This window comes from Rhipicephalus microplus, chromosome 2 (genome assembly GCF_043290135.1).
Source record: "Rhipicephalus microplus isolate Deutch F79 chromosome 2, USDA_Rmic, whole genome shotgun sequence".
Classification (NCBI taxonomy): Eukaryota; Metazoa; Arthropoda; class Arachnida; order Ixodida; family Ixodidae; genus Rhipicephalus; species Rhipicephalus microplus.
In genome coordinates, this window is record NC_134701.1 from 229,494,618 (window position 1) to 229,566,706 (window position 72,089).

Sequence of the window (72,089 nt, forward strand, 5' to 3'; positions counted from 1 at the left end):
TGTTAAGAACAGAAAGCAGCTCGATACTTGCAGTGCACACCTCAAGCAGAGAGTACGCATGAAATTAGCATACACAGGACAAGCGACAAACTAACAACTGTCACAGCTCGACACTTAAAGTGCGCTGTACGAACTGAAAGACGCTCGAAACTAGTGCACAAGTAAACACCGGAGAAGCACAAACAACTGTCACAATTCTTCCCGCGTCGTGTGTCAACGGTGCACTCCTTTTGTAAACGCGGCCGTGGCAGCATCCGAAGTGACCTTCGTCCGCTCCGGAATCACGAGTCTAATAAACACGCACGCGCAGGAAAGACCCCGCTCTGTGGAGGTGACGACCTTTATAATGGGCCCAACGCGAGACCATCGCGCCATCCCGCCACCTATAAATAAAACGCGCTCAAGTTTCGAAGCTCGGAGGCTTGCCAAATGGAGTATTGTGAATATAAATGGCTTGCCGTTAGCTCTCCACTCTTCGTTCACTCCGTGGCGTAGCGGTTAGCGCCGCACGCTGAGAATTGAGAGGTTGCTGGTTCTATTCTCCACATATGCTTGCCTTCTGTTTTAGATGCGGAAGCATCTTATACTCGCGCCTTGTAGTGCGCCGTCCGCACCGCTTCTCGAACATTCGACAGCTGACGCGCGCGCATGCGCCGTCGCGCCGTCGCCCACTCTTCCACCATCTGTGCATCCCTTCCTCCTCTACACACCGCGCGTGCTTCACTCCTCCACCATCTGTGCACCCTTCCTCCTCTACACACCGCGTTCGACATCTACAATTCTCCTGATTCTCCAGTGGACGCGCATGTGGCGTCGCGCTTCGAGAACATTCAACAGCTGACAAAGCATGCGCCGTCGAGCTGTATATATACTCAAGGTCGGCGCTCGCTCGCTCAGTTGCCGCTCGTCGGTTGGTTTGTACGGCGCGTCGACGTCCAAGGTCGCGGTGAAATGAATTCCAACGAATCCACAAACACAATGATCGACGTCCCTTCGACCAGCGCCGCCCTTTCGCATACGTGTGTACGTGTTCACTCATTTAACACCCCCTCCTACAACCACGTTAACCAATTTAGCCATCGACCCAAGTAAGTCGCAATTTAACACCCCATTTCACAACCACGTTAACCAATTTAGCCATCGACCCAAGTAAGTCGCACTTTAACACCCCGTTAACCAATTATATGCTCCGCATCCTCCTCAGTGTTCCCCGGAGGGAAGCTGCGGGCAATTTTTTTCTTAAAGCTGATAGTCTTTCTTAGGGACCTTCGACGGAAATATTTTGATCGGTCTGTTTGTCTGTCTGTCTGTCTGTCTGTCTGTCTGTACATTTTTGTGTTTGTCCACCCTTACCGATACCTCAAATGGCACCAAACGGCCAACCCCATCCACAGCGCCCACGAATGTTGCTCAAGATTCAGCGTTCATACTTGTGTGATTGTCAATTGAAAAGCAATTAATGCGCATATTTGAGGCACAATAACAACACTTTGATGTTTTGTATGTGTGTCTTTATACTAGAGAAGACACACACAAGTAATTCTAAGGACCGTAGTCTTTATCACGCTGCGCTGAGAGTGCAACGTGACGCTCAAAAAGGTAAGTGCTTCCAACGCTTTGCTAAGACTGCACGGTTGTGGCACCTGCCCATCGCTTTGCGTTCTACACCTTATCAACTCCGAGACAAGCGCGCATCTTCCTCCGCGGGCGCGCACGCCTTCTTTCGTTTTCGAACTGCCAGATGGCGCTCGTGTCTAACGTGCCTCGATGCGCTTGTTCGCGTCCGCCACACACTCGAGGCACTAACGCAGCGCCTCCAGAATTACATTCACCAATCTTCTAGCACAGAACATCAAATAAACGTTTTTTTTTCACTCTCTTCAGACGCAAGACTCGTTTTTCGACGACATATGCAGTGTAACATGCAGATTCGAGGCCATTTTTTTTCTTTGCAATCTCTTAGTATATATTTTTTAACGTCACTTCCGTGACGGAAGTACGTCAGCGAATAAGTGGTGAACCCTGCATAAAACACTTTCGTGTTAATAATAATAATAATAATAATAATAATAATAATAATAATAATAATAATAATAATAATAATAATAATAATAATAATAATAATAATAATAATAATAATAATGGTTTTTACGTGCAAAAAGTACGATATCATTAGCAGACATGGCGTTGTGCAGATCTCCAGAAATTTCGATCACATCGTGCTCTATGATGTGCATTGACATCCCACAATGCCCAAGCATCTAGGATTTTGCTTCCATATAAACGCAACTGTTGCAGCAGGGATCGAACCTGGGACCTTCGAGCCAGAATCCGAGAACTGTAGTGATCTATACAATAGCGCGAATTTAGGTGACAAGAAGAAACAGTCACACTCAAACACAGGCTCTGAATTGCGACATTTTGGGTGATGTTCTGTAGATGATGTGCAACAAGTTATATCGAGTTGGCATACCTAAGAAGCAAATGTTTTTATAATGATGTCATATGTTGTCTCTTGGCGAGTTTCAAGACTTCAAGGTTTCGATCAATCGATGGGCCAATCGACTGACGGAACTTGACGATCCAAACCAGGATATGATTACGAGAGGCATCTTAGTGACGGGCTCCGGAAATTTTTGACCACCTGGGATTCATTAACGGGCATCCAAATCTAAGTAAATGGTCCTCGAACATTTTCGCATCCATCGAAAATGCAGCCTCCACAGCCGGGATTCAATCCCGCGACCTGTGGGTCAGCAGTCGAGCAATAACCTCTGGACCTCCGTGGCGGGTACTTCCAGGTCTCTCCTAGCTTTGGTTGTATTCGAAATGTTAGATACGTATTACATCATCGAAAAAAGAATCACCTACGTGATTCAGTCCTTTGGCGGAACAATCAGAACACGCGTACTTTACTGTGATGACTCAGTGATAAAACAATATGACGCAAAGATGCAGCACAGTTACACGTTATACTATTGTACGATGTTGTACAATGCACTATGTACAAAGTACCATTGTACAACACCCTCGCAGTTACTGCGAGCATTGCGTCGGGTCGACCCACTCAGGTACGCAACGTTTAGCCTAGTACAAGGTGAATAAAGTTTCAAGAAAAGTAAATAGACCACTGAATTAACATTTGACTAGCTTTACAACCTCTTAATTGTATAGTTTGCTTTTTCATGTACCAGGTAACTGCTTTGTGCTTTAAAATTACCTAAGTATGCGTCGCGGCTGTTAAATTACAAAAACCTAATTTACATAAAAAACCTCGTTTAGGGTGTACCTTCTGCAGTCTATAGATATCAATCTTCTTCCCGTCACATATATTTTGTAGCCATAAACTGATGAAGTACATTGCCGTAAGCAGGTAACGCCGCTACCTGGTTGAGCGAAAATAAAGAAGGATAAAAGATAAATGGCCAGCTTACGTCCTCACTCGTGGTCTCCGTGTGGACTTGCAGGGCCCTGTAGCTCTTGAAAACAAACATAAGTTTGATCAAGACTCTTTGCACTTGCCTTATCAGGTCATAGAACACACTTCTTCTTGAAAGAAGAGGCGCTAATTTAGACACCACGATATAGCGAGACAAGAAGAATAGTGCCGCTACCTATAGTTGTCACGTTGGCTCACTTTCGTAGTGTTTAAATTTGCGCCTTCCCTTTCAATATGATTCACCGATTTGCCACTAAAGAAGTGCTTCTAATAACAGGACACTCGGCTCGTGATCAGAAAGGCAAATATGCATATGGGCTTAGTGATCGGTTTTAGCAGGTCTCGGAGAAGCGCTCGCATAAAATTTGTAAATAGGTTTTACCAATGGAATTGCACGTACGCCACTCACAACTATCAAATTTAATAGTTTCGAACATATGTAGGACGGCAGGAGGGTCTACCGGTAATAGGGAAGATAGTGCTACATTCCATCCCGTTACTCAATTAAGGCTGTCAAATTATTCTGAGCTCACCGGCTTTGTACTCGATGTTTCGTAGAATAAGTTTGTTTTGCATTGTCTGTATACCGTTGACAAAAACTAAACCGACTGCTTTCGAATAAGACTGTGCATCACTAGGGCAGTTTTTTATTACAACTGTACTGTTTGTTACAACTGTACAAAAAATCACTAGGGCAGTTTCTTTATTACAACTGTATTGCAAATGCAGTAATGTGCGCTTTTTTTTAAAGTCGGTGTACACGGGAATCACAAAATTTGTGATTCACATATAGAGAACGGCTACTGTTTCATGTTACCTCGAGCGCTAAACATCACATCATAAACACTTCAATTATGACGACGCATTAGCTTCACGTTGTCTATAGTATAGCTTGTGATCGAACTTATCGTTTGTCTATGCTATTCCATGGACACTGTAACTTTGCCTACCCCCTTTCCCTTGTCAGCTACATAGCGCCCAGATTTTGTAAGGCCTCGGCTGTTGAGCTTCAAACTGAGTACTTATAAGGCATTGTGTTTTTTTGGTACTCAAGGCACGCAAACGGTGTACGTATCGGGAGGCTCGAGTTTGACGCAGCGCAGCGTCGATAACGTGTGACGAATGCGCGTGCAAAGCGCTGTGTGTCCAGTTCTGAAAGTATCTGTTGTCCTAGACACATATGCATCTTCTCACAGAGGATATTCAACTAAACAAACACACTGGAGCGTTCGGTCAGTACAATAAACTTTGTCCAAAGTGATAACGTCAAGTATATTGACGCAAAGTTGCCGTTTCGCGTCACAAGATTGATGAGAGGTGTGACGTGAGGAGCAATGACAGTTACGGTATTGTTTCGAAACGTTTTTCTTAACGTTGATAGGCAAGTTAAGCCATCACATGAAATATCTTAGCTGACGTTTAAAGTCATCACAGGGCACTCCTTGAAACAAACTACAAAAGTGAATCACTCCCCTTTTGTTGTAAGAGCATCGCTACATACGTCTATCCCCCGTTTAGTAACATTATTATCCGTAGAATTTTGTCCTAGCTAGACTGGTAGTTTTTATGTATATTCGCTTTTTGACTTTCAAGAAGTCACCGACTTTGTTTCACTGGCTTTGTCTGAGAAAAACTGGATCGATAACATCACGCCCAGCCTATCTCGCGAGTCAGTGCTCGTATTTATACAAATAAACATTTGCAAACATGCTCCATACTTTCTGCCAGCTTTTTTAACCATTTGTTTAAAAACATTAGACTCGTTAGGCTCATCCGGCGGTACGAAGCTTTCATCACCGTTCAGTGTATAAACAACAACAGTCTACTTTTCAGATTTCACTGGAGAAGTGCACGTGCTTTAAAATATCACCGACATGCAGCTGCGCGAAATAAAACCTATACGAGAGCCTACGCGCCATGTAAGAAAAAGAATAGGTAAGACGCACGAATTTTATTTCTATACGCAAAAACATACGCGAATGGATTAAGAAAAAATGGTTGAAATGTGCGCGTAACATGTAAAACAAATATTGTTTTCTGAAGCATGTACAGAGATAAAAAAAGCCTTTCAATGCCTTGTGACGGCATGCGTGTGACTTGTGGTCCTAGAAACACAACACAAAGAGCTACACCTTTTTTGTTGCCTTTGAATTTAGCCGTTGTTGCAGCATAGAGTAAAGTGATCCATTTGCGCAGCCATTCTCTTATTTCACTTCTTTGACCCTTGGTGCCCAGCTATAACCACGATTATTGTTTTTCTTCCGTGATATGGAGCACCTAAAAAATAGGCGAGGGCACGACGCCTATTAAAGAACGGGAATGTGATGTATAGAGTGAGTGTGAAAGAAATGCCTAATAGACTTGGCATCACCTATATATACGACTCTGCTGATTTCAACATGAAACACACCTTTAAGAAGGAAGGCACTGAATGTTAATAACGTCACGTCGGTAACTCAATGCAACACTTTTTTTTAACTTGAAAGCTTGCGGGATTACGTGAGAACACGTTCTATATCTACATCGTTGCATCGCCTGAAGTTACAGAGTGGAATTTTCCAGTGCTGGCAATCTGCGAAGCACGCTCGAAGGACTGGTGATGAATTCTCGATTCATCCTCGAAAGCACGAAAAGAAGCGAATATATTTGTGTTAGAACAGGATGGATAAATCCATACAGGTGAATATTTTAGCAACGCTACAGCATGTGCATATCGCCAACGGATGGCCCGATTGGCTAATGAGTATCAGTTTAGTCACCCTGCACTCACAACGCAGTTGAACAGCAAAGAATAGAATAGAATTTTTGTTGTTTCATCACTATACAGTGTGATAGGAGAAGGGAAAATCCGTTTAAATGGCTTGAGGGAGTCCTTCGCCCCGTACAAAGACAGCAACTCAGTTTCAGGCATGTTCCTAATATTGTGACACTTTAACACTGACAATAATACTTTAAAACTTCCGCTGTAACATAGTAACAGTTAACAGTGACATTCTTAGTTTGTATTTCTATACAGTGGAACAATTTTACAAAATGAGCCCAAGTTGAGAACAGATCATACAAATCAGACAATTTTACACCGCGAATATCAATTTGCTTATTGATATAACCATTTATTTGATGATTGCAAGACTGAAGTCAATAGTCGTGGTTTTGTTTTTCGTGTGCGTGAGCGTACATGCAATGTGTGTGTGCGTGTGTGTGTGTGCGTGCTTGTGTGTGTGTGCATGTGTGTGTTCGTGTGTGCGTGCGTGTGCGTGCGCATGTGTGTGCGTGTGTGTGTGTGTGCGTGTGTGTGTGCGTGCTTGTGTGTGTGCGCATGTGTGTGCGTGTGCGTGCTTGCGTGCGTGTGTGTGTGCGTGTGCGTGCGCATGTGTGTGCGTGTGTGTGTGTGTGTGCGTGCGTGTGTGTGCGTGCGTGTGTGTGTGTGTGTGTCTGTGTGCGTGTGTGCGTGTGTGCGTGCGTACAACTTCTTGCCTCGTACCTCGTCAGTTACGGACTTGACCAGGTAGTGCAGCGCTATGTCACAAATTAAAGTGACGACGACGTCGAATGCGTTCCAGAGGAGGAAGACCCTGACGCAGACTTGGTTTCCCTGAAAGGTTTGCAAGTCAACTGCTTTCAGCGAGCAACCACAGTGGAAGCGTCATAAACTCTGTGGAAAAGCGAAAAGACACCAATCAATTGATGTAATCTTACACCATCGAGGTAAAAGTCTGACTTTGTGAGTGGGCATCACGGTAACTGTTCCGTATTTCTTCCGAACAATCCAGACATAAGCTTTTATGTGATCCAACGTGCGGACAACAACAGGCGTCATGCTAAAGAACATGAAGGTCACCCAAATCGCGCACACACAACAGTGTGGTGGCTAGCGGAGCACAATGGCTACAAGAGGTTTTAGCCACATTATCTGAACTTCCACATGAAGTTCGACAACTTTTTCGAGTATATACTTGAGCAAGAGCAGCAAGTAGCGAGCTGAAGTACTTCAAGAGGCCACAATTATAAAGAAACAACAAATTTGTCTGGAAAATACCACAATAATGAACTGCTTTTGCTGGCTTGCTATCTTAGTGTACGCAACCCCCCCCCATTCACCCCACCCCCCTCATTCCCCATCGCGACTTCCTTAATGGAAGTTGGTAACCCTATAGGTTTGCCCTACACGTTTACCCAGACAGACCTGCACCGTCAGTGTTTGAAGAACGCGGTTATGGACACGCAGGGTTTTGACAATAATGGCGCCGAAAGCCTCGGATGTTGTTTTTTAAGAACTGTTTAATTCCCATCTTTACTTTAGAAAAGCTAGGCACCATAGTAAAGTCGTGTGAAGCTTTTGATCACTTCATTTTTTTTTGTTTCGTCCAGTGACTTGATCATCAAAAGGGGTGGCGGGGGGGGGGTAAAAGTTCTGCAATCATAACATTGCAACCCCTATTGCGAAACCTTGTAAACGACTGTGGACGAGAAGTTATGAAATGTGAACGGAACAGCGCTTTCTGTCTAACCAGTCGTCCAACCAGTCGTCCGTGTACCAAGGCGTTTCTAAACGTATATACAAGGCACCTTTTAGAGGAGACGAAGCTTGTCCTTTCGTGGCTCATTCTGTGCAACGTACACACGCACGAGAAGAAACAGCTGAAACGGGCGCCAAACGAGCGCAAAACAGCGCCCGTTGTGTCTGTTTCTTCTCGCCCGCATGTATGTCACGCAAAAATGTAGCCTTGAATTGGTGCCGACTCACTCAACTTCCAGCATTCTTGCTAATCTTTCGCATTCGTATCCTTCTTCTAACTTTCCTCATCCTATATGTCCTATATGTTAATGTGCAATCGCTTCTGCAGTTCATGTAAATTACAGCTTTGTGATTACTCTTACTTCCACGAAGTAGATGATCAACTACATAAACGCTCCGTATGGGCCGCTTATACGAGTATATATTTATATGTCTCCAACCACGTTTGCGGCATTCCCATTTTGCATCATAAGATGCCCGTTTTTAACCGGTCTTTACTTGACAGTCCTTTACTTGACAGTCCCTATAGATACACAAGGAATATGAAGGAGATCGATATTTGATAATTCGGTTTGTATTCGCTAGAGCGGAAGTGAGGTAGGAGTCAATCGTGAGCCACTGTATCGCTGTAGGAGACAACCAGTGAACTGGCTAACGCCGAACGGTTCTTTAGAAAACAAACTTCTACACTTCTACAAGTGCTGGAATGTGAAAATAAACGAGTCGGCGCTTAGCTAACGTCACTCACGGTGCATTGCGAGCAGAGAAAGACCACGTCGGAGATGCAGCAGAGTGTGGACGAGACTACGGTGACGTACAACACGGCCGCCAGGGTTGCTAGTGCTGGAAAGGGACAGAGCAAGCTCACGTGTTTTCCTCAGATGCGTTGCACTCTTATTGAACGACGATTGTCTTCACACAAATAAGCGCAAAATATATTTCTTGAACGAGTGTGACCGAGCTCTACGTTTTTCGCCAACCTATAAGCTTAAAAGCGACCTTCACCATGCGTTCATTGCCGAACGACTGCTTTTTTGAAACAGCCGCAGACTGATATCTTCCGCAGCGATATCTTTCACATGTCTCAATTCTCCTTTCGGCATACTCAAGAAATTGATTGTTGTTATATTTCGTTAAAATAAAAAAATAAAAATATTCGGTTGACTTCAAAATGAATTCTCGAATCGAAAAGATATCAACCAGGAAGGACTATCAGGTTCACATTAGTATTTTTTGTATATTTGAGCACGTAAAATGTAGTAGGGCATTACATGCATTGTTGTAGGGGACAAAAACAACGTTGCTGGCAACAAGGAGAAAACCGCGTCTTTTGACAGCAAATGATGGCGTTATAGCTAGACATTAAGCGAAGGCTCACCTCCAAAAGTTTTCGAAGATTCTCTTCGCATGTTATCCCGGAGGCGATGCTCTTCGGCAAGCGATTGCGAGTTTTTCAAAATTAAATAACAGTTGGTGCACTGAAAAACATCAAAAAAAGTAAGCGATTAACTTTTCTAGAAAGCATTTTTTCTGCGTATTTTTTTTTTAAATTTCATTCAGCAGAAACAACAGGTAAAAAATGAGAAAAGGTGAGACATTTTATTATCTCATTTCCTGATGTTTACGAATACCCCACGCAGTCTGGCAAATAAACGTTTGTAAGTGGCCCACTTCCTTCACAACAAAATTTAATTACGGCCAGTAGTTATTTTTATCTCCAGGATGAAACCATGAGGATTTGCGATAAGCCAACTGTGTTGAAGCGGAAATTCGCGACACATTTTTATGCCATGGGCATGATTGATTTACTACTTTATTTCGTCAAGCTGTTCGCAATTCACAGATCAGCCATGTACGTCAGCACACAAGCAATCTTAGTATACTCGCGTTAGCAGTGAAAAAATCTCACTCATAAAGGGAAGACATCTTTGGTTTTACAACGATGCCCACAGACGTGGGTTGCTACCTGACAACCGTGTGCAACCTCGTTAACATTGCTCTCCTTTCTCAGTATTTCACTTTCCTTATCTCTCGTCCTCCACTCGTATAGGCTTAACTTTACACTTAAGAATTACATGCGGGTGGCCATGGGTGATTGTTGATGTTTCACGTCCCAAAAACCACCCTTACGATTATGAAAGACGCCGTAGGGGAGGGCTTCGCAAATTTCGATCACCTGAGGTTCCTTAACGTGCACCTAAATCAAAACACACGGCATTTCAGCCTGCATTGCAAACGTGACTGCCACGGCCGGGATTCGATCCCGCGACCTGCGGGCCAGCAGTCGAGTACCATCACAATTAAATTACCTGTACGGGGAAACACAAAAATCGAACGCGGATGCCAACTTGGTATACCGAAAGAACGTGTTCTGTGTCTACAGCGTTCATAAAGTTTATGCGCGGCGCCTATAGCGTTCTATGTGAGGACTTACGAAGAACTTCATGCGGTGCCGAACGACGTACGAGTGCGCGACTTACAAGGCATCCGACGACGATCACGCTGAGAAAGACCACCCTAGACATGGAAGCATGGGTCGCTCTCCCACTCCTAGTACGAATTCATATAGAAGATTACTTGGCGCAGAACAATTCGCAGACGTTTAGCGCGCTGCTGGATATGTTGTTGTTGTTGTTGTTGTTCTCCTATCGTTAGTGGCGCATACCCACTGTGGGGGATTGGCCAAGAATCGAGTGGCTTTAAAATTTACTGTTCAGATTTAGAATGATGGAGGTATAACAGAAAGATTACCGATAGCCTATAGGCAAGTGTGGTGCTTAATATAATGCATAGAAATATTTACATAAACAAATTTATTCTTAGAATAGAGCATTAGTCCGATTTTATACGTATATAATTAGGTGAACATGTTAGGATAATGAAAATGGTTAATTAGTCAACCTATTAGTTTCATCAATATAGTCACGGACGGCCGCGCATACTTTGCCATTACGGAAACCAGAAATGGAAGCTCCAAAAGACAAAATGACAGGCAGAGATAAGTCCATACCAATGCCACGCAAAGGTATTTCTAATAGGGTTTTTCGTAATGTGTTAAACCGCCTGCAGGTCAAAAAGAAATGGTCTATTGTTTCCAGTTCATCACAGAATGCACACAGTGGCGAAGGTGCCTGAGCAGACCTGTGTTTATAGAAATTTAGATTTGGTACCCGGCAACGCAGCCTTGTGATAGCTACTTCTTGTTTTCGAGTGCGGCAAAAGTCTCTTCGCCAGGGATATAATAAATGGCGATATTCTGTAGAGTTTGTTAGTGCTGAACCTTTAAAGACTTGCATAAGCGTACGTCTGCGGAATCGAGCAGCAGCGGAATCGAGCAGCGTTAACACAGAACATGAGCATCGCGTGAACCCTTGCACCGATGGCAGTGGAACTGCTGTTTCGCAAAGTAAAAGATGAAGTAGAGAAAACGAGAACGCCATCCACGTCTACACGTGTAAATGTTTCTAAAACTAAGCGATTTTATTAATTTTGCTATCCGTTACTAATAAAAAATTATTTTGCCTTTTTTGATTCATTTAATCGAGTACCAACATTGATATTGATACATAAGAGCCGCTAAACACGGCTGCATGAAAGAGGGGGACGAAGTGGGTTTTTTGTTTTTATGCTGGTCTGTCGCCATCTTGCTCGTCGAGTTCTGTGCGCTGTAAATAGATCATTAAACAAGTTACTCGTAACATTATTGGTGGAGGTGCTGTGTACTCGTATCAACATGAATTTGCTTACGTTTCCAAAGGTGGGAAGCTTTCTATAACCTTCTTTATTCTAAACTACTGTTTGGTTCGGAAAATTTTTATTCATAAAAGCACGGAGTCGTGCAACATAACACACGGTAGGCCGTTCCTACGACGGGACAAAAAGGTCGAGACCTACCGCCGCTTGGTGGGCCCTCTGGACAGCCTAAACTTGTGATTGTATGTCCAGACTCCTCAAAGTGGCGCCCCATTTGCTGATCGATGCTGTATGGCTAATACCTAAGCTATGCTATGCATTTAAATAATAATAATAATAATAATAATAATAATAATAATAATAATAATAATAATAATAATAATAATAATAATAATAATAATAATAATAATAATATATGCCTTATTGTACACACCCATAAGAAATACAAAGAAATGGGCCTGTCTAAGTCCCAAGGACTTGTGCGGCTAGGCCCGGCAGAGCACGTTACAGCGATGTGGATACAAAGAACACAAAAACTATTGTTGCTTCTTTGCCCACGAACAGACTAATGATTGACACCATTGCTTTTTTACAGGCAGTAAATAAAAAAAGAAGAACAAAGGAGGGATTCGTAACAGACAAGTAGACCATGTGATTTTACAACTAAGCGAGTAAATTCTTTAATTGCTTTTTTGAACTCTCTGAAAAAAATTCTTCAGGTACTGCATTGAAAAATTTTGGAATATATACGCTTCTACATGCTTCTTCATATCTGTTAGAAAACCGGAGTACAATAAAACGCTTTTTCTCTCTCAGGGGTCGACGCACCGCGCTTTAAAGTCATCACACCAATTATATCTCAGCGCAACTGTTTTAATAAACAAATCCTCGAATACACAAAAGCCAACATCCCAAAAAATAGTACTGGCATCCACATATGTCGTACGCTTCACTTTTTAAAATATTTAAAAGTAAAATATCAATGCGTGTTTTCCAGCGTTCTTTGCAAAATGCGAGAACTGTAATCCCACATCTCACCACACTATATGCTAGCAAATGAACTATCATTTTTTTTCACTGGTAGAGGCACCAAACTTTTATATAGAAAAGCAGACATGCCACACTTCTCAGTTTGGAACAAATAAACGCCATGTGATGTTGCCAAGACATACCACTATGAAAAATTACGCCTAGGTATCTGAATGTTTCGACATTTTCCACTGCAGAACATTTGCATGGGTTGCACTGCATGCTCCGTGTTAAGAAAAATTGGTATATCCATTTTTCATGTTTTTAGAGGGCTTCAAAAGCAGATAAGGTTTGTTTTCTTTTCGTTTACAATTACGTAGTTTTCTTGAAACCATATCATTGCATTATGAATTTCACTCTGAAGCGCATTCATTGCCCCTTCATACCGTATGTGTGAATAATAATAATAATAATAATAATAATAATAATAATAATAATAATAATAATAATAATAATAATAATAATAATAATAATAATAATAATAATAATCAGTGCCACGTGTCGAAGGGCGCTCCCAGAGCATGTAGTGTAAAATGGTCAGACTGCTACATACCGTAATATTTTATTTAACAGTGCCCTCCTACGCTGGGCCATCCAGCAGAGCCGCGGAGCGGCTGACAGACTTGGCCTGACGGTGTCGACGTGCTAGTCGCGCACTGCACGCTAACGCGTGCCTTGTCGGACCTTGGTAAAGATTGCCACCAAACAACCTCACCCACTCAATTCTTGGCCAATTACCCGCAGTGAGTGTGAGTCGCAGTTCAAGGGAAACGAGAACAAGAACTCTCGTAGGCTTGCAGTATGTCCGTTGTTCATTGAAGGTCCTCCTCAGTTCAACTTAGAATCAATTTCGTGGAGTCGCTAAATTTTTCTAATTTATTTCTTTTTACCACAGTAGCCGAATAAGTGAGGGTTCATAGCTGAGTCGATTAAATACTTATTGGTATGCAAGGAGGATGCAAGAAACCATATTTTATTTTTTGTTACAGCTCTTTAAGACCTGAAAACCTAAAATTCGGGGCGGTCGCCCGCATTTGAGTTCTAAAGAGCGGGAATTAGTTTACCGAGACAAAGCTTTGTTATTTCACCAATCTCATAATCCGAAAACTCTTACCCGAACTGAACAACACATTGATGTCATTTCCGATTGTTTTGAACCAGTCTTAATTGGCATTCTTTCTTTTTATAACGCGAAAGTGTTTTTCGCCAGAGTCCATCATGGCTCCACTAACAAAATTCTGTCACGAATATGACGTTGCAAAATATATAGTAACAAGTGCCAAAAAATTTACAAGAAAAACTTTCGCCTCCAGGAGTCGAACATATGACCTCTCGCTCCGCAACACTATAGGTGGTGTTGGACGACTCGGCCACAAACCATATGTTCTTCGTACTAACAATGAACTATTGTTAGGCAGGAGAAAATCCGCAGCTGTGACAAGGCAGCAGAAGAAAGCTCAGTGTCCGTAATACGAAGGAGGGGCCCACCCTTACAGCAGACGCAGCTGACAAGAAGTCCTAGATTATCTGATGAGCGCACGAAGACAGCACAATATACACAATTTACTGAGCGATATTTGGGCTCGTTTACTTGTGAGATGGTGCGACGGATGCGACGGGTGCGACGGGTGTGCTTTAACGGGACCCTAAAGTCAAATAGCAATTTACGTCAGAGTGAAAGCTCAATGTATGACAACACCTAAAACGACAATATTATCAACAACAGTGCCCTACTTACCGAGAAATCAGGTTAATTGCACAAGAACACAAGCGCTGCCGTAGGACATTTTACAATGGTCCCGATGACATCAGACGGACCGCCTACAATATTTACCAGTAATCGATCTATCTGCAATAAATGAAGAGCCTTCCGTGCATCAAGAGACGCAATAAAAAGCTGCTCTTTCGTTTCTGTTCGATCCATGGAAAAAAAGAAAACCGCCAGACGTAACTGTCGCGAATGGTTCAAAAATACAATTCTCGCGTGGTTACACGGTACAGGTAGTGCCATTTAGCGGGGCGTACTTGAAACAAAAAAGTCTGCACTCTCGAAGCCAATGGTGGGAAATCCATCAATGGCCATTGTTGCTGATGTGGCTACAGCACTGGTATGTGTTCTCTGGCTACAGTGAACTAGATAGGGGTAGTGGGGCGAAGGCGATCCTCCCGGTGAGGCCGTGGGTCCACGTGGACGTAGTTGTAGTAAGACACCTTTTCTTTGTTCGTTTTGCCAGGGAAGTCCAAGGAGGTGCAGCCCCAGTCTAGGACTCAATTCTCTGCTGCTATCAGGCTAATTTGGCTAAAAAAAAGACAAACAGATGTAATTTCCTCTTGGGGCATACCTTCGTTAGATATGGCGTCGCTGTCTGCTTCCGCTCTCAAACAGGCTCATACACACGCCGGGAACAGAAATAAGAGCTAAGTTAAAACATGTCAGGATTCATGGTTCACGTTACTATGAATTATATAAAGCGAGCAAGGAAAGCTTCATCAGTCAAAATTTCAACTGGGGTTTTTAAAAAAAAAACTAATATAGATACGCATCTCCAACTTTCGGTGCCCTTTTTGAATACAAGTTAATGTAATGCCAACTTTTTGTCCCTTTGCGTGGCCATCTTTGTAGCGGTGTTCATGCTCGACATTTGAGAGGCTTGCCCGAGTTCAGTTGCTTTCAAACGTCAGACCCCTTGTATTTATCATGCGTTGTGGGGTAGCTGTTCGATGGCAAAGCCCATTAACACTTCCATCGGTGTGCGCATGGTTCTCCATCAGAGCGAGGTGAGCACTTTCACCATAGTGCCCCGCCCCCCTTCACCCTCCCCCTATTGCTTCAATTGGATGAGTCTCTAGCTAGACAAGATCTGCAATGGAGTAAAAAAAAAGAAATGTGTATCTCACAGCGGCCTACCTTTTGGTCTCCGACGTTCTCGGGCTAAAGGGGGGGCCGTAAAAAGTAATTTAAGTGTTACATCGGGAAACCTCGCTTGTCATTATCGTCAAAAATTAATGTTACCATAAGCCTGCACTTTAACAGTAACGGGACAGGTCCGATCGAGCTAGTGTGTGGGGCAGACCATGCGCCATCGAAAAACCAGTGTAACACGTCATAACTCATTTTCCGTAAACAAGAGAAAGTATAAGAAAGGAAAGAATGAGGCCCTTGAGTTCTGCTTGATAATGCGCTGCACAATGCTATTCAGTGCCTACGAGCGCGTTCGAGCACATTGTATGTTTTTAGAACACTGTGGTATGCCTTTCCAAAAGACTCGTCTGCTAGTCGTTCACGCTTCTTTATGCTCCAACACAACGCTGTTATGCCAGCGAGTCCTCGTCAAACGTCCGTGCCTCTGAAAAAGGCAATCTGGGTCAAGGCCAGCCCGCAGTCCGCCTGGCGCGATCAACTCGACGGCGTGAACACGCGCAGCGCATCTCTGGCCCACGTGCATTGAGTTAGCTGCGCACGTGACAGCGAGCCGGCGTCCTCGTGTCTGGTGGTCTGACGCATGGCGCGGCAACCCCATTGGAGGAGTCTGCCCTGACGACCAGCGGCGCTTCTGATTGGACATTTTGGTTGGACCCGGTGTAAATAAAAGAAGCCCTGCGGCGCGTCGCGATCGGCGGTCCTGCGAGAGAGGAGTCCCCATGTCGGAGAGCCGACATGTGTGTGAGTCGGCGGTCTTAGGCGAAAAGTTGACCTATGTATTAGAGAGGAGAGCTCGGCTCTTCGAGTCTCTGTCGGCCCCAGTGCCGAAATTGTAACGCCTCTGTATATATGCTGTACATAAACCTTGTTTAACTCACCGTCGTCTCGTCCGCTCGTCTTATCAGCTCTGCGCAGAAGCAGTCGCGAGCTGATAAACATACGCTACGCAACAGTGGTGGCAGCGGTGGGATTGACCGGCGTCAGCGACATCGATGCGGTGAGTGCCTGATGTTTTCCCCTCATTTCACCAGACTACTCTAGCTTAGGTTGTAGTAGTTTAGAGAAGGGCTGTGTGAAGCATTGAAGGGAGCTTTGTTCGTTTCAAGCCAAGTCGAAGCGCTTTGAAACCAAAGTTAATGCGGAGGGGGTAAACACGGGAGTGTGCAAAATTGCTTGCGCGTCTTGCTAGTAGGCTTATAGTGGGTACGGCAAGTAGATTCTTAACAGGGGCAAACAACAAGAGGCTAGTGTGAACGATGGAGAACCTTAAAGTGAAGGAACTCATCGAAATTTGTGAGGAACTCGGCATTACTTTGGGCCGTGCGAAACGAAAGCAAGCGATCCTTGAGTTCATGAAGGATGAGGGAGTGTCGGCTGAGGAAGTCGATGAGGCCTGGGTGGATATCAAAGCACGCCGCGAGGAGGCTGAAAAGCGACAAGCTCGCGAACGTGAAGAAGCTGAAAGGCGAGAAGCTCGCGAACGTGAAGAGGCTGAAAGGCGAGAAGCTCGCGAACGTGAAGAAGCTGAAAGGCGCGAAGCTCGCGAAGAAGCTGAAAGGCGCGAAGCTCGCGAACGTGAAGAAGCTGAAAGGCGCGAACGTCGCGAGGAGGCCGAGAGACAGGAGCGCCTCGAGATGAAACGAATAGAATTGGCAATCCTACAGTGTTCGCAGGCGCCTAGCGCAGCTTCTCCGACGATTCAGGTCAGCGGTATTAGAATTCGGGATCAACTGCCACCGTTCGTAGTAGGCGAGGACACGGCGAAGTATCTCGTCAAGTTTGAACACGTCTGTGAGCGAAATGCTTTGGAGCAGTCTCTTTGGGCGCGGAACCTGCTAGCTCTTCTTCCCGGCGAAGTGTCCGACGCGATAACTTGCTTGTCGAGGGAAGCGTTTGAGAGCTATGACGAGGTTAAGGAAGTGCTCTTGAGACGTTATAAGTTGTCACCCGAGGCTTTCAGGCAAAGGTTCCGGTATGCTAAAAAGGGGAATGAGTCACACGTTGACTTCGCGTTTCGTCTTAAAGCCGATTTCATTGAATGGCTCAAGGGCGAAGGTGTTTATGACGACCGCGATAAAGTGGTGGAATGCGTTGGATTGGAGCAATTCTACCGCTGCATCGAGGAGGATGTCAAACTTTGGCTGCAGGACAGACTTGGGGACGTACAGTTAAACAAGGCAGCTGAGTTAGCTGAGGAGTATTATACTCGCCGAAAGTTGCATAGCAGGGCAGCGCGCGTTGAAAAGGATGAAAGGAAAGAGGGCTTTTCAAGGAAACCTGATCAACGGAAACCCGTTCCGCACCGTAATTTCAAAAAGGACGCGTCTCTTACGAAGGACAGTGTGGGGGAAGGGCAAACAGAAGCGGAGAAATCGAGTGAGGTTTCTACCACACAGGCATTAGAACCGGAAAACAAACGGAAGCCGCTAATCTGCTACAACTGCAAAAAGGAAGGGCACATCGCGAGAAACTGTCAGGAAAAGTTTGCTTTCGCAACGATCCGAGAATCAGAAAAAAACATTCGGTTGTTGGAGCCGTATCTCCAAGAAATTAGGGTGAATGAGAAAACGTGCCGAGCACTTAGAGACTCAGCGGCAACCATGGACGTTGTCCATCCTTCATTGGTGTCTCCGGATGACTTCACAGGAGAATGCGCGTGGATCAGGCAGGTCGCCGAGGAGCAGAGTGTTCGCTTACCAATCGCCAAGGTTGTCATTAAAGGCCCGTTCGGTGAGCTTCGCACCGAAGCGGCTGTGTCTGCCGCGCTAAATGATCGGTTTTCTTATCTTTTCTCCAACAACTCGGAGCAGCTTCTCAAAGAGCAGGGCAAATCGTTCTTCCCCAACTTTGCGTGCATGGCCCTCACGCGATCGCAAGCGCGAAAGCTTTCGCGGAAGCTGGACCTGGTTCCATGCGGTGAACTCTCAAGTGACCTTGTCGGCGGGTCGACGGAACCCCAGAAAGGAAAGTTTCCGCATGAGTCATGTGAGCAGTCACGCGAGCGGCCCGTCGCCGACCCGACCGGCGCGGTTTCCGGAGAAAGGGGAGACGACATGGCGCCATTGAGTCAGAGCGAGAGGGCTGCAACGCTCTCGCCTGTAGCGGAAAGTTGGAGCGAGCTGCCGAGAGTTGATCGAGAGACGCTCATTCGAGAGCAGAGTGAGGATCTCTCGATTGAAGCGCTAATGGAAAGCCAAATTGAAGCGCTAGTGGAAAGCCAGAAAAACGCGGCACAAGTGCTGTCGAAGGAGCACTACGAGAAATCGGGGAAGAAGCGCGCTTTTGAAGTTGATAATCAGGTAAGGCTGCTGCAGCCGTACAAAAGGAACAAGCTTGAGGTTGATTGGGAAGGGCCCGCAAAAGTAGTATCGAAGCTTTCTGATACCAATTATGAAGAGAAATTAGGAAGGCGGCCGAACAAAATTTATCACAGTAACTTGAAAGCAGTCATAAATTTACTCTTAAGTGCTTCAGAGGAAGAGGAAGCAGAAATTTTTAGTTCTAGTGAGGTAATCGAAAGGAGATCGAAAGTAATCTGGGGACAGCTGAACCTAGAGCCTAGCTTAAGTGACGGAGGACCTGAGAAAGAGGACCTAAGAAAGATTGGTTCCGAGTTTGGAGACGTGTTCTCGGACCGTCCCGGAGACACGACGGTGATCGAACACGAAATAGAGCTAACTTGTGAGGAGCCAATCCCTAGCAAGCCGTATCGTTGTTCCCCTGTGCAACGTCGAAAGTGTGAGCCGCTCTTGGTGCCGCATAGGTATCGTCGCCTAAAATTGGCCGGTTACTGAGGTGGAGCATGTTGCTCCACAGCGCAACTTTGACGTTCGCTACAAAAAAAAAAGAGGGAAAGCTATACGCTATTGCAGGAGCATTGAGCAGTGCGTTCTAGCTAGTACCTTCTCAACCTTTCGGTTTCTCGCTGGCGATTCGGGGCAAAATTTTGACCTCATCACGACCTGGGCTGAGCGCTCTCGTTCAGAGTAATCTCAAGGGGCCAACTTTGTGGTATTCTAATTCGTTACGTTGTTGTACGTGGGAGAAAAAAAAATTGAGTTGTCATTTTAAGAGTCTTGTGTCCCACATGTGCCTCTTGATGTAGAGGGAACCAAAATTCCGATAGACACGTAGATAGGTATGTGTTGTACTATACTTTGTCTGGTGTTCTGTCGGGTGACCGAAGGCACTTGCGTGTGTCGTGTGTTGTCTGTTGTCGATCCGTTCTTGGCAAGTTGCAGAACCATCGACAAGTGCTGAAACCGAAGATGGTCAGAAGAGACGAGTGAAGCTGGTCGACAAGTTGTGGCGACAAGCCAGTGGAGCTGGGATCCGTCGTCAAAAATGGGACGTGTTCCCGGAACAGTCTGGAGCTGTATTCTCCCCATGGCCCTGGAGGCGAACCTGGAGGGACCTGGCGAACGAGCGCACCTGACATCCGAGCCCCGTGGAAGCAGCTCGTCTTTCCGGCGCATTGTCTGGCGGCGGGGGTGCTGTTATGCCAGCGAGTCCTCGTCAAACGTCCGTGCCTCTGAAAAAGGCAATCTGTGTCAAGGCCAGCCCACAGTCCGCCTGGCGCGATCAACTCGACGGCGTGAACACGCGCGGCGCATCTCTGGCCCACGTGCATTGAGTCAGCTGCGCACGTGACAGCGAGCCGGCGTCCTCGTGTCTGGTGGTCTGACGCATGGCGCGGCAACCCCATTGGAGGAGTCTGCCCTGACGACCAGCGGCGCTTCTGATTGGACATTTTGGTTGGACCCGGTGTAAATAAAAGAAGCCCTGCGGCGCGTCGCGATCGGCGGTCCTGCGAGAGAGGAGTCCCCATGTCGGAGAGCCGACATGTGTGTGAGTCGGCGGTCTTAGGCGAAAAGTTGACCTATGTATTAGAGAGGAGAGCTCGGCTCTTCGAGTCTCTGTCGGCCCCAGTGCCGAAATTGTAACGCCTCTGTATATATGCTGTACATAAACCTTGTTTAACTCACCGTCGTCTCGTCCGCTCGTCTTATCAGCTCTGCGCAGAAGCAGTCGCGAGCTGATAAACATACGCTACGCAAAAACGCAGACGGCACGCGCTTAATCTGCCCGCGAGGGCAATTCCAGACAAACGTGAAACGCTCATCTATCGCACTCTATTTGCTTATAAATAATCATGTAGTGTCTGCTCGCCGCAGTTCAAGATTTCGTAACGTTATTTTCAATTCCATCGAGATGTGCTCGCTTTGGTTTGGACGCCTCGGCGTCCACCTCTTTGTGGTGTCGCAGCTCGTTCTTGATCTTCGACGACAGATTGGAGCCTTCAGATTCGCCTCTTTTCATAGATGGCGAGGCTCCGATGTCCGCGTTTTCGTCAGTGACGTCCCCGACGTTAGCCGAAACGTCCTCCTGCCCGCTGAGAGAGCCCCCACTGTGGGGCTCGAGTGTAGGTTTCGCAGGGTCCGGGGCGTGGGCCCTTTCGGTGATTGGTGGCGGGTTCTGCTGAAGATCAAGCTGAAGATCGGGGCTGGCGGACTGCAGCTCGAGCGCGCGCGCCCTGATGGTTTCGAGCCTTGAGCGGTGCTGTGCGTACTGGGCTTTCCAGACGGCGATGCGCGACACGGACGAGCTGCTGGCTTCGTGCGGCGGGCAGCTGCTGCCTCCGACTTCACCGTGGTCCGTGTTCTGCTGGAACGTGACGAGCACCATCCCCTGCGTTCCCGTGTAGCGAATGTATTTGCACGGATTTCCGTACAACGTACCACGCACGTACAAAACATTGCCTCCTAGGAAACAAAGCAACCGAATTATACTGACTGACTTCTCATTCCTAAATGTTTTCCCATTGGTCAGTAACTTTGGATAATTATACATATCGGATAATATGAGCTTACCTTAAACACCGCGGCTAGAAAGATGTACGATAGCGACGGCTTCAGGCGCAACGTCTGAAAGGGAATTTTTTTTTCAGTCAGCGGCGCATTTGCATGCGTGAATGGCATGGAATAAATGCACAAGCATAAGAACGTCATGAAGTATTGGGGATACCTCAGTCACATGAGAAGCCCATACGATTACGCGAATCTGCTTTCCATGTTAGACCAAGACAAAGGCCTTCTGATCGGAAGCTGGAATTGTCACACACGCATTTGTCGATTGAAGCCTCAGCAGAAAGCCACACGGATTTCACAAAAATAGTTAACGAAAACTTCGTAACCAACGCATTTCCTTCTAATGTCTCTCATTCCAACAACCTACTCTTTGCCGCTTTTGTGTGGCGATAAAAAATTAGAGCATTTCCGTGAGCTATAGATTATGTTTCTTACTGCTCAGGTCACTCAATCAAGGAAGGTATAATTGATTAATTAATAATTGATTTTTCTGTCTGATGCTTCAAACACAAAGGAGGTCCTTGGAATACTACACAGAATCGTTATTTTGCTATATGTTCTGGGAAGATAACTCGATGTGTTGAGAACATTTAAGTCCAGCGCTTCAGAAGGGTATATTGTACGGACCTCTGTGAATGCTATAACTTTCTGAGGGTTCGAATCACTGCTCGCTGAGGTGTCTTCTGTAGGGGTTTCTTCCTGCGAAGAAGTTGAACGACCACATTCACGTTTGTAAAAACAACCTACTGGTCTTGGGTGCTGTTAACGTGGCAGGTGATGAGCTTACCGGACCCACTTCTGGATCAGACGGGAAATTTTCCATAAGAGTGGCTTGCGCATAGTCCCACGATGACGCAGTAACCTTCTATGGAGCGTAAATGAACGAATGTAGATTATTGGACAGCTAGGAGCAAACTGCTAAATTACCATCTGCCTATGTTGCCTCTGGTACAAGCACCTATTTTCACTTAGTGTGTGCTCGTGTTTCACATGCACTGCACTGTAATTTTTTTTTTCAAAGCATAACCCGTTAGTCTAAATTATGTGCTCTAATACATGAAAATAGCCCGTTTTCAACGAATGATATTGGTTTCATGGTCGACACCAGACACAGGCTCATATGATCGAGTAGATAGGCAGAGGTTGGGCTGAATGTATTACATACATTGTCTGTACAGGAGAATTTAACTGTTGTCCGTTGAAGAAACATTGTACAGCTGGCCTGTCTCGCCTAGACTACAGGGGGTGATGTTGCGAAGTTTTGCGCACATTAATGATGTTTGCCACTGACAATGTATCGTTCAGTATGGTCGAAGGACATGTATCCTCACAAATAGCCATTGTGTAAATTATTTTTGTAACTGCGATATGATTTTTGTCAAGTACAACAGCCATCACTATGCCTTATCGTGTACCCAACAGTCTTCTTGTTAAGCAACGTATTTATTTTATTTGTCGTCGCTTATTTGCTCTTACCATGCGAGTGAAGTCACAACGCATTCATTGGGAAGCTCAGTTATTCATTTAGGAGCAGTAATAATCTAAAAAAACAAAGGAACTAGAATTACTATGTAGACAGAAGAAAAAAAATATAATACCCACCTCCTCCTCAGTATCTGTGGCGGTCTGCGTCACTTTGTAACCCTAATGATAATAAATAAACAATTAATTAAAATAAATGCGAGTTTTAATCGGAAAATATCAATATCGTGCTGCTAAAGTTTACACACGGTTGCTTCATTGAATTGTTTTAGAAATGCAAGCGCAGTTAGAAAGCGTGCCATGCATCGTTACTAGCACCGGTGCCTATACTATTCGGCGGAATCAGAAATTCAAGCATATAAAGTTACCAACATCGTGGTAATTTCGCAAGCATTCGTTGAGTGTAATGCTTATATTCAAGGTTTTGTTTCATTAAAGAATGTAATACTATAAATAAGATAAAATGGTTCACTGAAAAATGAGAGCGCTAGCATATCCGCCTCGTCTCTGATCACATTGACCATATAAATTTCTAACAGGTGCCTTAGCCAGTGGTGATATAACTTGTTACAGTGTCAATACCAAGATCAAAAGAACAAACAAAGGTTTGCCTCGAGTATAGAGCGGAAATGAAATTAAAGTGACCTTGAGAAGCTATAGCGTAGAGGATCTACGTATACACCACTTGCTGTCGCAGGGGTGCGAGCAACAAAACGAGGGTCAGAAACGTTTCATCGCTGTACAATTTCGTCACAAATATCTGGCTTGCACGCAGCCAAGCCGATTACGAAGTCTGTGAAGGTATAAGGAACGTTAGTTGTGCTGTTTTAAATGTGTTGTACATTTGCTGGGATATAGTAGTAATTCAGATGTTGAATTAATTTGGACGCATATATCACCATTGCTACAATACACTGAAAAAAGTACAGTTGATATTCCTTATTCCTTTTCTCTCTTCGTCATCTCATGGTTTTAATTAAGGTCGCGTCAAACAATGAAACTGGTCTTCGAAATTCTTATCCTTCATTCCGTCTCTATGCTTTGTGTTACCGGGGAACTAACCATTTCATGCATGTAGGCACGCCGAATAAGCGTCTCAAGCGCAAGAGACAAGGTTGCACATTTACTGCGATTCGCTTTCTGGGCGCGATTCGCTCGGAGGATTTCAAGCTGGACGGTTGTGCCCTCGCGATCTCCGACTTCAGCGTAGCTCCCGCCGACTGGTTCGCCCTCCGCGGTCTCCTGATGCCGTGCAGCTCTCGCATTGTGGCACCCCGCCCTTGGACTGCTTCGACCGGATCTCCACTTTCCTATCCCCTTCTTTTTTCCTCTCGCTGGCTGGCGGCTTCTTATCCATCTATTTTCCTTCTATTCTTTTTATTCCTTCTCTCTATATCTTTTATTCCCCATATCCCATTCCTCTGCTGACCTGTTGAGGTGTCCTCGTAAGGAGAGACAGTTACGGGTCGGCACCTTTCTTCTCTTTCCTTCTGATATAACCACAATCTCTCTCATTTACTGCACCACAAGAAAAAGAAGGAAAGAAACTCCAGCAAAACCCTGACGTCATCTGCGTCATAGTGGAGTGACGCGCTGAGCAGAGAACGGGTTCTGACGCAACTGCTTTACTTCATTATTGCCATCTCTTTTGTTTATTTATTTAATGGACCGGTTACTTAGGAGTGTCCAAGTTTTCAACATAAAACACTAAAGCTGCTTGTTTTTGCTGTTTTGAATTTGTTTTTATCTCCTCTCCATTTTCTTTTATTTTTAACTCGACGAGAAACGGTATAAATGTCTATACAGAAAACCTGCAGCACTACCAAGTTTTGCGCCGATTCCCGCATTAAATGCTGTAGTCGTGCGCAGCAAGACGTGGATAAACTTTCAATATCCCGTGCACGTCGTCAAGGATAACGGGTTGTTTGAGACATTGGTGCCTTGTTGCGTTAGCAATTCTGGAGCTCTTTGGGACCGAATTCGCAAAGATTTTATTGGCCAACCGTCCTCGTTGATAACATGTCCGGCGTCATCATTGGCTGGCGTTTTCCTTTGTGACAAACAACTTCAGTTCGTGAGCATTTACACGTAAGATGGACTGGGCTTAGTCGCGCAGGTCAGAGAAGTGCGCTTTCTTGAGTTCGATTAAGCATGTTTTTTGTAAGCAATGGATGTCGCCTCTAACTGCCCTGTTCCTCTTGTGAGGCAGGTGTAGGTACGCACTCGGAAGTGGTGTTTTGAGAAGTGTAACGAAGCTTTCTTTAAAAAAAATCATATTTTGTTGAAGTATGCATTCTGTTCTGGCATCTGCACATAGCCCAAGTGCGTATGTCATACAACATCTGCTTACTTTTGTTTATATCTGCAGTGCCAATTTGGTGCATTTTCTAGAGGCGGAGCATCTCTTTCTCACGCAGGTATGTCACGCGTCCATAGTCCGCACTCACACCACGCAGGCGCGACTCTCCTCTTTCCCTTCCTCCAACCGCAGCGTGTTACTCTCTCCACTTCTCTCCTACCACTTGCATGCTTGCGCTCCCTTCCCCCTTTGCGTCCGGCTGCCTGACCGGGGTTTCACCAGGAGGGAGAGCTCCCTTGTACTTTGCTTACGCATCGGCTGTTCCTGGCCTGCGGACTGGAGTCATCGCCTTCCAGAGCCTCGTCCCCTGCGTGAACTGCTTGCGGGGAAGACGAAACCATCGAACACCTGTTGCGTGTTTGCCCGGCGCTTCGCACACGACGAGAGGTCTTGCTCGCCACACTCCGTCGCCATGGTCTGCCCGCGGCTACACAGAGGAGCCTACTCTTCCCTGCACGGCACCACACCCAGGCCTCAAGGCGGTTCTTCGCTTTCTTGAGGACACTGAAGTGAACAACCGGCTATTGAAGCCGCCTTCCACGTCCTCGGTCGTGGACGCCATTTCTCTTCTTCTTTTCTCTTCTCCACATCTTTAATACCCTCACCCCACACCTACAGGTGCTGAACCGTGCTCCCAATTAGGGCTGCAGAAGTAGGGTGCGTATTTTCCTTTCCTCGTCTTCCCTCTCCCCCATTGTGCACGGGCGTCCCCTTCCTTTTCTCTCCTCTCCTTACGCAGGGAGCGCCTGCTAATCTTTCCTCCCCGCGGCGTCTCGCAAAGCTAGGGTGGCTAGAATGGTAGCAAAGCCGACGCAGGTAGCGTGTGCTAGCGAGTTTGTTCATTGAAGAAACCGACTGCTAGCGCTGCACAACCATGATGCTTCGAAGAGATGGTGACATTTTAGGGGCGAAGCTTTTTCTAGCGGCACACATTCGTCCCTCATAGCCGTTGTAATAGTGTGTAACAAGTATAACATTTTGACCTCCAAGGTGGTGCCGGTGAGAGATTTCTTCTGTGCCTTGTTGAACAATAGAAGATAGTGCTCAATGTGCATGCTGATGGCTGCTAAGGGGGAATGAGAGACAGGAGAATTCGGCTTTTAGTTAACGCGCACGCTGCTAACTTTTTATTGTTCAACAACGCACAGAAGACAAGAAAGGGTTGCTACGTCATACTCGCTGGGCGTAACCTCCTTGATTTTCGAAAGGTTTAGCGACCATTGGGCCGCAGTGCCATGAATACAGTGAACTAGTATATACCACGAACTTGACGTGGTTAAAGGTGGGAAGTAGACACGAAGCGCAACTTCCCGTAAAAAAGTGTGTGTTTCTCCTCTCGTTCAGTCCTTGGAATGTCCGCTGGATAGCGGTGCTTCTATATGAGGATTATATGATGAAAGGTGCGAGATGGTGGTACTTGGAGTGTTGAATAGGTGGACGAACGGACACACAGACAGATGCATGGACGGACGCTCGGATGGCTGCACGGACGAATGAACGCGTGGACGGACGCACGAGCGGATGTATGGACGAAAGCAAGGACGGACGCACAGATGAACGTGCGGACGCACGAACAGACGTACGCACGGAAGGGCGGATGGACGCATGGGTGGCCACACAGACGCACACATGGATGGACGGAAGCAAGAACGAATGGATGGACGAATGCTTCGCCCCACTATCCATCATTCACTCTGTGGATATGCTGCTATTTTTTTTCGTATTCACAAAAGAGTGCACCAAATCCAACTTTTTTATATAATCATAACACACTGGACTTGCTTGAGTTGAGTTGTTTAAGTACAAAAAAAATGACAGCATATCCACAAGGTGCATGATGACAAGTGGGGTGAAACACGAACAGGCGCATGGACGTACGGACGCATTGACGGACGGATGGACAGACGAACGTATGCACGAACAGATGGACGGACGCACGAACGCCCAAACGGACGGACAGATGCACGGACGGGCGCACGTAAGCACGGACGGACTGCATGATGGACGTGTCGCTCGACTTATCATCATTCACTTCGTGAATATGCTGTGACACCGTTTTCATTGACATGCAATGCAATGCAATGCAACTGGCGACTACGACTACGACGACACGTGACATACGACCCACGGCGTAAGGGGCTTCAATAACTCGTACAAGACGTCACACCAGTCTTAACATACTTATAAAGGTATGGTTGGGGATTATGCAAGCAATCCTAAATTATCGTCTTTCAAATGTCACGTGCTTGCGGTAACAAAGACGATATTATGCTCTGTATTGGCTTTTAATCCAAATCAGATGCTCTAATATTCTCATGCGGCAGTCATAATGCCTCCGTTGATAATTTGACCCCCTCTCTATACCAAAAGAGTGCAGAAATGTAACCCCTGCATGAGTATTCCAAGTTGGCACGTTCCCAACGTCAAAAATTAGGCTAAATTCTATTTTTTTGCTTTACCCGCAACCCTCTTACCTCGCTGGTCACGGACTGTACCATGTAGTATAGCGCGACGTCGCACACAAAGGTGATGAGGATGTCGATGGCATTCCAAATTAGGAATACCTTGAAACAGTTCTGGTTCCCCTGAAAATGTTCAAGCTTAGTATTAGGGAAGCTTGATCAACACATGGTAATTCCGGCAGAATATGAGTACTGCGTGTGCTTTGGGAACTGTATTTTCTTGCACATATTTTGTCGCAGACGTGCGCACGGTCGTCTATTAAAAGGGGGAAGGGGGGGGGGGCAGGGGCGACCTTTACCATAGCCCAACCACCATACTGCTCTTTCCTACCCCCTTTCGCTGAAACTTTTCCGAGCAGTACGTAGTTCAAAGATTGGGTATTAGGAGGAATGCAAGGACATGTGATTCAACATTTGGTATTCCCCAATTTTCGTTTACGCAGGTACATAAAAGAGTTCCTCGTAGAAGGTCCTTTAAGGCTATCGCAATAAAAGTAAATCAAACAAATCTCATTCTTTCTTCTGTGTGTTCTATATGCTTTTCTTTACATCAACGCTAGAACGAGCTCTGGCTGTTTGGCAACATTTACTGGTTTCGAAAGCAGGCAGTGGCTCGCTGGTAGACACAACTTACACGCATTCAGATTACAGCGCTTGAACGGGGACCATTCTGAAAGCGAGTCGAGAGACATTACCGTGCATTGGAAGCAGATGAAGACCACATCGGAGATGCAGCTGAGTGTTGAGGAGAATATCATTACGTACAGCACGGCGGCGAGAACTGCGAGACCTGCGAAGAATGTGCAAGTTACAAACTGGTTGCGCATTACGTGGTTACATTATACCAATGCCAATTTTATTGATTTCACAAAAACAATTAACCTCGTGCCCCATAACCACCTACTATTTGAAATGAGGCTGATTAACATTGATGAAAGAGTACTCAACTTGGTCGAGGAGTATACTTTAGCAACCGACGCAAGCCGTTGTGATTAACAATGTTCATTCATCACTGCAACCTATGTTCATTCATTACTGCAACATATCACCGGAGTGCCCCAGGGTTCCCCTTTAGGGTCGACCCTATTTTTTTTACATAAACGATATTCATCAAGCTATACACTCACAAATCCAGCTATATGCGGATGATTGCATTTTGTACCGACCAATAAGATGTAAGGATGGCTGTGCTAAGCTTCAAGAAGACTTGTATATGTTTGAAATATGGTGTTTGCAATGGCAAATGAGCGTAAACAGTACTAAAGCTAAGCTTATGAGATTTACCACTTCCAGCTACATTACAGAGAAAACTTACATTCTTAATTGTGAAGCCTTTGAAAGCACAGCATCGTTTAAATATCTAGGTATTCATATCTGCACAAATTTGATTGATTGATTGATTGATATGTGGGGTTTAACGTCCCAAAACCACCATATGATTATGAGAGACGCCGTAGTGGAGGACTCCGGAAATTTCGACCACCTGGGGTTCTTTAACGTGAACCCAAATCTGAGTACACGGGCCTACAACATTTCCGCCTCTATCGGAAATGCAGCCGCCGCAGCCGGGATTTGAACCCGCGACCTGCGGGTCAGCAGCCGAGTACCTTAGCCACTAGACCACCGCGGCGGGGCTTTCAGCACAAATTTGTCTTGACAAAATCGTGTGGATTTTGTTGTTTGGGTGGCATGCAAATCATTTGGACTCTTCCGTCGTACGCTCCATCAGGCTGCCAGTAGTAGCAAACTGCTCGTATACACTACCATACTCCACCCGAAACTTGAGTCATTTATATGGAACCCGCACCACAAGTATCTTATTAACAAATTCGAATCTTTGCAAAACAAGGCATCTAGTTTTATCACTGGTAGTTATTCAAGGCAATCAAGCATCACAAAAAGTATGACCTAGGTCTCACCACCTTGCAGACTAGAAGAAAAAATATGCCTCTTGGCCTTTTTTCATTAGCTTTTTTCATTAACCAAGCACATTCTCTCAAGCACACATCTTACACACCAAAAACATTTTCCACTAATCAATCACAAACTGAACGTTGAACAAATTTTTGCACGCATTAACGTTTTACAGTTTTCATGCCTACATATAGCCATGTCATAATGGAATCATCTCCAAAGTAACATAGATGAAATAGCTGACCACGTATTATTTAGAAACGCGTTAAATGAGGCGTTCGAGAAAGTAACATCTTACCCTTTAAGTACTAGCGATTATTTTTAACACAGAAAATTTCTATCCTAACTTTGTTGTCGCGATGCCTGTATATGCAACACAAATAACGTGCGTTTATTTCTTGTGTAATGAAGAAAATGCAGTACAATGATGTCAGTTGAGAAGCATTGTACTACTAGAAACTTCTATTTTTTCTTCAATGTTTTCTCTTTTTTTTTCTCTACACGTATTTGTTCCTATTACATCATTTCGATTTTCATATGAATTGTTATGCTCTCCCCTATGTAATGCCCACGTTGGGCTTTTAGGGTAAATAAATGAAAAGAAAAATATAGCGTCTATTTCTAAAGGAGCGCTAGAACAAACACGGGACAGAGGCGTATGCAAAACGTATTGGTCGCCTTTTTTAATCGACTTTGTTGCCATTACCCATCAGGCGTTATGAAGATACATTTTCAAACGCTCTTTGGCGGAATCTCAATTTCATGGGCCTCCACAGGCTTCACCTTCAAGAAAGGGGGGGGGGGGGGGGAGAAGGCAAAGATTTATCGCAGTACCCCCTCCCTGGTATATTTCAATGTATCGGGCTGGCTTTGCGCACCCACCTTCCCCTTTTAGTTAACTATGTGGGGGGGGGGGGGGCCTTTTGTCTCTTATGTCGGAGGCGTTAAACGGTATGCTACGTGTTCGGAGAAATTTATTCTCACAGGCAGTGGACGTAAATAACATTTAAACAGAACATTTCCTCAAAAAAACTATGGGCACAGGCACATATACATTTTGTTACAAAAAGATATGTATACATATGTACAGTCGGCCAAAATTTTAACTATGTTGTGCAGTGGCAACTTTTTCGTCTGTCAGCGCCATCATATGGAACGAAGTTACAGAAACTTCTTTCGCGGACATGTGCTTTGTGGAGTCTCACCATTCTCAAAACTTGATTCGGTCGTATGGTAAAGATACACAGAAAAAGCTGCCACTCAGGCACGAAAGCTAAAGATTTGGCCCACTGTACATTAGATACTAAACTAAAAACACAAATAAACGCTATTTGTACCAGATGACGATCAATATGACCTTGGCCGTAAGAATCAAACGGGAACAATCACGAAATATTTGGTTTGGGGTCCTTTAATAGCTCACCTCCAGCGTGGAGCCGTTTACGGACGATGTGAGAAATAAATTGCCGGATATTGGCCGAGACAAAAGGGAGTAGCTGCGAGGTGTGAGCTAAGTAACCTTTATTATGCAATAATTGATAATTACAATTTGAAGAAATTTCGGCGCTCCGATGCCCTCAACACCATTGGCTAGCTCTCATTTTATGCTGGCCATTCTACCACGCAAGGGCGGTCAACGAGGCGTTTTTATGTTACCCGTGGCCTCCGACATTGTTTAAAAATCTTGAAGGCCACGCGTTGTCGCTTGAGAAGCTTTGTGCGTTAGCTTTTAAGCGTCAGATGGCGTCCCAAGCTACACTCTCAACATTTCTTGTGGGTGCAGTGCAGTGAAGGGCGTTTGCGGATCAACAAGAAGATATACAGTCAACTTTGTAGACATAAATCATCTTACAATTTGCATTGCACTGCTTTAAACTTTTCGTCCTAATGTACCTCAACTGCATTGCTTGTCGTAATCATGTGAATTTGCGTTGCGCTCCTGTCAGCTTTTTATTTTACTCGATATGAATTGCATTCCGAAAATAGATATTAAGGAACTTAAGTTAGCTTATTTGAGTCGACAATTTTGCTTTTTTATAGTAGTTAGCAAAAAGTAATTCTGCATTGCGCCTTTGCAGATTTGCTTCTCATTGCACTTTTACTACATTGCATGATGTAACATTAAAATTTATTTATTTATGCCGGATTTTATTGCGGGATATCTGAGTTTTTTTCTCACGTTATAGTACGAAAAATACGTGGATGATATTGTCATCTGAAAATGTGATATTATTATCGATTTTAACACATTCCTAAGCACCTTTTTCTTAGAAAAAAAAAGGAATGCTTGATACATGTTATTGGATCAATAATTGATCTGTTGAACTATTGCGCGCACCATCAAATCACACTCTACCAGGCCAAGTATTCGTGGTAGGATTTCTCGCCTCATTAGTGTCAATGAGTAAAAGTATCCAATTCCTGCGTACATGGTGGCTTTGTTTAGACGTGATACCATATTAATGTATTTTTTTCATGATGTTCTCGGAATATACAGGTACTAACATGGTAACCCATGTCAGGAAATGTTGCACTCGGGATGATACAATACTACTAAGAAAAAAAAGCTTGCAAATTGAGAAAGTGCCTCGAATTCATCTTATACCGTAATTGTTACTCAGAAGCAAGCTTGCACTATTCTATAAGCCTAGAGAACATTTCTTCTCAAAATCAATACGGTGCTTGTGTGCAACACTTTGGCAAATCTGTCCTCGATAATAAGTTCTCGATTGTCGTCTAAATTAGACGTGCATGGTCGAATCAAGCTCTTCCCACGTTTGCAGTAAACTGACCCGGTAAATTTATGTCCACTTTCACGGTCAAGATAATATAAGACCCGAGCAGTAACTGTTATGGCACTGTCTAGAACTACAAGAAAGCCAGATAACGTAACAAGAATGATGGTTTATTGAGCAGCTTGTATTTACACTAAACGCATGTGACGTTGCAGTGACGTGCCTTGATAACACTGCACCACCCTGACACATCAATAACAACAATGAAAATAATATTTGAATGAGTTTTTTTAATACAAAAATATTTCCTTGGTCATCCTTTTAGAAAAAGTTGCTCTAACTCCCGATTAAGACGTGCCAGCTGTGTTCCTAATTAATAGAAACGAACATTAGTGCTTACCACTAACGGTTTTCGCCGACTCACTGGCTAGGCTGACCCTCAGCCGGTTACCTTGGGCGAGCGACTGAGAATTCTCGAGCACCGAGAAGCAATTGAAACACTGAAGGAAGAAATGAAGTAAGCGTATAAGGAACATCAATAATAAGAAGAAACTTCGCATCATTGAAAATTCTCATTACTAAATTAGAGAAGTTACCGACGCTAGGGGATGGTCATCAACACCTAGCTTTGTATCAAATGTTGAAAAAGCTGGAATTGGGTCATTCGAAATGCTGCAACCACGCGAAACCTTGATAAGGTATGCATCCGTCCGTGCATCAGCACTTCATGAATGGAACTTTCTAGCGAAGAACTTTAATTCTTGAGACACGCGTGCCAACGCAGGCCTCAAGGTGGTGGAACATAGCTCTTGTTAATTATGCCTCCGCGCATGCTCGTGCGCGTGCACACGCGCACACACACACACACACACACACACACACACGCACACGCACACACACACACACGCACGCACGCACACACACACACACACACACACACGCACACGCACACGCACACACACACACACACACACACACACACACACACACACACACACACACACACACACACACACACACACACACACACACCGTATTCACTACGGTAAAAGCAAAAATGCTGTGAAACTTAGCGGCCTTCCGCGTCAGAAATGTAACACCTTCTAAACGATGAAATGAAAGCAAAAAAAAAAACTGAACAAGGTAGTATATTCCGTTTACGAATAATACTTGAACCAGGAATATCGCTGGAGGTATACCGTTTCGATAAGTGGGCTTGCTTGTTCTTCGTTGCAGCTTTCATCAAACTGTCAGTCACATTTCATGTTTAGCAGCTTCTAAAAAACGCTAAGTCAAACACATGAACTTGCTGCAACTGTATTCATCGAACAAAACGTTTCGGCTTCGGCTATATTAGATAATCGTCTATCCTGACAGTAGCAAAGCAAGGCCTACTCCGTCGTTTGCATTCCTTCAATTTTACCTTTTTTTATTCTTGTTTCAGTGTATATGCGCGCATGTTTGGGCCTGTAAAATTTTTATTTATCAACTAGTCTCGTTTTGGTTGCTTCTGCTATGACTTGTCTGTTTCTGATCTTGATTTCCCTGTCAGACGAGTTCCCGAGCAAGTGTACAAGATGGAGGCTGTCGTTAACCACGATTACCCTTGTCACGAGCAACTTCAGTCATAGATCACTATAGTCCCGAAAGATATCACTGTCACAGGGCCATGCAATGGAGCTGGTTAGCAGTGCTTGGTACATAAAAAAGGTGGGAAGCTACTTACAAAACAGAAGGCTACGATCAAGTTGAGGGCCAGTGCCCTGGACATCAGGACACAGAGCAGCACACGCTCACGCACTTGCAAGGCAAATCACTGCCCAAGCCCGTTCGAATACTCAAGGTTCCTTCTTATTCTTCTTCTTCTTCTTCGTGTATGCGTAACAAAGACGAAACAACCAAACATTATTTTTTATCATGCAACTGCGTCAATTTATCGAAGAAAAAACATTCTCAAAGTGGTGTTAAATTGAAATAAATTGGATTTCGTCATTTAAAATATGCTATCCTTGGGAGCCCCTTCAATAGGTCATCGTCACCGGGATCTCCATCCTGTGGTTGGAAAAAAAAATTTATTGAATCGGGATGGTGTAATGAATTAATTCTGAATATTTATAGTTCATTAGTCCTACATTTCATATGTGAGCACATTTATCCCTAAATTATTTGTTTCAAGGCCACTCCCCCCGAGTGGGTGTTAGCTATACATATTGGCCATTATCATCATCATCATCATCATCATCATCATCATCATCATCTATAGATGTAGATTCTAAAGTTTCTTGCTCACACCCAGCCTGGTGGATCAACAAAGAATCGGGAAAATAATATAAAGTATTTTACAAAAACAGAAAAAAGAATCATGTGTTATTTAATTTAATGAAATCGTTTTCTAGAAATATTTTTGAAAAAAAGTTGGGGCGAATAAATTTGTAGCGAGTAGAACATAATATAATAATATAAAAAAGGTCCAGTTTAGATGAATGTGAAGGTTTGCATCTCTGGTTATTGTGTTTTAAATTGGCTGTGCTATGAAATCTCGAATGGCCTCGCGTATACTTTCGCGTCGCTGTGCCCAAAGGTTGGTGCATCCAGGGATAGTAAAATAGAATTTGTCGCATTAAATTGAATGACGCAAAACGCTGTTTCAAGAGGTCGTTTTCTTTTTTGGTTCAGAAAACCTTCAACAAGAGATCAGAATGTGTCCTACTGTTTTATTTTCTTGAGAATCAGATCAGAGCAGGGATGGTGCCAAACCAGTTCCATATAAACAGAAATTCAATGATGTTATACTACAACGTGGGCTAGTAACCATAATTTTAAAATATTTAGTATGGCATGACGTACGTTTAAACCGTCAATAGCTGATTAAAATCCAGGAAATTTCTTACAGATGGAATAGCGAATTCCAGCATCATCCTTTGTCTCCTAAATCTATAGCCACGATGCAGAGAGAATCTGCTGTTGTCTTTGCTGACAAAGTCCTGTCTTCTTTTTGCCTCGCGCTGTAATTGTGGCACATCAAGATTTAAATTGGACTCAGAGGTACAAGGTCTTAAAGAATTCATTTCGGCAACCAGGTGCGACTCTAACATCATGGACATCATGGATAATTCTCTTGATTGCGGCGTTGTCACTTATACATTCAGTCGGAGTCGGAGAGATGCTGTTTGAAACGTTACTAAAGACACTAAAAAGCACCTTGTCAAATTTTGAAGAATTCGTTTTATAATATGTTGAACATACTTTGTTATCTTACCTCAAATATCATGAAATCTTGCATTTTGTTTACACATTTGTTTTTACAACTGAATTATTTCAGATTATCCCTGATCACTAACTTAATAAAGGCATTGGTGACCGCTACTTGAACAGTGAAAAAATCTTGAAGCCCCATTGGCTTAAAGCCCTGTAGGGGCTTTATGCCAATGATTATAGCACAGGAAAGAAGAACAATTCTCACAATCATTGTCATGTTCCTCTGTCTACACAAGGATTTAGGCTTTCTTGCTCAACATGCCCAAATTCGCTTCGAATAGCTCTTTTTACTACACTTCATTTTAGAAACTAGCATATTCCGCAAGTGATATCATTGAAATATTCAAGCATTTTTTATGTTGATAATTTAAGGTGGCAACAGTAAATAAATTAAATTCGCAAAGTAGAGCGCACCATCGAACAGTTGCACCGTTTCTGTAACGAAAATTCAGGGATGCGCAAAGAAAGTTCACTTCAAATAAAAACGAATGCAGATCAATTTAAGGATGCTTACTCCCGGAAACTACAAACGTGTAGTTTTAGAAAAACCACCTATTACAGTGAGAGAATTCGGACGAACTATGACAGGCAAAAGTTAGCACACCTCATTCCGTCATTTGTAAATTCAAGCAGCATGGTTATCAGCATAGTGAACGAAAGTCGTTCAACAAGTTAAAAAAAATGATACACGCTTATCTACTCTCGCTTCAAACATGACATGTCTGTTTTGTTCTTCTGTATACGATTGCGCATCTCGTGAACTGTCTAGATATTGAAATTCCGCGCTTAGATAGTGCAATTCCGCGTCAATTTCGCGTCCCCAGGAAAGGAGAAAAATGTATAAGTATGCCATCTATCCCGCTAAGTGATGCGGTCTTTAAATACCTAAGCGCCACGAAGACATGTTGATACAAAGATTATCTGTTTTGTGTTGTTTTTTTTTACTTCACCTTTTTACTTGCAAAATATTTTTCTTAATACATTTCTGTTGAGAGTGGGCACCCGTGTTGTACACCTTGGTTTTCTAGTCCTCGTCTCACAGTGCACAGCTGAAATTAAGATTAACTCGCTTGTTTTTCGGAAGATAAACGCACTCCGCTTCAGGTAGCTGCTATGCTTCTTTGGGTTTTCACTGATGTTCATATGACATCATATCAGTGTTGTCTTTGCGGACTATAAGAAATGGGTTTGTTTTCATTACACTAAAGAGCCCAAGTTTTCAAAATTTGTCCTGTCGAAGTGCTCATACGTTCTCAATTTTATCCGGACTGTCGTGAAATTCATAGACAGGCCAGTGCTAATTGGCAAAAAAAGTAAACATTACCTGTAGGATGGCAGACTGGGCTAGTACGGTGAATTACGCGCAGTGCTTTAAACGCAGCGCAAAAGGGCGAGGCCAAACAAGCATCGTTTGTGTCTGCTTCTTTCTTGACCTCGTCCTTAGAGCTGTGTTAAAACGCCATGCATGTTACCAGGTTCGTGCTTTTAACTTCCGGTGTATTCCCCACCAAAATTATTGTGAGGATCTTACGGTGGTTATATAGTATTGTGAATCTTAACCTCTTCCCCGTAGGTAAGTTCATTTTCACGTCATTGGTGGAGCTTGTTTAAACAATTACTTAAACCAACAAGCCAGCGAGCACACTTTGTGACCATATAGATATACGTATTCTGACTAGAGGTGAAACTAATAAACGCGATTAGAAGAGGCGCTCCCGTGAATGCCGCTCACTTAATGCAGCAAAGCTTTAGAAGACATGCGTGTAGAAGCGAGCGTTTCGTCGGCCGTGACGAAGAACTTGGTAGAGATGCTCGGCTCTTCGGACTCTGTCGACGCTTTGTCGGCCGTGTGCCTGGCGACGTCGGACCTTCTCGCGTGTCTCTGCACGTCGCAGTGCGCGCTCCTCTTCTCCGGGGCAGTCGCGCGCGAAGGCGTATGTTTTTTGGACGCGGCTCCGACGCCTTGTTCGGGAGCTGCCGGTCTACAAGACGTCGACGTGCCGCTGCCCCAAGCCTGCTCGCCAGGCTTGATGGTCTCGTGGTTCGCATCAAGGCTGCCAAGCGAGCCTAGGGAACACCAACAAGACGGAAGAACATAAATCTGTGCTAGTCAGTAAGTATTCGATATAAAAAAATGAGATACAGGGTATGCAGATACGGACACTACAAGGAAGTCGGGACACCACGAACGCCTTGTGGTGTCCCGACAAACGCCTTGTTTGAACAAGACGTGCTTCTCTGGAAACATTCAAGACAGGCTATACAACATACCAAGGTAAAAATTGGTGTTTTCGCCCCAGTAACGTGGCGATGAGTACGATATCGAAAATATTTGCTGATAACGTGCGATAGTGGACTAGTTGGTACATGGTTAAAAAATTGAAAGACTGGAGAAAGATCGCCAACTTCCGCCAAGTTTATTCAGGGAAAGCACCCACAATATAAAGAAGCATTATAACATGCGCAAGCCCCCCCCTCCCCCCCCCCCCAAAAAAAAAAACTTACAGTACACTCGAATAGAATGATCAAAGATACGAGTGGCAGGAACAATTAAGGGTGTGAAGCGCTTTGTCTTTAAAGCTTTTCATATGACGCGTACGAAGCAGGTTTGTGTATGCGTTTTGTTTCAGTTCATATAACTACAGGATGTTCAACCAACAAGCCCACAACCCTATACTACTATTTTATGATAATGCCGTGAGGCTACTTTTGGTGCTTTGATGTTTGTTTACGCAAATAAGGAGCTCATGAGCGGCATCTCACAACTTTCTAAGGAAGGTGTCTTAGTAGTTCAAATATCTTTGTCTATAAACCTTGTGCAGTAAGACGTAATAGTATATTGTCGTGACCACCTACGAGCGAAGCTAAGAACTGAAACGGTCACCCTTTTTATGCAAAATTAAATACAGTCGAACGCCCCTTTCATTAAAGGAATATGCTGGTACTCTCAAAGCTCGTCGTTGCGCAACTCACTTCATTGTCCGAGTCATTCACCGTAACGCTCACAATATAGCCGAGACGTAAGAAAACAAATAGTTACATACGTCATTTCACTACATAAATACCTTTAGAGGAGTTTGATTTTACAACATATGCACCGGATTTCATAAAACTCGGCGGACAGCACTGTATCATGAGTGATACATCTCAGAGTATACTACATCCGTTGAAGCGACGAATCACCGAAATCTATATTCATTTTTGTTCATATTTAACGAGCGACAACGCTAGACGTGGGCATGTACCATGGGTGTGTTTTCTATGAATATGAGCAGCCACGCTGTCTACTGGAAAGGGCGCCAACAAAGCAAAATGGCACCTATCATATAGAAACAAAAAGTCAGTGAATTAAGCTCTCTTAACTAGCAATGTCTCCTCAAATGAATTTAACATTTGTATGTGTTATTGCTCATGTTTGGGGTCACTATATAACCGCAGCCAGTGTGGCGCGACTCATATTGAGCGTGAGTGGACCTAATGTCGCCAATATGCACTCTGGTGTACCTTTGTCTTCGCGGGATGAGCTTGGAGGCGGAGAGGAGCGTTCGCACGAACGCCTTTGGGTGCTCGAAGGCTCCTTCGGACTTGCTGGTCCGAGGCGCACTTCGGGGGCGGTTTTCGCCTTAGCGAAAGGCGTAGCGGCGACGGATCGCGGCGTGCGAATCGCCTCGCCGGCGCAGCTGGCCTGCACCTCCGCGTGCGTTCGCTCCTGTATCGTGTGCAGCGTCGAGCTTCGCTGCGCGTACGCCGCCTTCCAGGCGGCGATCTGCGACGTGGACATGTGCGACGGGCTGCTACACTCGGAGTCGCTGCTGCCCGGCTCCAGAGGTGGCGTTTGATCGCTGTACTGCTTTATCATTATCAGCACCAGCACCTGCGCAGGAGTGAACCATCGTCGTAGACACTAACAAATAAATAAATGAATAAATAAATAAATAAATAAATAAATAAATGAATAAATAAATAAATAAATATCAGGCGTTGTACGCGTCTAAACCAAGCTATTACGAAGACTGCAGATATCGATCCTGCACGTGAGGAACTAAAGTGCCCCCATATTATGGAATTTCGCGCTCGTACACGGACACAAATTTTATGCGGGATTACCACCAGCTGTTTCACATCTTCATCAAGTAGAGTTAGGTGGATGCAATGAGGTTTCAAAAAAAGTTGCAGGAGTGGAAGCTCTCACAATGCTTTGCCAGCAGTAGTGAAGCTAGCTTTTGCCCTCCAAAGATATCAGAAACGTGTTGTTTTCTTGTAGTGCCCATTTAGACATCAAGTAGTTTTGACCTGCTAGTCTAAAAGCTACGTTATTTGTTAATTAACAGATGGTTGTTCCTGATCAAAGAACTAACATAGACGAGTATCAGCGACTTCATCTTCAATAAAATTTGCCTAGAGAGGATTACTAAGAAAATCTAGTAAAGGACGCACTTTCAGCACTATCTGACAGAAAAGGTTGCCGCGTTAAATTCGATGGGCGTGCGAACAAAACGCTCCTTCCTCATCATGTACATCTTTGGGTAGGACTTCATTAGTGGACGATAATTTCCACACCAGCAATATTTTTAGGGGCGCAGCTCCTTAAAGCGGCACCCGTTCATCCCTCGTAGTAGTCGTAGTCGTAGTATGTAACCAGTCTTACGTTTTGACCTGAAAGGTGGTGCCGGTGGGAGATTTCTCCTGTGCGTTGTTGAACAATAGAAAATTCGCGTTAACTAAAAGCCGAATTCTGCTGTCTCTCATTCCCCATTAGCAGCCATTGGCATGTACATTGAGCACGATCTGACAAGAAAGGGTTGCTACGTTATACTCGCTGGGCGTAACGTCCTTGGTTTTAGAAAGGTTTAGCGAGCGTTGAGCCTCAGTGCCATGAATACAGTGAACTAGTATACCCCATGAACTCGAGGTGGTTAAAGATGGGAAGTAGACCCGAAGCGCAAGCCGTAAGAAAGTGTGCGTGTGCCACCTCTCGTTTAGTCCTTGAAATGTCCGATGGATGGCGGTGCTTCTATACGGGGAATATGTGATGAAAAGATGCGAGATGGTGGTACTTGGAGTGTTGAATAGAAGGACGAACGGACACACAGACAGATGCATGGACGGACGCATGGATGGCTGCACGGGTACATGGATGGATGCAGGGGCGGATGCATGGACGAAAGCAGGGACGGGCGCACAGATGGACGGGCGGACGCACGAACAGACGCACGCACGGACGGGCGGATGGACGCGCGGACGGTCACACAGACGGACACATTGACAGACAGAAGCAAGAACGAATGGACGGACCGATGCTTCGCCCCACCCTCAATCATTCACTCCGTGGATATGCTGCCATTTTTTTTGAAAACTTCCTTGGGTGGAAGCTGTAGGTAAATTGCATAGAGTTCCCTAAAATTAACTAAAGGGGATTCTGGCGTTGCTATCGTTCAGTGATTACGGGAATGATGGGTAGTACACATATTTGCCTATTGCGGGTGGCGAATCGTACTTTAGGCTTCGTTTATTGCTGGTTACGGTTTCGTTTTAAAGAAAAGAACGAACCCTTTTGAACTTCGCGACCTGATTTAAAAAGGTAAGCTTTGAAGAAATAAGGTAGCGAAGCACAACCGCTGAACAGTTGCTGATTTTTTGTTTCGTGAGAACACAGCTGCAAGCCACACGAACACACACGGAGCCAGAAGCCAGAAGTACGAACATTAGACAAATGTGTGTACCACCCATCATTCCCATGCTCGCTGAAGCGCCTTGCGTTGCAGCTCCCGTAGACATTAGCGCCACAGTTCCCTCTAGTGTACATTGGTAAACTCTATGGTAAATTGTGTCAGAAGACAATGGGGCGTCCACAGCAGCTGTGCGGACACAGGCGCCAGCCATTTGCGACGGACGCCTGCTTTCGCGGCATTGCTGTGGATGCCCGCGTAAAGCTGATCGATCAACGTATCGCTGATATTGAATGCATACGCATGCCTGCATGTTCTCAAGCAACACTCAAGCCTCTCTGTGGTTGCATCTGTTGTGCACCTGCGCAAGTATACAAAGGGATCGACAAGCAGTCGAGCGTGTATACGCTGTAGCAGTCACACTTGACGCACTCACTACCCTGCTCAGAGGTCCAAGAAGCTAACAGGTCCCAATTTCAAATTGCACCCACTCTACCACATCTCCTATCCGCCAACTTAAATGGTCAATACCAAGGCATATGCGAGCTGAGAAAAAAAGATCCCACGTACAGTGGGAATCGATGACATGTGAAGCACGAATTGGAAAGGTTTAATGTCACTTTAAAACCAGCTCAACGTTACGAGGTGGAAGTAAATGATGCCGTACATGACTTCCGTGTCATGATTATCATGTTTGGATGTGTTGTTTACCATCGTCATCTATTCACGTCATATGATACCGAATTTCAGTATATCTGGAGCTAGCGAAACCACTGTGAGCACGCTATGAGCGTGGTATGTTGGCATGTTCTTACATGACAGGCGTGTCAGGATTATCATGTTTGCACCAGTCATATACTTTCGTCATCCATTGACGTCACGTAACACCAAATTTGTTATAAGTGGAGCCAGCAAAACGGCCGCGAGCACGTCATGAAGGGCCTAATATGCTCCAATGTAGCGTTGACGCGCGCGCACGCTGGGCACAATGAAACTGCGTTAGGAAGATGCGAGCACTCTATAGTCTGACGCCAGGCGCGACTGGCGCGAAATGCGACAGGCTGCATTTCGCTCCGATGCTTTACCCAGACAACACTGCGTCTCCCTCTTTTCGTGACGGAGGGACGCCGGACGCTCTGAAACGCGCATGCGTCAAAGCAATGCAGCGTGGAGCACGCTTGCTAGTATATGGCAGGACCGGTGTATGACGTGGCTAGGCTGGCGTGACTCGAAGAAACGAACACCGGTGAGCACGCGCACCACGTCACGTCGAAATATATTGGCGCCTTCACTGTGGCATGTAGTCATGTTTTCGCATGACACACATTTCATGATTAGCGTGTTTGCACCAGTCACATACCTTCGTCATCCATTCCCGTACCGTAAAACCAAATTTGGTATAAGTGAAGCTAGCGAAACGGCCGCCAGCGCATTATTAGCGTGGCATATAGTCATGTTATATGACACGCATGTTATGATTTTCATGTTAGGGTCTATCGCTTGTGTTTGCGTTGCAATCATGTCATACTATGCCAGTTTTGCAACATGTCGTGAACGAAACCACCGCAAGAGCTGCAGGACAATGGAATGTAATTCATCACATCTATGTCATTATTTTCATGTTATGGCTAGTCAAATATGTTCTTCCTACAGTCATGTTATGTCATGCCAAGTTTGGTATCGATACCATTATCCAAACAGCCAGGAGAGCGATAAGTCGTAGGCGGCTAGATAGATAGATAGATAGATAGATAGATAGATAGATAGATAGATAGATAGATAGATAGATAGATAGATAGATAGATAGATAGATAGATAGATAGATAGATAGATAGATAGATAGATAGATAGATAGATAGATAGATAGATAGATAGATAGATAGATAGATAGATAGATAGATAGATAGATAGATAGATAGATAGATAGATAGATAGATAGATAGATAGATAGATACGTGCGATGTCGCCGAAGCGTGCCAAGAAATGCTTCGCATTTAAAAGTGAATAACGATTTAAAGTACTCGGTACTCTGTACTATATGGCAGTGATGAAAGCAGTCCCGGGACCTCATAATCGATGATGTGTTTTGTAGCACCTCTTCCGCATGATTACGTTAAGACAATAAAGAAAATGCGCTCTTCAATTACACGACAGAAAGCCCGCTAGAAGACTCGGGCTTGATCCCACGGAGTTTTTTATGTTCACCGAAACCCCGACGTTTCTTTTTACTTTATTTATCTGAATGTGGTTTGTCTGGCTGTAAGAATCAGACTGTTATCTTGCACCTATTGTGAGAATGTCGTAAGTAATAAACCATGGTGAGAATACCGAATGAAAAGAGAGGTCATTGAACTGAAGAGCAAGCGCTCACTTAACATTGCGTCAAACAGATCATGGCTGAGGCAATTACTATAAGCGATTATGATTAAAATAATGAAGACGACCAGCCACAATGAGCAAGTTACTATCGCAGAGCTCCGTGTGAAACCGGCACTTCATCCCGACCACGGCCGATCGTCTGTAAGCTGCGAGAAACAAGGGCCTCGTTCGTATAGTCTTTTCCAATCCATACTAAGGTAATTCAAAAAGTTCTCTTTAAAACTTCACGTGAACTTCAAGAGCTACTGCTAACAGTGTCTCTCTGTCGTAGCGTTGCAAAAATTAAGGACTCACTCAAAAAAGTTTGCAGCATGTCCACGGAGTGAATGATGGAGAGTGGGGCAAGCATTCGTCCGTCCATGCGTCCCTCTGTGTGACCGTCCATGCGTCTGTTCGTGCGCCCGTCCCTGCGTTCGTTCATAAATCCGCCCCTGCGTCCGTTCATGCGTCCATCCATGCATCTGTCTGTGTGTCCGCTCGTCCATCTATTCAACACTCCAAGTCCCACCATCTGGCATCTTTTTATCATATATTCCCCGTATAGAAGCACCGCCATTCAGTGGACATTCCAAAGACTAAACGAGAGGTGGCACACGCACACTTTCTTACGGCTTGCGCTTCGGGTCTACTTCCCACCTTCAACCACCTTGAGTTCATGGTATATACTAGTTCACTGTATTCATGGCACTGCGGCCCAATGCTCGCTAAACCTTTCTAAAACCAAGGAGGTTACGCTCAGCGAGTATAACGTAGCAACCTTTTCCTGTCAGATTGTGCTCAATGTACATGCCAGTGGCTGCTAATGTGAAATGAGAGACAGGAGGATTCAGCTTTTAATTTCTTACGGCTTGCGCTTCGTATCTGCTTCCCCCCTTTAACCACCTCGAATTCATTCATGGTATATACTAGTTCATTGTATTCATGGCCCTGCGGCTCAACGCTCGCTAAACCTTTCTAAAACTAAGGAGGTTACACCCAGCGAGCGTAATGTAGCAACCCTTTCTTGTCCGATAGTGCTCAATGTACGTGCCAATGGCTGCTAATGGGGATCGCAGCGTGCGCGTTGACTAAAAGCCGAATGCTCCTTCTCTCATTCCCCATTAGCAGCCATTGATTTGTACATTGAGCACTATTTTTTATTGTTAAACAACGCACATAAGAAATCTGTCACCGGCACCACCTTGGAGGTCAAATGTTATATTTTGCAGGTCAAAGCGTAAGACTGCTACATACTACGCGGGACGAACGAGTGCCACTATAAGGACCTTCGCCCCTAAAACGTACTTTTTCCATGATAGTTCGTCGTGCGATCGGCTTACGTACCTTAAATATTGTCGCAAGAAATATTTGAGGAAGTGAGGACTTCGAGTTGATTTTCTGTAAAGAGAGGGAATGTGCTCATATCAGCTTCACTTCGATATCTTAAAGCCATGCATTAGCAGCATATATAACCTTCACGAGTCATTTGATAGGGTAAATATTAACGTCTACTAGGAGGTAAATTATCAGTAAATTATCAGCACTTCTCAGCTTCATGATGATGTGCAATATATATATATATATATATATATATATATATATATATATATATATATATATTAGTATGGGCGCCGAAACCTTAATCCCATTAGGAGCAGGAAGCCTCGACGTGCACAACTAGCTTGAATCCCCACCACTGCAGAGACTGGCGTTGCAGTCGGCTTGGCGTTGCTTGCGAGTGCAATTCACCGCACGATGGCTTGCAAGTACTGATAGCTGGTCCCGATTCGTGGGTCGGAATACACACCTTGACATGTTATCTGGAGTTGAACGCCCCAAAACTACCATATGATTATGAGAGACGCCTTAGTCGAGGGCTCCGGAAATTTTGACCACCTGCGATTCTTTAACGGGCACCCAAATCTTAGCACACGGGCCTACAGCATTTTCGCCTCCATCGGAAATTCACCCGCCGCAGCCGGGATTCGATGCCGGGACCTGCGGGTCAGCAGCCGAGTACCTTAGCCACTAGACCACCGCGGCGGGGCAGGAACACACACCTTATTGCGATTAGTTCAAACTCAGTTAGCCCGTTATGCGTAGGTATTTCTTGTGCAAAAAGGTTCTGCCAAGTGGAGTAACGTAGCTTAACAAATCGAAACCTTTTCTTTTGCAGCCTAATTTATTTATTAGCTAGTCGGTCGATCGGTTGGTTACTTAGTGAGGAGTTAGTTAGCTAGAAGTGAAATTCGTGCACATACGTCTACAAAGGCCATGACCCTACGGGGGAACGATGGCTGTCTTCTGGTAGGGACGCCTTCAGTCGTGGTCTCGTAGTCCTGCGTGTACAGTCAAGTTTATCTTATAATGTGGGAGCGAAAAATGTCAAAAAATTCGTTCTGTTCATGCTGAAGCCTAAATGAATGCTTTCACACATAGCCTCCTTTATTTTCTGTGCCTGCGCTTTGCCGCCGGGATCAAAGGGAGCCGACCGTCAGGCTGAGTTCCCGCAATCACCACCAGGTGGCGCTGCCTTCCCCGAACCGGCTTGCTTTAGGAGCTCACGGGAATACACCAAATCAGGGAGTACAAGGTGATATGGGATGGACATCATTTGAGAGCAGGGAAGCTAGCAGCAAGATAAAATTTGAGAAGCGATTGAGAGAAATGGGGGAAGAGCGTTGGGCTAGGAAGGTTTTCAGCTACTTGTACATGAAGAATGTCGATACAAAATGGAGGAAGCGAACCAGGAACTTGACTGGTAAATACTTAGAAAACAGCAGGTGGCCAAACCAAAAAGAACTACCTGTTAAGAAAAAAGTGAAGGAAACGGAGACTGACATGTGGAGAATGGGCATGATTAAGAAGCCCGCACTAGAGATCTATCGAACTTTTAAGCAGGAAATTGCCAAGGAAAGGATCTATGATAATACTCGGGGTAGTTCTCTACTGTTTGAGGCCAGGACGGGAGTACTGCGAACCAAGACATATCGGGCCAAATACGAAGGGGTCGACACAGTATGCAGTGCGTGTGGAGAGGAAGAAGAAACTGCCGAACACTTGATAATGTTCTGTAAAGGGCTTCACCCTATAGTTCAGGATGATGGCGCAGAGTTTTTCAAAGCACAGGGATTTAGGGACAGCGAGGGCAAAATAGACTTTAAGCGGGTAGACTTAACTAGAAGGAGGTTATCTGATTGGTGGCTAAAGTCAAGGCACGAGTGAAAATTCAACCCCTCACTGCGAAGTACGAATCCTCAACTTCATTATTTAAAGGAAAAAAAAAAGATAAATGTAATGGTTAGTTCACTAAGTATTACGGCTAGGTGGCGTTAGCCGCCGCCCGATCTAAAGGGTACAGCCACATCCATCCATCCATCCATCCGGTAGAGCCTGTTCACTGACTCCGGTGCTACCGCCGGCACTGACGGGTGGGTCCTTCGTTGCGCGTTTGTAAGCGCGGCAAGCTTAAAAAAACAAAAGTGTGATACCACTCCTGTGTGCCACTTAAATATTTAGGAGAAAGCATATGCAAGAGAGAAAGAATAAGTACGCAAGATAGCACATTGAACAGAACACCATACCTTCAAGGAAACGGTAGAGAAACTTCTTTATAGCGTATTAATTCGTTGCCCTCGCTCAGGTTATCTGATAGCGCTATTAACGCTTCCCTCGGGAAATGTTCCGCAGCCTGCACAGCAATGACTGGTCGCCGCGTCACTGATCACCACGTCACTTCTCGGGGCTTTTGTCGAAGGCTGCAAGTAGCGCGGATATTCTTCGAATACGCTAGGCACCACACCTTTCATAAGCCTTCGTGTTTTACATCCTTGCTTAAAATCACAAGCAGCCAAATGACGACTGCACTCGGTTGAGTAGCAGGAAGTGGTGTTCGGCGTCCAATTGTCTCGTGAAATGACTTTTATCCACTTTTGCCGCAACTCCTCGTCGCTTGGAATTTCGTGGAATGAAATTCCTACTTCCTTCTTTTTGCTTGAAGACTTGCAACCGGGCACGCAACAGTACGCCATCGCACCTGACGCGGGTCATCACAGCCGAATGAACCACGGAGACTTGTGTGCGTAGGCCGCTGCACGAGACAGAAACGAGAGAAACCGTAAACTAACATTCCTGATTACTTAGCGAAATTCGCTGATAGGTGCGCGGAAAAGCCTCACGAGAAAGAAGCGCGAAAAATGATAGCAAAGCAGGAAACCGGCCCTGCAAACACGAGGTGCAAACGACGTTGTTTGTTTACACGCACTCACTTATTGCCGCGTGTCATCTGTTCACGCAACACAATGAAGCAACAGTTAAATATCATACTTGTTGAAAGTACTACGCTGCGAAGATAGGTGCGCGGAAAAGTATTGCCAGAAAGATGCGCGAAAAATGATAGCCGCGCTTGACAACGGCCGTGCAAACGCGGGGTACAAACGACGTTGTTTGTTTATACGCACTCAGTTAATGCCGCGTGTCATCTGCTCACGCAACACAATGAAGCAACAGTTACAATTATACTTGCTGAAAGTACATCGTACCGTTTTGGTCGTAAATAATTGGTGTTGCAAACGTATGCGACACGAACAAAGGTTTCCTGGAGATGCGTCGCCGTGGCTGAATGCGCCGACTCGATTCTGGGATGCGAGCGCCCCTGGCGGACAGCAGACGCAAAAAGAGAGGAGGATGCGGGAGGCGGCCGAACGGGCCCGGCGGACTGACTGCGCGGGCACAGAAAATAAAGGAGGCTATGTTTCACACGTATGCGGGGTGCATGTCTCACCGTATCGAGGCTGTCGCTTCCTGCGCGATATCTTTCCATCAAGTTGCCTTGCATGTAATCCAACGACGGCATTGTCTGTAGATAGAACAAAGGAAATGGCATCTCAGAGAGGTTGTAATGTGCTGTTTAGGGTGGTATAGCTGCTAAGAATTATTACAGCTAAGCTCGCAATTGCTCAATCTCTTGGAACTTTTATATTTTAATAATGATGCTAATATTATTATAACGTGGCTGATCTACCTCAATAGGAATTGATATTACACGAAAGTGATACGTGTCTTTACAGAGATGGTTGCACGTTTATTGTGCATTGTTTGAGCAACAGCAGCACATTGCAAAGTCACGTTAATAACAGCAAGTGGCTCGATATACTTGCAGCGCACACCCCAAGCAGAGAGTACTCATGAAATTAGCATACACATGACGAGCACGAAACTAACAACTGTCACAGCTCGACACTTAAAGCGCGCTGTACAAACTGAAAGACGCTCGAAATGAGTGCGCAAGTAAACACAGGACAAGCGCAAACAACTGTCACAATTCTTCCCGCGTCGTGTGTCATCGGTGCACTCTTTTTGTAAACGCGGCCACGGCAGCGTCCGAAGTCACCTTCATCTCCCGAATCACGAGTATAATAAGCACGCGCGCGCATGAAAGACCCCGCTCTGTGGAGGCGACGACCATTAGAATAGGTCAAATGCGAGACCATCGTGCCATCCCGCCACATATAACTAAAACGCGCTCAAGTTTCGAAGCTCTGAGGCTTGCCAAATGGTGTATTGTGAATATAAATGGCTTGCCGTTAGTTCTCCACACTGCGTTCACTCCGAGGCGTATAGCGGTTAGCACCGCACGCTGAGAATTGAGAGGTTGCTGGCTCTATTTTGCACATATGCTTGCCTTCTGTTTTTGTTTTTTGAATCTCTTAGTATATATTTTCAACGTCTCTTCTGCGATGGAGGTACGTCAGCGAATAAGTGGTGGACCCCTGCATAAAACACTTTCGTGTTTATAATAATAATAATAATAATAATAATAATAATAATAATAATAATAATAATAATAATAATAATAATATTATTATTATTATTAATAATAATAATAGTAATAATAATAATAATAATAATAATAATAATAATAATAATAATAATAATATAATGATGTTGGTTTTTACGTGCAAAAACTACTCTATCATTAGCAGGCATGGCGTAGTGCAGATCTTCAGAAATTTCGATCATAGCGTGCTCTATAATGTGCATTGACACCATACAATGCCCAAGCATCTGGGATTTTGCTTCCATATAAACGCAACTGTGGCAGCAGGGATCGAATCCGGGACCTTCGAGCCAGAATCCGAGAACTGTAGCGATCTATAAAATAGCGCGAATTTAGGTGATAAGAATAAACAGTCACACACAAACACAGGCTATGAATCGCGACATTTGGGCTGATGTTCTGTAGATAATGCGCAACAAGCTACAGCGAGCCGGCATACCTATGAAGCAAATGTTCTTATAATGACGTCATAGCTGCATATGTTGTCTCTTGGCGAGTTTAAAGACTTTAAGGTTTCGATCAATCGATGGGCCAATCGACTGATGGAACTAGAAGATCCAAACCATGATATGATTACGAGAGGCGCCATAGTGAAGGGCTCGGGAAATTTTTGACCACCTGGGATTCATTAACGGGCATCCAAATCTAAGTAAATGGTCCTCGAACATTTTCGCATTCATTGAAAATGCAGCCTCCGCAGCCGGGATTCAATCCCGCGACCTGCGGGTCAGCAGTCGAGCAATAACCACTGGACCACCATGGCGGGTACTTCGACGTCTCTCCTTGCTTTGGTTGTATTCGAAATGTTTGATACGCAGTACATCATCAAAAAAAGGAATCGACTACGTGATTCAGTCCTTTGGCTGAATAATTAGAACACGCGTACTTTACTATGAAGACTCAGTGATAAAAAAAAAGATGACTAAAAAATGCAGCATAGTTACACGTCATACTATTGTACGATGTTGTACAATGTACTAGGTACAAATTACTATTGTACAACACCTTCGCAGTTGGTGCGAGCGTTGCGTCGGGTCCACCCTCTCAGGTATATAATGTTTGGCATAGTACAAGGGGAATATAATTTCCAGAAAAATAAGTAGACCACTGAATTAACATTCGATGATTTTAACTGCGTCAAAATTATAAACTTTGCTTTTTCATGAACCACGTAACTGCTTAGTGCTTTAAAATCACTTAAGTATGAGTTGCGGTTGTTAAAGTACAATAAAGTGACTGAAATTGCTGGGGATGTACTTTCCTTGATCTAGATGACATCCTTCTGCCCTTCACATATATTTTATAGCTGTAGATTGATAAAGTACATATTCATAAGCAGGTAATGCCACTACATGGCTGAGCGAAAATAAAGAAGGATAAAAGATAAATGGCCAGCTTACGTCTTCACTCGTGGTCTCCGCGTGGACTTGCAGGGCCCTGTAGCTCTTGTAAACAAACATAAGTTTGATCGAGACTGTTTGCACTTGCCTTATCGGGCCATATAGCACACTTCTTCTTAAAAGAAGAGGCGCTAATTTAGACACCACGATAGCGAGACAAGAAATATAGTGCCGCTCCATATAGTTGTCACGTCGGCTCACTTTCGTAGCGTTTAAATTTCCGCCTTCCCTTTGAATATGCTTTACCGATTTGCCACTAAAAAAGTGCTTCTAATAACAGGACACTCGGCTCGTGATCAGAAAGGCAAATATGCATATGGGCTTAGTGATCGATTTTAGCAGGTCTCGGAGAAGCGCTCGCATAAAATTTCCTAAATAATTTGACCACTGGGCTTGCACCTGACGCCACTCACAACTATCAAATTTAACAGTTTCGAGCATATATAAGTCGGCAGGTGGGTCTACCGGTAATAGGGAAGATAGTGCTACATTCCACCACGTTACATAATTAAGGCCGTTAAATAATTCTGAGCTCATCAGCTTCGTACTCGATGTTTTGTAGAATAAATTTATCTTGAATTGTCTGTCCGTCATTGGTAAAAATTGAACCAACTACTTTCACATAAGACTGCGCATCAATGCAAAAACAAAAATCACTATAGGGCAGTTTTTTTATTACAATTGTATTGCAAATGTAGTAATGTGCGGTTTCTTCGAAGTCATGTTGTCACGGGAATCACAAAATTTGTGATTGACATATCGAGAACTGCTACTGCCTCATGTTACCTGGTGCGCTAAACATTACATCATAAACGCTTCAATTGTGTCGTCACATTAGCTTCCCGCGATCTATAGCTTGTGATCGAACTTATCGTTTGTCTATGCTATTCCTGGGACACTGTAACTTTACCTACCTCCTTTCCCTCGTCAACTACAGAGCGCCCAGGTGTCGTAAGGCCTCGGCTGTTAAGCTTCAATACGAGTACTCATAAGGCTTTGTGTTCCTAGGTGCTCAAGGCACGCAAACAGTGTACGCATCGGGAGGCTCGAGTTTGACGCACGCGCAGCGTCGGTAACGTGTGACGAATGCGCGTGCAAAGCGCTGTGTGTCTATACTTCTGAAGGTATCTGTTGTCCTAGACACATATGCATCTTCTCACAGAGGATATTTAACTAAAAAATACACCGGAGCGTTCACTCATTACAATAAATTTTGTCCAAAGGGATAATGTCAAGTAGTGACATAATGTAGCCGTTTCGCGTCACAGGAATGGTGAGAGGTGTGACGTGAGGAGCACTGACAGTCAAGGTATTGTTTCGAAACGTTTTTCTTAACGTTGATAGGCAAGGTAAGTCATCACATGAAATATCTACGCTGACGTTTAAAGTCATTACAATGCGCTCCTTGAAACAAATTGCAAAAGTGAATCACACCACTTTTGTTGTAAGAGCATCGCTACATACGCCTAGCCCACGTTTAGTAACATTATTATCCGTAGAAGTTTGTCCTAGCCAGACTGGTAGTTCTCAAGTATATTTGCTTTGTGACTTTCAAGAAGTCACCGACTTTGTTTCACTGGCTTTGTCTGAGAAAACCTGGATCGGTAACATCACGCCCAGCCTATTCGGCGAGTCAGCGCTCGTATTTATGCAAATAAACTTTTGCAAACGCCCTTCATACTTTCTGCCAACTTTTTTAACCATTCGTTAATAAACATTAGACTCGTTAAGCTCATCCGGTTGTACGAAGCTTTTATCACCGCTTAGTGTATAAACAACAACCGTCTACTTTTCAGATTTCACTGGAGAAGTGCACGTGCTTTAAAATATCACCGACATGCAGCTGCGCAAAATAAAACCTTTACAAGAGCCTACGCGCCACGTAAGAAAAAAATAGGTAAGACGCACGAACTTTATTTCTATACAAAAAAACATACGCGAATGGATTAAGAAAGAATGGTTGAAATGTGCGCGTAACTTGTAAAACAACTATTTTTTTTCTGAAGCATGTACAGAGATAAAAAAAGCCTTTCAATGCCTTGTGACGGCATGCGTGTGACTTGTGGTCCTAGAAACACAACACAAAGAGCTACACCTTTTTTGTTGCCCTTGAATTTAGCCGTTGTTGCAGCATAGAGTAAAGTGATCCATTTGCGCAGCCATTCTCTTATTTCACTTCTTTGACCCTTGGTGCCCATCTGTAACCACGATTATTGTTTTTCTTCCATAATACGGAGCACCTAAAAAATAGGCGAGTGCACGACGCGTAAAGAACGGGAACGTGATGTATACAGTGAGCGTAAAAGAAATGCCTAATAGACTTGGCATCACCTATATATACGACTCTGCTGATTTCAACATGAAACACACCTTTAGGAAGGAAGGCACTGAATGTTAATAACGTCACTGCGGTGACTCAATGCAACACTTTTTTTTTAACTTGAAAGCTTGCGGGATTACGTGAGAACACGTTCTATATATACATCGTTGCATCGCCTGAAGTTACAGAGTGGAATTTTCCAGTGATGGCAATGTGCGAAACACGCTTGAAGGACTGGTGATGAATTCTCGATTCATCCATGAAAGCAAGAAAAAAATCGAATATATTTGTGTTAAAACAGGATGGATAAATCCATACAGGTGAATATTTTAGCAACGCTACAGCATGTGCATATCGCAAACGGATGGCCCAATTGGCTAATGAGTATCAGCTTAGTCACCCTGCACTCACAACGCAGTTGAACAGCATAGAATAGAATAGAATTTTTGTTGTTTCATCACTATGCAGTGCGATAGGAGGAGAAGGGAAAATCCATTTAAATGGCTTGAGGGAGTCATTCGCCCCCGTACAAAGACAGCAGCTCAGTTTCAGGCATGTTCTTAACAGTGTGACACTTTAACACTGACAATAATACTTTAAAACTTCCGCTGTAACATAGTAACAGTTAACATTGTTATTCATAGTTTGCATTTCTATACAGTGGAACAATTTTACAAAATGAGCCTAAGTTGAGAACAGATCATACAAATCAGACAATTTTACACCAGGAATATCAATTTGCTTATTGATATAACCATTTATTTGATGATTGCAAGACTGAAGTCAATAGTCGTGGTTTTGTTTTTCGTGTGCGTGAGCGTACATGCAATGTGTGTGTGTGTGTGTGCGTGTGTGTGTGCGTGCATGTGTTGCAGTCTCTCTCTCTCTCTGTGTGTGTGTGTGTGTGTGTGTGTGTGTGCGTGTGTGCGTGGGTGCGTGCGTGCGTGCGTGCGCGTGTGTGTGTGCGTGCGCGCGCGTGTGTGTGTGTGTGTGTGTGTGTGTGTGTGTGTGTGTGTGTGTGTGTGTGTGTGTGCGTGCGTGCGTGCGTGCGTGCGTGCGTACAACTTCTTGCCTCGTACCTCATCAGTTACAGACTTGACCAGGTAGTGCAGCGCTATGTCGCAAATGAAGGTGACGACGACGTCGAATGCGTTCCAGAGAAGGAAGACCCTGACGCAGACTTGGTTTCCCTGAAAGGTTTGCAATTCAACTGCTTTCAGCGAGCAAGCACAGTGGATGTGTCATAAACTCGGCGGAAAAGTGAAAAGACACCAACCAATCGATGTATCTTACTGCATTGAGTTAAAGTCGGACTTTGTGAGTGGGCATCATGGTAACTGTTTTGTATTTGTTCTGAACAATCCAGATATAACCTTTTATGTGATCGAACGCGCGGACAACAACAGGCGTCATGCTAAAGAACATGAAGTTCACCCAAAATGGCGCACACACAATAGTGTGATGGCTAGCGGAGCACCATGGCTACAAGAGGTTTTAGCCACTTTATCTGAACTTCCACGTGAAGTTCGACAACTTTTTCGAGTATATACTTCAGCAAGAGCAGCAAGTAGTGAGCTGAAGTACTTCAAGAGGCCCCAATTATGAGGAAACAACAAATTTGTCTGGAAAATACCACAATAATGAACTGATTTTGCTGGCTTGCTATCTTAGTGTACGTCAATCGTGAGTCAATCGTGAGTACGTCAATCGTGAGTCAATCGTGAGCCATTGTATCGCTGTAGGAGACAACCAGTGAACTGGCTAACGCCGAATGGTTCTTTAGAAAACAAACTTCCACACTGCTACAAGTGCTTGAATGCCAAAGCAAACGAGTCGGCGCTTAGCTAACGTCACTCACGGTGCATTGCGAGCAGAGAAAGACCACGTCGGAGATGCAGCAGAGTGTGGACGAGACTACGGTGACGTACAACACGGCCGCCAAGGTTGCTAGTGCTGGAAAGGGACAGAGCAAGCTCACGTGTTTTCCTCAGATGCGTTGCACTCTTATTGAACGACGATTGTCTTCACACAAATAAGCGCAAAATATATTTCTTGAATGAGTGTGAGCGAGCTCTACGTTTCTCTCCAACCTACATGCTCAGAAGTGCCCTCCACCATGCGTTCATTGCCGAACGGCTGCTTCTGTGAAACAGCCGCAGACTAATACCTCCCGCAGCGATATCTTTCACACGTCTCAATTTCCCTTTCGGCATACTTAAGCAACACTGTTGCTATGTCTCGTTAAATTAAAAAAATAAAAATATTCGGTCGACTTCTAAATGAATTCTCCAATCGAAAAGATATCACTCAGCAACGACTATCAGGTTCACATTAGTAATGTTTTGGATATTTGAACACGTAAAATTTATTAGGGCATTACATGCATTGTTGTAGGGGACAAAAAGAACGTTGCTGGCAACAAGAAGGAAACCACGTCTTTTGACAGCAAATAATGGCGTTCTAGCTGGACATTAAGCGAAGGCTCACCTCCAAAAGTTTTCGAAGATTCTCTTCGCATGTTAACCCGGAGGCGATGCCCTTCGGCAAGCGATTGCGAGTTTTCCAAAATTAAATAACAGTTGGTGCACTGAAAAACATCAAAAAAAGTAAGCGATTAACTTTTCTAGAAAGCATTTTTTCTGCGTATTTTTTTTTTAAATTTCATTCAGCAGAAACAACAGGTAAAAAATGAGAAAAGGTGAGACATTTTATTATCTCATTTCCTGATGTTTACGAATACCCCACGCAGTCTGGCAAATAAACGTTTGTAAGTGGCCCACTTTCTTCACAACAAAATTTAATTACGGCCAGTAGTTATGTTTATCTCCAGGATAAAACCATGAGGATCTGCGATAAGCCAGCTGTGTTGAAGCGGAAATTCGCGACACATTTTTATGCCATGGGCATGATTGATTTGCTACTTCCCTTCGTCAAGCTGTTCGCAATTCACAGATTAGCCATGTACGTCAGCGCACACGTAATCTTGGTATACTCGCGCTAGCAGTGAAAAAATATCAGTCATAAATGAAAGACGTATCTGGTTTTACAACGATGCCCACAGACGTGGGTTGCTAGCTACCTGACGACCGTGTGCAACCTCGTTAACATTGCTCTCCTTCCTTAGAATTTCACTTTTCTTCTCTCTCGTCTTCCACTCGTATAGGCTTAACTTTACACTTGAGAATTATATGCGGGTGGCGATCGACGATTGTTGATGTTTCACGTCCCAAAAACCACCCTTACGATTATGAAAGACGCCGTAGGGGAGGGCTTCAGAAATTTCGATCACCCGAGGTTCCTTAACGTGCACCTAAATCTAAACACACGGCATTTTCGCCTGCATTGCAAACGTGACTGCCACGGCCGGGATTCGATCCCGCACTTGCAGGCCAGCAGTCGAGTACCATAACAATTAAATTACCGGTTCGGGGAAACACAAAATCCAACGCGGATGCCAACTTGGTATACCGAAAGAACGTGTTCTGTGTCTACAACGTTCATAAAGTTTATGCGCGGCGCCTATAGCGTTCTATGTGAGGATTTACGAATAACTTCACGCGGTGCCGAACGGCGTACGAGCGCGCGACTTACAAGGCATCCGACGACGATCACGTTGAGAAAGACTACCCTAGACATGGAAGAATGGGTCGCTCTCCCGTTCCTAGTACGAATTCATATTGAAGATTACGTGGCGCAGAACGATTCGCAGACGTTAAGCGCGCTGCTGGAGATGACCATAGGCGGTAATGATGATGATGATGAACCTTGATACTCTGGCGCACACCCGCAAAAGGGGATCGGCCAAGAACCGGGTGGCAGGATCTTAAGTAAAAGGCTTATGGTTTTTCAAACACCACGTAATTTTGGAATATATATATATATATATATATATATATATATATATATATATATATATATATATATATATATATATATATATATATATATATATATATATAGAGAGAGAGAGAGAGAGAGAGAGAGAGAAAGAAAGAAAGAAAAGCCAAAAATCGAAAAAGGAGTATATCTGAGCAGGGAGCGATGCACGCTATCAGATGCGATTTGAGACAGAGGTAATGGTGGGTCTAAAACGAATTATATATTGGCGGTAACACAGAACATAAGCATCGCGCAGGTAATAATAATAATAATAATAATAATAATAATAATAATAATAATAATAATAATAATATACTTTATTGTACACATCCATAAGAAATACAAAGAAACGGGCCTGTCTAAGTCACAAAGACTTGTGCGACTATAGGCCCGGCAGAGCCGGTTACAGTGATGTGGATACAGGGAAAAGAAAAACTATTGTTGCTTCTTTGCCCACGAACAGACTAATGATTGACACCATTGCTTTTTTACAGGCGGTAAATAAAAAAGAAGAACAAAGGAGGGATTCGTAACACACAAGTAGACCATGTGATTTTACAACAAAGCGAGTAATTTCTTTATTGCTTTTTTGAACTCTGAAAAAATTCTTCAGGTACTGCATTGAAAAATTTTGGAGTATATACGCTTCTACATGCTTCCCCATATCTGTTAGAAAAACGGAGTACAATGAAACGCTTTTTCTCTTTCAGGAGCCGACGCGTTACATATGGCACTTTAATGTCATCACGCCAATTATATCTCAGTACAAATGTTTTAATTAACAAATCTTGGAATACACAAAAGCCCAAATTCAGAAAAATAGTACTGGCATCTACCTTACCCCCGTGAGCTACCTTTTTTTTAAGTATTTTGAAGTAAACTATGAATGTGTGTTTTCCAGCGTTCTGAGAAAAATGCGAAAACTTTAATCACATATCTCACCACACTATATGCTAGCGAATGAACTATCATTTTTTTTTTCACTGGTAAAGGCACCAAGCTTTTTATATTGAAAAGCAGACATGCCACACTTCTCGGTTTGGAACAAATAAACGCCATGTGATGTTGCCAAGACATACCACTATGAAAAATTACGCCTAGGTATCTGAATGTTTCGACATTTTCCACTGCAGAACATTTGCATGGGTTGCACTGCATGCTCGGTGTGAGAAAAATTTGGTATATTCATTTTTCGTGTTTTTAGAGGGCTTTAAAAGCAGATAGGGTTTGTTTGTTTTTCGTTTAAAATTACGTAGTTTTCTTCAAACCATATCATTGCATTATGAATTTCACTCTGAAGAGCATTAATCGCCCCTTCATAACGTATGTGTTAATAATATTATTAATAATAATAATAATAATAATAATAATAATAATAATAATAATAATCAGTGCCACGTATCGAAGGGCGCTCCCAGAGCATGCCTTGTAAAATGGTCAGACTGCTACATACTGTAATATTTTATTTAACAGTGCCCTCCTACGCTGGACCGTCCAGCAGACCCGCGGAGCGGCTGACAGACTTGGTTTGACGGTGGCGACGTGCTAGTCGCGCGCTGCACGCTAACGCGTGCCTTGTCGGACCTTGGTAAAGATTGCCACCTAACCACCTCACCCACTCAATTCTTGGCCAATTACCCGCAGTGAGTGTGAGTCGCAGTTCAAGGGAAACGAGAACAAGAACTCTCGTAGGCTTGCAGTATGTCTGTTGTTCAATGAAGGTCCTCATCAGTCCAACCTAGAATCAATTTCGTGGAGTCGCTGCATTTTTTCTTATTTCTTTTTACCACAGTAGCCTAATAAGTGAGGGTTCATGGCTGAGTCGATTAAAATGCTTGTTGGTATGCACGGAGGATTCAAGAAACCATATTTTATTTTTGTTACAGCTCTTCAAGACCTGAAAACCTAAAATTCAGGGTGGTGGCCCGCATTTGAGTTCTAAAGCGCGGGCATTAGTTTACCGAGGCAAAGCTTTGTTATTTCACCAATCTAACAATCCGAAAACTCTTACTCGAACTGAACAACACATTGATGTCATTTCCAATTGTTTTGAACCAGTCTTAAGTGGCATTCTTTATTCTTTTTTTTAAACGCGAAAGTGTTTGTCGCCAGAGTCCATCATGGCTCCACTGACAAAATTCTGTCACGAATATGACGTTGCAAAATATATAGTAACACGTGGCAAAAAAAATTACAAGGAAAATTTTCGTCCCCAGGAGTCGAACATATGACCTCTCGCTCCGCAACGCTATAGGTGGTGTTGGACGACTCGGCCACAAACCATATGTTCTTCGTACTAACAATGAGCTATTAGGGAGGAGAAAATCCGCAGCTGTGACAAGGCAGCAGAAGAAAGCTCAGTGTCCGTAATATGAATGAGGGGCCCACCCTTACAGCAGACAAAGCTGACAAGAAGTCCTAGCCTAAGATTATCTGATGAGCGCACGAAGACAGCACAATATACACAATTTACTGAGCGATACTCGGGACCGTGTGCTCGTTGACTTGTGAGATGGTGCGACGGGCGCGAGGGGCGTGCTTTAAAGGGACCCTAAAGTCAAATAGCAATTTACGTCAGAGCGAAAGCTTAATGTATGACAACATCTAAAATGACAATATTATAGACAACAGTACCCTACTTACCGAGAAATCGGGGTAAATGCACAAGAACCCAAGCGCTGCCGCAGGACATTTCACAATGGTCCCGATGACATCAGACGGACCACCTACAATATTTACCAGTAATCGATCTAACTGCATTAAATGAAGAGCCTTCCGTGCATCAAGAGACACAATAAAAAGCTGCTTGATCGTTTTTGTTTGATTCATGGAAAAAAAGAAAACCGCCGGACGTTACTGTGGTGAATGGCGCGAATGGTTCAAAAATTCAATTCTCGCGTGGTTACACGGTACAGATAGTGCCATTTAGCGGGGCGTACTTGAAACAAAAAAGTCTGCATTCTCGAAGCCAATGGCGGGAAATTGATCAATGGCCATTGTTGCTGATGTGGCTACAGGGAACTAGATAGGGGTAGTGGGACGAAGGCGATCCTCCCGGTGAGGCCGTGGGTACACGTGGACGTAGTTGTAGTAAGAGACCTTTTCTTTGTTCGTTTTGCTAGTGAAGTCCCAGGAGGTGCAGCCCCAGTCCAGGACTCAATTCTCTGCTGCTATCAGGCTGGTTTGGTCAATCAGTTTTTGCTGGTGGTATGAGCTGGCTTTTCTATCCTTGTTGTCCGTGCCTTAGTACTCGAGAAAAGTATAACAGAAAAGAAAAACTTGTATATACACGAGAAAGAAAAAGACAGATGTAATTTTCTCTTGGGGAAATTTCTTCGAAAGATATGGCGTCACTGTCTGCTTCCGCTCTCAAACAGGCACATACACACGCCGAGAACAGAAATAAAAGTTAAGTTAAAACATGCCATGACTCATAATTACGTTTTTAAAAGAAAACTAATATAGATACGAATCTCCAACTTTCGGGGCCCTTTTTGAATACAAAATAATGTAAAGTCAATTTTTTGTCCCTTTGCGTGACCATCTCTGTAGCGGGATTCATGCTTGACATTTTGGAGGCTTGCCCGAGTTCAGTTGCTTTCAAACGTCCGACCCCTTGTATCTGTCATGGGTTGTGTGGTAGCTGTTTGATGGCAAAGCCCATTAACACTGCCATCGGTGTGCGCATGGTTCTCCATCAGAGCGAGATGAGCACTTTCACCATAGTGCCCCCCCCCTTCACCCTCCCCCCATTACTTCAAATGAATGAGTCTCGAGCTAGACAAGATCTGCAATGGAGTAAAGAAAAAGAAATGTGTATCTCACAGCGGCCTATCTTTTGGTCTCCGACGTTCTCGGGCCAAAGGGGGGGGGGGGCGCAAAAAGTAATTTAAGTGTTACATCGGGAAACCTCGCTTGTCATTATCGTCAAAAAGTAATGTTACCATAAGCCTGCACTTTAACAATAACGGGACAGGTCCGATCGAGCTAATGTGTGGGGCAGACCATGCGCCATCAAAAAACCAGTGTAACACGTCAGAACTCATTTTCCGTAAACAAGAGAAAGTATAAAGAAGGAAAGAATGAGGCCCTTGAGTTCTGCTTGATAATGCGCTGCACAATGCTATTCAGTGCCTATGAGAGCGTTCGAGCACATTGTATGTTTTTAGAACATTGCGTTATGCGTTTCCAAAGACTCGTATGCTAGTCGTTCGGGCTTCTTTATGCTCCAACACAACGCAGACGACACGCGCTTAATCTGCCCGCGAGGGCGATTTCAGACAAATGTGAAACGCTCATCTATCGCACTCTATTTGCTTATAAATAATCCTGTAGTGTCTGCTCTCCGCAGTTCAAGATTTCGCACACGCTATCTTCAATTCCATCGAGATGTGCTCGCAGCCGACTCTCTCATAAAGTGTCGCTTTGGTTTGGACGCCTCGGCGTCCACCTCTTTGTTGTGTCGCAGCTCGTTCTTGATCTTCGACGACAGATCGGAGCCTTCAGATTCGCCTCCCTTCATAAATGGCGAGACTCCGATGTCCGCGTTTTCGGCAGTGACGTCCTCGACGTTAGCCGAAACGTCCTCCTGCCCGCTGAGAGAGCCCCTACTGTGGGGCTCGAGTGTAGGTTTCGCAGGGTCCGAGGCGTGGGCCCCTTCTGTGATTAGCGGTGGGCTCTGCTGAAGATTAGACTGAAGATCAGGGCTGGCGGACTGCAGCTCGAGCGCGCGCGCCCTGATGGTTTCGAGCCTCGAGCGGTGCTGTGCGTACTGGGCTTTCCAGACGGCGATGCGCGACACGGACGAGCTGCTGGCTTCGCGCGGCGGGCAGCTGCTGCCTCCGACTTCGTCGTGGTCCGTGTTCTGCTGGAACGTGACGAGCACCATCCCCTGCGTTCCCGTGTACCGAATGTATTTGCATGGATTTCCGTGCAACGTGCCACGCACGTGCAAAACATTGCCTCCTAGGAAACAAAGCAACCGAATTATACTGACTGACTTCTCATTCCTAAATGTTTTCCCATTGGTCAGTCACTTTGGATAATTATACACATCGGACAATATGAGCTTACCTTAAACACCGCGGCTAGAAAGATGTACGATAGCGACGGCTTCAGGCGCAACGTCTGAAAGGGAATTTTTTTTTTTTCAGTCAGCGGCGCACTTGCATGCGTGAATGGCATAGAATAAAAGCATAAGCATAAGGACGTCATGAAGTATTGGGGATACCTCTGTCACATGAGAAGCCCATACGATTACGCCAATCTACTTTCCATGCTAGACCAAGACAAAGGCCTTCTGATCGGAAGCTAGAATTGTCACACACGCATTTGTCGATTGAAGCCTCAGCAGAAAGCCACACGGATTTCGCTAAAATAGTTAACGAAAACTTCGTAACCAACGCATTTCCGTCTAATGTCAATCATGCCAACAACCTACTCTTTCCGTTTTCGTGTGGCGATAAAAAATTAGAGCATTTCCGTGAGCTATAGATTAGGTTTCTTACTGCTCAGCTCACTCAACCAAGGAAGGTATAATTGATTAATTAAGAATTGATGTTTCTGTCTGATACTTCAAACACAAAGGAGGTCCTTGGTATACTACGCAGAATCCTTATTTTGCTATTGGTACTGGGAAGATAACTCGATGTGTTGAGAACATATAAGTCCAGCGCTTCAGAAGGGTATATTGTACGGACCTCTGTGAATGCTATAACTTTCTGAGGGTTCGAATCACTGCTCGCTGAGGTGTCTTCTGTAGGGGTTTCTTCCTGCGAAGAAGTTGAACGACCACATTCATGTTTGTAAAAACAACTTACTTGTCTTGGGTGCTGTTAACGTGGCAGGTGATGAGCTTACCGGACCCACTTCTGGATGAGACGGGAAATTTTCCATAAGAGTGGCTTGCGCATAGTCGCACGATGACGCAGTAACCTTCTATAAAGCGTAAAAGAAAGAATGTAGAATATTGGACAGCTAGAAGCAACCTGCTAAGTTACCATGTGCCTATGTTGCCTCTGGTACAAGCACCTATTTTCACTTAGTGTGTGCTCGTGTTTCACATGCTCTGCAATGTAATTTCTTTTTTTAAAGCATCACCCGTTAGTCTAAATTATGTGCTCTAATACATGAAAATAGCCCGTATTCAACGGATGATTTCGGTTTTATGGTCGACACCAGACACAGGCTCATATGATCGAGTAGATAGGCAGAGGTTGGTTCATTCGGCGTATTACATACATTGTCTGTACAAGAGAATTTAACTGTTGTCCGTTGAAGAAACATTGTACAGCTGGCCTGTCTCACATAGACTACAGGGGGTGATGTTGCGAAGTTTTGCGCACTTTAATGATGTTTGCTACTGACAATGTATCGTTCAGTATGGTCGAAGGACATGCATCCCCACAAATAGCCATTGTGTAAATTATTTTTGTAACTGCGATATGATTTTTGTCAAGTACAACTGCCATCACTATGCCTTATCGCGTACCCAACTGTCTTCTTGTTAAGCTACGTATTTATTTTATTTGTCGTCGCTTACTTGCTTTTACCATGCGAGTGAAGTCACAACGCATTCATTGGGAAGCTCAGTTATTCATTTAGGAGCAGTAAGAATCTAAAGAAGCAAAGGAACTAGAATTACTATGTAGACAGAAGAAAAAAAATATAATACCCACCTCCTCCTCAGTATCTGTGGCGGTCTGCGTCACTTTGTAACCCTAATGACAATAAATAAACAATTAATTAAAATAAATGCGAGTTTTAATCGGAAAATATCAATATCGTGCTGCTAAAATTTACGCACGGTCGCTTCGTTGAATCGTTTTAGAAATGCATGCGCAGTCAGAAAGCGCTCCATGCATCGTTACTATAGCACCGGTGCTTATACAATTCGGTGGAATCAGAAATTCGAGCGTATAAAGTTACCAACGTCGTGGTAATTTCGCAAGCATTCGTCGATTGTAATGCTTATATTCAATGTTTTGTTTCAATAAAGAATCTGGTACTATAAATGAGATAAAATGGTTCGCTAAAAAGTGAAAGCACTAACACATCCACCTCGTCGCTGATCAAATTGACCCCATAAATTTCTAACAGGTGCCTCAGCCATTGGTGATATATTTGTTACAGCGCCAATACCAAGAACGAAAGAACAAACAAAGGTTTGCCTCGAGTATAGAGCGGAAATGAAATTAAAGTGACCTTGAGAAGCTATAGTGTAGAGGATCTACATGCACCACTTGCTGTCGCAGGGGTGCGAGCAACAAAACGAGTGTCAGAAACGTTTCATCGCTGTACGATTTCGTCACAAATATCTGGCTTGCACGCAGCCAAGCCGATTACGAAGTCTGTGAAGGTATAAGGAACGTTAGTTGTGCTGCTTTAAATGTGTTGTACATTTGCTGGGATATAGTAGTAATTCAGATGTTGAATTAATTTGGACGCACATATCACCATTGCTACAATACACTGAAAACAGTGCAGTTGATATTCCTTATTCCTTTTCTCTCTTCGTCATTTAATGATTTAAATTAAGGTCCCGTCAAACAATGAAACTGGCCTTCGAAATTCTTATCCTTTATTCCGTCTCTATTCTTTGTGTTTCCCGTGAACTCATCATTTCATGCATGTAGGCACACCGAATAAGCGTCTCAAGCGCAAGAGACAAAGTTGCACATATTCTGCACCACAGGAAACAGATGGAAAGGAGCTCCAGTAAAACCCTGACGTCATCTGCGTCATAGTGGAGTGACGCGCTGAGCAGAGAACGGGTTCTGACGCAACTGCTTCACTTCATTATCGCCATCTCATTTGTTTATTTATTTAATAGACCGGTTACTCAGGAGTGTCCAAGTTTTCAACATAAACACCGAAGCTGCTTGTTTTTGCTGTTTTGAATTTGTTTTTACCTCCTCTCCATTTTTTTATTTTTAACTCGACAAGAAACGGTATAAATGTCTATACAGAAAACCTGCAGCACTACCAAGTTTTGCGCCGATTCCCGCATTAAATGTTGTAGTCGTGCGCAGCAAGACGTGGATAAAATTTCAATATCCCGTGCACGTCGTCAAGGATAACGGGTTGTTTGAGACATCGGTAACTTGTTGCGTTAGCAATGTTGGAGCTCTTTGGGACCAAATTCGCAAAGATTTTATTGGCCAACCGTCCTCGTTGATAACATATCCGGCGTCATCATTGGCTGTCGTTTTCCTCTGTGACAAACAACTTCAGTTCGTGAGCATTTACACGTAAGATGGACTGGGCTTAGTCGCGCAGGTCAGAGAAGTGTGCTTTCTTGAGTTCGATTCAGGCATGTTTTTTGTAAGCAATGGATGTCGCCTCTAACTGCCCTTTTCCTATTGTGAAGCAGGTGTAGGTACGCACTCGAAAGTGGTGTTCTGAGAAGTGTCATGAAGCTTTCTTTTAAAAAATTCATATTTTGTTGAAGTATGCATTCTGTTCTGGCATCTGCACATAGCCCAAGTGCGTATGTCATACAACATCTGCTTACTTTTGTTTATATCTGCAGTGCCAATTTGGTGCATTTTCTACAGGCGGAGCATCTCTTGCTCGAAGGTATGTCACGCGTCCATAGTCCGCACTCACACTAAGCAGGCGCGACTCTCCTCCTTCCCTTCCTCCAACCGCAGCGTGTTACTCTCTCCACTTCTCTCCTACCACTTGCATGCTAGCGCTCCCTTCCCCCTTTGCGTCCTGCTGCCTGACCGGGGTTTCACCAGGAGGGAGAGCTCCCCTGTACTTCGCTCACGCATCGGCTGTTCCTGGCCTGCGGACTGAAGTCATCGCCTTCCAGAGCCTCGTCCCCTGCGTGCACTGCATGCGGGGAAGACGAAACCATCGAACAGCTGTTGCGTGTATGCCCAGCGCTTTGCACACAACGAGAGGTCTTGCTCGCCACACTCCGTCGCCATGGTCTGCCCGCGGCTACACGGAGGAGCCTCCTCTTCCCTGCACGGCACCACACCCAGGCCTCAAGGCGGTTCTTCGCTTTCTTGGGGACACTGGAGTGGACAACCGGCTATTGAAGCCACCTTCCACGTCCTCAGTCGTGGACGCCATTTCTCTTCTTCTTTTCTCTTCTCCACATCTTTAATACCCTCACCCCACACCTACAGGCGCTGAACCGTGCTCCCAATTAGGGCTGCAGAAGTAAGGTGCGTATTGTTATGCCAGCGAGTCCTCGTCAAACGTCCGTGCCTCTGAAAAAGGCAATCTGGGTCAAGGCCAGCCCGCAGTCCGCCTGACGCGAACATCTCAACGGCGTGAACACGCGCGGCGCTTCTCTGGCCCACGTGCATTGAGTCAGCTGCGCACGTGACAGCGAGCCGGCGTCCTCGTGTCTGGTGGTCTGGCGCATGGCGCGGCGACCCCATTGGGGGGAATCTGCCCTGACGACCAGCGGCGCTTCTGATTGGACATTTTGGTTGGACCCGGTGTAAATAAAAGAAGCCCTGCGGCGCGTCGCGATCGGCAGTCCTACGAGAGAGGAGTCCCCATGTCGGAGAGCCGACATGTGTGTGAGTCAGCGGTCTTAGGCGAAAAGTTGACCTATGTATTAGAGAGAAGAGCTCGGCTCTTCGAGTCTCTGTCGGCCCCAGTGCCGAAATTGTAACGCCTCTGTATATATGCTGTACATAAACCTTGTTTAACTCACCGTCGTCTCGTCCGCTCGTCTTATCAGCTCTGCGTAGAAGCAGTCGCGGGCTGAGAAACATACGCTACCAAACGGCTGGTGACCTTCCCGGCGGAGTTGAAAGCAGTGGCGCCTTCGGGGCCGTGTTGGCGTCCCCGTCTTTCGCAACAGTGGTGGCTTCGGCGGGATCGGTCCGTCTTTCGCAACAGTGGTGGCTTCGGCGGGATCGGGCCGTCGCTCGTAACAGTGGTTGGCAGCTGCGGGATCGGCCGGCGTCAGCGACATCGATGCGGTAAGTGCCTGATGTTTTCCCCTCAGTTCACCAGACTACTCTAGCTCAGGTTGTAGTAGTTTAGAGAAGGGCTGTGTGAAGCATTGAAGGGAGCTTTGATCGTTTCAAGCCAAGTCGAAGCGCTTTGAAACCAAAGTTAATGCGGAGGGGGTAAACACGGGAGTGTGCAAAATTGCTTGCGCGTCTTGCTAGTTGACTTATAATGGGTACGGCAAGTAGATTCTTAACAGGGGCAAACAGCAAGAGGCTAGTGTGAACGATGGAGAACCTTAAAGTGAAGGAACTCATCGAAATTTGTGAGGAACTCGGCATTACTTTGGGCCGTGCGAAACGAAAGCAAGCGATCCTTGAGATCATGAAGGATGAGGGAGTGTCGGCTGAGGAAGTCGATGAGGCCTGGGCGGATATCAAAGCACGCCACGAGGAGGCCGAAATGCGAGAAGTTCGTGAACGTGAGGTAGCCGAGAGACAGGAGCGCCTCGAGTTGAAACGAATAGAATTGGCAATTCTACAGTGTTCGCAGGCGCCTAGCGTAGCTTCTCCAACAATTCAGGTCAGCGGTTTTAGAATTCGGGACCAACTGCCACCGTTCGTAGTAGGCGAGGACATGGCGAAGTATCTCGTCAAGTTTGAACGCGTCTGTGAGCGAAACGCTTTGGAGCGGTCTCTTTGGGCGCAGAACCTGTTAGCTCTTCTTCCCGGCGAAGTGTCCGACGCGATAACTTGCTTGTCGAGGGAAGCGTTTGAGAGCTATGACGAGGTTAAGGAAGTGCTCTTGAGACGTTATAAGTTGTCGCTCGAGGCTTTCAGGCAAAGGTTCCGGTATGCTGAAAAGGGGAATGAGTCACACGTTGACTTCGCGTTTCGTCTTAAAGCCGATTTGATTGAATGGCTCAAGGGCGAAGGTGTGTATGACGACCGCGATAAAGTGGTGGAATGCGTTGCATTGGAGCAATTCTACCGCTGCATCGAGGATAATGTCAGGCTTTGGCTGCAGGACAGACTTGGTGAAGTACAGCTAAACAAGGCAGCAGAGTTAGCTGAGGAGTATTATACTCGCCGAAAGTTGCACAGCAGGGCAGTGCGCGTTGAAAAAGATGAGAGAAAAGAGGGCTTTTCAAAGAAACCTGATCAACGGAAACCCGCTCCGCACCGTAATTTCAAGAAGGACCCGTCTCTTACGAAGGACAGTGTAGGGGAAGGGCAAACAGAAGCGGAGAAATCGAGTGAGGTTTCTACCACACAGGCATTAGAACCGGAAAACAAACGGAAGCCGCTAATCTGCTACAACTGCAAAAAGGAAGGACACATCGCGAGAAACTGTCAAGAAAAGTTTGCCTTCGCAACAATCCTAGAATCAGAAAAAAACATGCGGTTGTTGGAGCCGTATCTCCAAGAAATTAGGGTGAACAAGAAAACGTGCCGAGCACTTAGAGACTCAGCGGCAACCATGGACGTTGTCCATCCTTCATTGGTGTCTCCGGATGACTTCACAGGAGAATGCGCGTGGATCAGGCAGGTCGCCGAGGAGCAGAGTGTTCGCTTACCAATCGCCAAGGTTGTCATTAAAGGCCCGTTCGGTGAGCTTCGCACCGAAGCGGCTGTGTCTGCCGCGCTAAATGATCGTTTTCCTTATCTTTTCTCCAACAACTTGGAGCAGCTTCTCAAAGAGCAGGGCAAATCGTTCTTCCCCAACTTAGCGTGCATGGCTCTCACGCGATCGCAAGCGCGGAAGCGATCGCGGCAGCTTGATCTGGTTCCATGCGGTGAACTCTCAAGTGACCTTGTCGGCGGGTCGACGGAACCCCAGAAAGGAAAGTTTCCGCATGAGTCATGTGAGCAGTCACGCGAGCGGCCCGTCGCCGAACCGACCGGCGCGGTTTCCGTAGAAAGGGGAGACGACATGGCGCCATTGAGTCAGAGCGAGAGGGTTGCAACGCTCTCGCCTGTAGCGGAAAGTGGGAGCGAGCTGCCGAGAGTTGATCGAGAGACGCTCATTCGAGAGCAGCGTGAGGATCTCTCGATTGAAGCGCTAGTGGAAAGCCAGAAAAACGCGGCAAAAGTGCTGTCGAAGGAGCACTACGAGGAATCGGTGAAGAAGCCGCTTTTGAAGTTGATAATCAGGTAATGCTGCTGCAGCCGTTCAAAAGAAACAAGCTTGAGGTTGATGGGGAAGAGCCCGCCAAAGTATTATCGAAGCCTTGCGATACAAATTATGAAGTGAAATTAGGAAGGCGGCCGGACAAAATTTACAACTTGATGAAACCACACGTTCAACATCAAGCGGTCGTAAATCTGTTGTTGAATGCTTCAAAGGAAGAGGAAGCAGAAATTTTGAGTTCTAGTGAGGTAATTGAAGGGGGATCGAAAGTAATCCGGGAGCAGATAAACCTAGAGCCTAGCTTAAGTGAAGGAGGACCTGAGAAAGAGGACCTGAGAAAGATTGTTTCCGAGTTTGAGTATGTGTTGTCGGACCGTCCCGGAGACACGACGGTGATCGAACACGATATCGAGCTAAGCGATGAGGAGTCAATCAGTAGCAAGCCGTATCGTTGTTCCCCTGTGCAACGTCGCAAGTGTGAGCCGCTCTTGGTGCCGCATAGGTATCATCGCCTAAAAGTGGCCGGTTACTGAGGTGGAGCATGTTGCTCCACAGCGCAACTTTGACGTTCGCTATCAAAAAAAAAAGGAAAGCTAAACGCTAATGCAGGTGCATTGAGCAGTGCGTTCTAGCTAGTACCTTCTCAACCTTTCGGTTTCTGGCTGGCGATTCGGGGCAAAATTTTGACCTCATCACGACCTGGGCTGAGCGCTCTCGTTCAGAGTGATCTCAAGGGGCCAGCTTTATGTGGTATTCTAATTCGTTGCGTTGTTGTAAGTGTGAAAAATTCAAGTTCTTACTTTAAGAGTCTTGTGTCCCACATGTGCCTCTTGATGTAGAGGGAACAAAATTCCGATAGACACGTAGATAGGTATATGTTGTACTATACTTTGTCTGGTGTTCTGTCGGGTGACCGAAGGCACTTGCTTGTGTCGTGTGTTGTCTGTTGTCGAACCGTTCTTAGCAAGTTGCAGAACCATCGACAAGTGCTGAAACCGAAGATGGTCAGAAGAGACGAGTGAAGCTGGTCGACAAGTTGTGGCGACAAGCCAGTGGAGCTGGGATCCGTCGTCAAAAATGGGATGTGTTCCCGGAACAGTCTGGAGCTGTAGTCTCCCCATGGCCCTGAAGGCGAACCTGGAGGGACCTGGCGAACGAGCGCACCTGACATCCGAGCCCCGTGGAAGCAGCTCGTCTTTCCGGTGCATTGTCTGGCGGCGGGGGTGCTGTTATGCCAGCGAGTCCTCGTCAAACGTCCGTGCCTCTGAAAAAGGCAATCTGGGTCAAGGCCAGCCCGCAGTCCGCCTGACGCGAACATCTCAACGGCGTGAACACGCGCGGCGCTTCTCTGGCCCACGTGCATTGAGTCAGCTGCGCGCGTGACAGCGAGCCGGCGTCCTCGTGTCTGGTGGTCTGACGCATGGCGCGGCGACCCCATTGGGGGGAATCTGCCCTGACGACCAGCGGCGCTTCTGATTGGACATTTTGGTTGGACCCGGTGTAAATAAAAGAAGCCCTGCGGCGCGTCGCGATCGGCAGTCCTACGAGAGAGGAGTCCCCATGTCGGAGAGCCGACATGTGTGTGAGTCAGCGGTCTTAGGCGAAAAGTTGACCTATGTATTAGAGAGGAGAGCTCGGCTCTTCGAGTCTCTGTCGGCCCCAGTGCCGAAATTGTAACGCCTCTGTATATATGCTGTACATAAACCTTGTTTAACTCACCGTCGTATCGTCCGCTCGTCTTATCAGCTCTGCGCAGAAGCAGTCGCGGGCTGAGAAACATACGCTACCAAACGGCTGGTGACCTTCCCGGCGGAGTTGAAAGCAGTGGCGCCTTCGGGGCCGTGTTGGCGTCCCCTTCTTTCGCAACAGTGGTGGCTTCGGCGGGATCGGTCCGTCTTTCGCAACAGTGGTGGCTTCGGCGGGATCGGGCCGTCGCTCGTAACAGTATTTTCCTTTCCTCGTCCTCTCTCTCCCCCATTGTGCATGGGCGTCCCCTTTCTTTTCTCTCCTCTCCTTACGCAGGGAGCGTCTGCTAATCATTCCTCCCCGCGGCGTCTCGCAAAGCTAGGGTGGCAGGAATGGCACGTAAGCACGGACGGGCTGATGGACGTGTCGCTCCACTTATCATCATTCAATTCGTGAATATGCTGTGACACCGTTTTTATTGACTTGCAATGCAATGCAATACAACTGGCGACTACGACTACGGCGACACGTGACATACGACCCACGGCGTAAGGGGCTTCAATAACTCGTACAAGACGTCACACCGGTCTTAACATACTTATAAAGGTATGGTTGGGGAATATGCAAGCAATCCTATATTATAGTTTTTGAAATACCACGTGCTTGCGGTAACAAAGACGATATTATACTCTGTATTGGCTTTTAATCCAAATAAGATGCTCGAATGTTCTCATGCGGCAGTCATAATGCCTCCGTTGATAATTTGACCCCTCTCTATACCAAAAGAGTGCAGAAATGTAACCCCTACGTGAGTATTCCAAGTTGGCACATTCCCAACGTCACAAATTAGGCTATATTCTATTTTTTTTCCCCGCAACCCTCTCACCTCGCTGGTCACGGACTGTACCATGTAGTAAAGCGCGACGTCGCACACAAAGGTGATGAGGATGTCGATGGCATTCCAAATTAGGAATACCTTGAAACAGTTCTGGTTCCCCTGAAAATGTTCAAGATTAGGATTAGGGAAGCTTGATCAACACATAGTAATTCCGGCAGAATATGAGTATTGCGTGCGCTTTGGGGGCTGTATTTTCTTGCACATATCTTGTCGCAGACGTGCAAAGGGTCGTCTATTAAAAGGGGGAGGGGGGGGGGGGGGCAGGGGTGGCCTTTACCATAGCCCAACCACCATACTGCTCTCTCCGACCCC

At 45.0% G+C, this 72,089-nt stretch overlaps 2 protein-coding genes across 2 annotated transcripts in view; both read right to left on the reverse strand.

Annotated features, from left to right (window-relative positions):
- Positions 1 to 20,778: 20,778 nt before the first annotated feature.
- LOC142794004 (uncharacterized) lies at positions 20,779 to 55,864 on the reverse strand. The gene is made up of 17 exons (XM_075885836.1): positions 55,754 to 55,864; positions 55,125 to 55,219; positions 54,346 to 54,456; positions 50,947 to 50,991; positions 48,491 to 48,565; positions 45,969 to 46,046; positions 45,052 to 45,105; positions 39,185 to 39,554; positions 37,695 to 37,747; positions 32,823 to 32,922; positions 28,469 to 28,563; positions 27,786 to 27,896; positions 23,073 to 23,114; positions 22,258 to 22,335; positions 22,098 to 22,169; positions 21,474 to 21,527; positions 20,779 to 21,291 (listed from the first exon to the last, which is right to left on the reverse strand). Exons 1-17 carry the CDS (start codon positions 55,782 to 55,784, stop codon positions 20,779 to 20,781), a joined length of 1,977 nt encoding a protein of 658 aa, XP_075741951.1. The 5' UTR covers positions 55,785 to 55,864.
- A 5,515-nt stretch (positions 55,865 to 61,379) lies between these two features.
- Positions 61,380 to 72,089, reverse strand: part of LOC142794021 (uncharacterized) — an 11,214-nt gene continuing 504 nt past the window's right edge. Inside the window, exons 2-8 of the mRNA XM_075885837.1 lie at positions 71,766 to 71,876; positions 63,819 to 63,864; positions 63,145 to 63,212; positions 63,005 to 63,082; positions 62,845 to 62,916; positions 62,219 to 62,272; positions 61,380 to 62,036 (exon numbers count right to left, since the gene is read on the reverse strand). Coding sequence (XP_075741952.1) covers positions 61,521 to 62,036; positions 62,219 to 62,272; positions 62,845 to 62,916; positions 63,005 to 63,082; positions 63,145 to 63,212; positions 63,819 to 63,864; positions 71,766 to 71,876 — 945 coding nt within the window. The 3' untranslated portion in view covers positions 61,380 to 61,520. The remainder of the gene's footprint in view (positions 62,037 to 62,218; positions 62,273 to 62,844; positions 62,917 to 63,004; positions 63,083 to 63,144; positions 63,213 to 63,818; positions 63,865 to 71,765; positions 71,877 to 72,089) is intronic.

Excerpts from the sequence above, each read along its gene's own strand:
- LOC142794004 (XM_075885836.1), bottom strand. The coding sequence starts at position 55,784 with ATGCGAAGAGAATCTTCGAAAACTTTTGGAG. Across the intron at positions 55,220-55,753 it reads ATCTTCGAAAACTTTTGGAG|CACTAGCAACCTTGGCGGCC; the intron begins GTGAGCCTTCGC and ends GTCCCTTTCCAG. Across the intron at positions 28,564-32,822 it reads GTCGGCGAAAACCGTTAGTG|GTCTCGCAGTTCTCGCCGCC; the intron begins GTAAGCACTAAT and ends CATTCTTCGCAG.